The 72089-nt window shown below is 33.7% G+C and overlaps 1 protein-coding gene and 1 pseudogene across 1 annotated transcript; one reads left to right on the top strand and one right to left on the bottom strand.

Annotated features, from left to right (window-relative positions):
- Positions 1-7037: 7037 nt before the first annotated feature.
- Positions 7038-25181, bottom strand: LOC124371833 (homocysteine S-methyltransferase YbgG-like). Its single transcript, XM_046830188.1, has 5 exons — positions 24994-25181; positions 20945-21102; positions 18078-18228; positions 8017-8288; positions 7038-7268 (listed from the first exon to the last, which is right to left on the bottom strand). Exons 3-5 carry the CDS (start codon positions 18181-18183, stop codon positions 7053-7055), a joined length of 594 nt encoding a protein of 197 aa, XP_046686144.1. The 5' UTR covers positions 18184-18228; positions 20945-21102; positions 24994-25181; the 3' UTR covers positions 7038-7052.
- Positions 25182-27597: 2416 nt separating this feature from the next.
- LOC124371832 lies at positions 27598-68985 on the top strand (annotated as a pseudogene).
- Positions 68986-72089: the final 3104 nt, after the last annotated feature.

The following is a 72089-nucleotide window of genomic DNA, read 5'->3' as shown; positions in this document are numbered from 1 at the left end:
TTAGATGCATACAGAAAAATAGACTAACGGGGGATCTATATTAGTTATTCATTCGTAACTTTTAGTGTATACATATACGTAATTTAAAGATAATTTATATTATATTTTTTCTTTTTTTGCATAATGTTGGGGGGGGGCACGTGCCCCCCCGGCCCGACCGACGCCACTGTATAACCAACAAACAACAGCTTTTCCTTTAAACTACTGAAAGAACGAAACTACAGAACAGTTCTACGTGTTTCTTTGCTAGCATAGTAGATGGGTAACCTGTTTACCTAGATGGGAGCATAATTATCAACCGTGGAGGTGGAGTCCGTTAGCACCCGAATCCGCCAAGGCCGAATAGTGAATCGTCCTCCAAGACCGAAAACGATAACGTTCCTATAGCTCCGAATGATTCCAGCTATGGAGCTAAAACCTCAGAAACGTGTCTTATCTGTATATAAACTTCCTGGGCTGTGTTAAGTGGTGGCCAGTGGTGTATACGTTTAAATAGCAGGGGAGTAAGAACTAGCCCCCAAAGTATACCACCTTTTAGGGTTCTAGAAGGGCTCTCCTTATTCCTGAGAAGAACATGGCACGGAACATGGTTGTAAAAATTTGTAAAGATGGCCCTTACTCCAGACAATGTCATAAGCCGCTGTAATATCCAATAAGGCAAAAAAGAAGCCTTGATTTATGTCTTAGATTCCCCCACATTCGATTTTCCCCCTTCAATAAAAACCCTGGTTGTAGCAATTACAGCCACGTGTGAACCCAGCTTGCTTAACAGGGGGTGTCAGGACTGAGTTGAGCAGAAAAGCAGTTTTTTCAATCATCTGTTGTTACGCAAGATTAAAAAGTGAAATTGGGCAATAGTTTTGTTTCAGCTTGCTTTGCTTAAAAATATTGGGATTTCACCCAAAGTCGTATTTTTGAGCCAGTGTTTTTTCAAGAATTGGTGAAAAGATGTCATCCATTCAGATTTCCTTCCCTCCTGACAGAGCTGTTATTGCCACATCCAGCTTTTTCAAGGTAAAGTTTCTTGAAACCTCCAAGGAAGTTTCCTAACAACTCTTTACATCTGTAACGTATTTATCTGTAGATTAGCATTTTGTTTTCAATTGAGCTAAAATATGCTTTTTTGTGTGTTGTTAATAACACAGATTTAGATATAGGTTTCCCTGGCGAAAGTTTCATCAATAATCAAGCACTCAGGCTTCTTTTTAGTAAAATTGAGGGTTTCTACGGTACTTATTCATTTCTTTCTTTTTGTTTTTCCATTTGTGGAGCAGGTTGTCAGTAGTGTCAGGGTTTCTAAGTAATTGAACTCGCGGTAAAGATCTTCACACTCCCAACTCCACCCTGGGATTTATTCTGTTTGAAAAAAACGGCCAATTGGTTGGGTTGTTGTAACTGATTTAGCTGGGAGATCAACAGGCCTGGTAGTCCAGCTACCACTTTGTGAAGGATTGGTTGCTGGTTTGAGGCCAGAGTTTACAAGGGGTACATCCTAAATCTGAGGTCATAGTGTTATTTTATTTGTTTATGATTTATCATCCAATAATCCCCACGGTGCATTGTTTTCATGTCAATAGTGTTTCTTACAACACTGACCCGGTACATAGTATCTGTGTATGATACTCGCTCATCCAGTGAGCAATTTTTGGTGTTTTTCTTGACAGTGTTCAATGTTTTATCAGTACATATAAGTATTTCTAATGAATGTTAGTTACATCAAGGGTGAAATGTAATCATGTTACACTATCGTTAAACGAAAAAATTACTGTTACAGAGACAGGACACAGGAGAATCACATCGTAATTTGCAAAGGAAATATATGCTGGCCTCACTGAAGACGAGACTGCAGAAAAGATACAAAATATATTGGAAGTTGAACTTTAAACATTGAGGATACAGGAGTAATAAAGAATTGTAAAACAATGAGAAAACCAATGTCTTCTTCTTCTATGGGGTGGCCTAATACCATGCACTTAAGCCTCAAGGGCTTTTTGCGCACCCCAGAAGCACACCACGAGGGCCTACCAGTCTATGGTTTCAGCAGTTCCACAAACTGACGAAAACAACCTATCAGGTCCTCCTGGGGGAAATACACCACCCTTGTCCAAACTACCAAAGATGGCAAACACATTATGGTTTTGTCAAGAAAGCAGCAAACGGATAACGTTCTCTGAGTTTGTCAAATAATAGACATTGATTTCCACAAATGTGCTCAAGTTAAAGATGAGTTCACCAGTGGTGCACCCAGAAATCTTCTCTGGGGGGTGTCTGCAACACCTGGGAGTCGGGGGTATAGAACCTGATATGTCCCAAGATAATGAGTTTTAAAAAACCGAGAGTACCCGGTACAGGGTATTGTTTCAGATATTTTTACAATGCAAATACTTTAATGTTAATCGCCATTCCCAGTACAAAGTACTCTGACTCACAAACAGTTACTATACAATTTTAGAAGTACTTTGTAACATATGACTCAAAATCAATACGAGAACAAATTGTACTCAGTTGCTGAAAGTACTGGGTACAGGTAGAGCCACAAGAAAAATCTAGAACTAACCTCATTTTCGTAGTTGATGCGTGTCGGTGAAATTCAAACATTTAGTGTTTAGAAGAAAATTGATTATATATGCAGTGCTGTGTATTTCGTGAATTAAATAGTTTATAATGTTTTAATTTATATAAATTTGATTATGATTAAATTCAAAGTTCCAAAATAAATGTTATTTTTAGTCGAAAATAGAGTATCAGCCAATCGATTATTTTGAAACAAATTGCTCTTAGGGGGACAGTTCCCCCCCTGTTGGTGCACCCCTGCAGTTCAAAGCCAGTGAACGTTGGATTGATGAAAAGCTCCTCACAGTGTCAGACTTATAGGAATATAATGTGAAAAACCTATTAGCTGATGATGATTTTCACAAAGACATATTGTTTTAAATTAAAAAAATTCATTAAAAGACAATGAAGTGACACTGAAGATATAAATACACTCCTGGACAAATTTATCACACACCCAGATTTCTTACAATTTTGATAATCACTGCTAATTCAAAGCTTATCTTAATATTTGGGTTAGATTTGATTAGGAGGTTAAAAAATTCAAAGTATAATAATTGCACAAAAAAATAGAAATAAATAATTGCAATACAAATACTAAGAAAGAATTTATGTTATTTCATTATCAAGTAAGAAAGATTAAACAATCTAAAATAAGTCCAAATCTAACAAAAATTAATAATTATTAAAGCGCAACTCAGTAGAATGATAATTGATAAGCTGTTTTATCAGTATCTTGTATTGCCACCTTCTCGCATTTATAATGGCTTGCATATGTCTTCCCACTCCTTTGACAGGATTTTGAGAAATAGTATTACATTCGTCTATTACAGTGGTTTCTAGCTGAGCCATGTTGCCATGGTTTTTACTATCCAGTGCGGACACGCCTTTTCATCTCGTCCCATTCATGCTCTAGTGAATTAATGTCATACTTCTGGCAAGCCATCCAACAGAAGCTTTTCCAACTTCATGGAGGTAGTCCATAGAGCACTGTGTGGGACACGCATTGTTGTGTACAAAGATGAAGTCATCACCGATTAAAGGGGCATATGGCATCACATGTTCCAGAATGTATACATACATATGAGGATCATCCAATCAATAGACGTCATCACTGAAAATACATCATCTTGATTTTGGATCATCATGTGTGTTGGCTAGGTAAAGTATCACCTAAAGTACCAATGACACAGTAGTAAGTAAAGAGTAAATATACATTTCATACATACAAAATATGTTTTTCTCAATTAGCTAGAGTCAATCTTAGACTTGCAAGTATTTTCCAATAGTTGTGAATACCTAGCATTTATAACACTGGATAGAAGGTCTGAATGATCTTCTCAGTTTTGCATGTCCAAGAATGGAATCCAGTTTGTATTTTTGCCTTCATATTCTTTCTCTACCTCTGTTATATTAATGGGCCCATGCACAAAGAACTTATGAAAAAGAAAAAGAAACTGGTTTTAATGAAGTGATAGGGTAATAAAACACTTATCTTATTAAAATAAAAATATAATTTTTTAGATACACCCATTTGGTCCATTTTTATAACAATTTTATCAAATATACAGAATATATTGATTCCTTTATTGCAAACAAATTCTTTGAAACACATAACTATTTCTAAAATGAATTAAATTACATAAAAAATATTGCAACCTTTGTTATGTAATCAGAAACTATGAACAAGCAAAACAACCTAAAATTATTATTTATATTTAGCTCAATCTTTTCTCACGACAAAAACATCAATCATTTTTCATTTTAAATTTTCTGATCTCCTCTCTAAAACTGCTGACGTCATCAACTGTAGTTCTACAGCAGCCTCCGATATATTTTACACCCAGCTCCAACCAGTCCCTGCAGTATTCTTGCAGGCTTCTTCCCGAATCTGCAGGTTTCCATCTGAAATCAAAAACTCACTAAGGTGAAAAGAGTTACAGACAACAGTATTTTCTGAAATCTCATTTTTAACTCACTTTACAAAAGTGAACAACTTACTATAACAATTAAATAAAAAAAAGAGTCACTGCAAGGTTTATTAACACCCCACTCTATCATGTTAACAGAACACGCTGGCGCAACATATTTTTAAAAGAGTATGTAATTGGTTTGAATAATATTCTCGTGTATTAATACACCTCTAGCTTGTTTACTACAAAGCATAATAATAAGTAATGTTAAATATGTTACAGTACGCTGGTTATTGTATTCCTTTAAGCACACAATGTTTTGATTGCCATTGACATAGCTAAATGTGATATTGAATCTACAAAACAATCAATGTTCCCATCAAAGAAAGGTACTGAAAGGGCTGCTTTTTACACATCTAAATCCCTAAGAATATTTATAAAATTATACGTGAGTATAAAAATCCTGTAATTTGGCCTTGTCAACCAACCCCAGGAAAGAAAAGGAAATGTGCGGCTCATCATAATGTTACAATCAACAGGTTTGACAAATGTAGCAAATGCGTAATTAGAAATATCACTTAATGATCACTAAATTAACAAAAAAGCCCATCCTCATTCCCTATTGTGAAAGACAAAATCAATTTACCTTGGAAAAAGAGAACCGGTGTATAATTGTACACGAAATTGGTTTTAAGTGGCAGTAATGTACTGATAGGCGCAAAATACTCATTGAACTTCCAGACATTGTTAATTGGATAGTTAAGATATCAAAAAGCTGAGGAGTGACAACAGGAAAATATTTTCTACGGACAAAAGTTGGATAGACTCAAATCTAACTTTCCAGAAATGTTGGCAAAGTGAAAATGTAACTGGTGTCTTGACTATCAACACAGGAGATAACGGACTTATCATCATACACGTTGGCTCTAGTGATGGGTTTCTGGACAACACAGACCTTGTATTTCAGGCAGCATTTCAACAGGAGAAAAACTCCTGATCTTACTTTCTCGTGAAGTAATTATTGTAATGAACAACGCTCTTTAACATAACATACAAGTTTATAAACCTCCAATGAAAATCTCAATTAAGCATGAGATGATACAGTGGCTTCAGAGGCATGCAGGGAGTTCAATGTTACATGGACATGAAAAAGGTCAACTTGTTGGATCAAATGAAAGTAATAAGCACAAAACCAGTTGAAAAAGTGTATAAGGTTGACACCTTGCTTAACGTCATGGCTATAATTTTATCAGACTACCGCCATAAATGAGTGATATTAACCCCTTAGCAACCTTTGGGACGATCTGCTCTATAGAATGTGTGATGAATAGGAGGAAACTGCTGAATACCTCCTCCTTGATTGTCCTGCAATAGCAAGAGAGCGGTATGCCATCTTTGGTAGTTTGGACAAGGTGGTGAATTTCCCCAGGAGGACTTGATAGGTTGTTTTCTGCGATTTGTGGAACTGCTGAAACCATAGACTGGTAGGCCTCATGGTGTGCTTCTGGGATGCACATAAGGCCCTTGAGGCTTAAGTGTATAGCACTAGGTCGCCCTATAGAAGAAGAAGAAGAACCCCATAGAACTTACGTAAAGTAAGTAAAAAGAAAATGGGGGAAAGAAAATGTTACAGGTTCCCAAGCTGAACTTGGTTGAAGGAACTTACCACTGACGCCATTAAAAATAGTTGCAAGGGAATATTGGGCTGGCTAGATTAAATATGTAATGGAAGTTGAAGAAGAATACTTGAAGAAATAATTAACCTGTTTGCACCTGTAAGGTGGCTGTCCATCAATGACAGGGCGAAAATTTAGGACTTGTTCAGCTGTTGAAAAAACACCTACGAAATAATAACTTACTAAGTTTTCCATTGCATAATCTATCATAAAAGTCTTGCTGCAAAGTATTGGTTTTTTGTCTGGAGAAAAACTTTCTGTGTACATTGAAAAACTCTTGTAGAATGTTTTCTCCAGTTGTCCTAGCGTTAAAACCATTTTTGACGAAAATCCAGAAGAAACAAAATACGTTTATGAGATGGTAAAACGTCTGTCAGGCCTCAAAGAAGAGGTGGTCTTTCAGGTTAGTGATTTCAGAGAATATCAGGATTAATTTTGTTTGTTTTAAAATCCATTAACAATAACAACTTGTAATGTGTCTCAACTGTCCGTGTTTGGATATCAAGCCAGAGACTTGAAAAAACAAGTTAATAGATCTTCAGCAAGACACTGTGCTTAAGTGTTTTCTGTGAAGAAAAACAAAAAAAGAAATTTCAAGCTGAGTTCTGGAAAAGTAAAAAAGGATGGGATTTTTTAGTTTGATGGCATGCACTGAAATTATACTTTACATATTCACATCCACTTGTGTTTGTGGATCTACCTTTAGTAAATTAAAGTTCATAAAAAACAAGGACAGATCCAGACTCACAAACTGTAGGTCCATTTATGTCCCCAATTACTTTGTATTTATAGCATAATAGTAAAAGCAATAACTAATGGATTTGCACTCTGGCAGGAGTTTGCATAACGGGGATTTACAACACTACAATAAACGCTAGAGGATACTCTTAAAGAGTTCTTTCAGAAAAACTTACTCTTTGGTAGTCGTGTTGAATATTTCAGTTGTGTTTGGCTTCACAAACAGAGGGATGTCCGGATTGGCCTCTTTGACTGAGCTCAGTAGAGGTACCGAGAAACGTGGATGCTGACAATTGATCCCGATGGCGAGAATCTGATCAGCTGCCAACTCCCAACACCGCTTAGCCACCTCTGACAATTTCTCTCCATGGGAAATGGTCTTCTCGTTCTGTAACAACCATGAAATTAAATTTCCAACAAGTGTTTAAGTCTTTTTAAAGTAGCCATCAGCAAAGAGTATTTACATGATCCTCAAAGAACCGCATCATTCTGACTCTTAATCTCTTAATTTGACATCCCCACTTAGGCAATAAACTTACCATAACTGGTGGAAGAAACTTTGAAAGGGAACACTCCTTAAAATATTCAAAGTGATAACATTACACACTCAGAACTAGAATGGTGCTGGAATAACAATTAGCTCTTATAGCTTTAATCATCATTAAATATTATATTGAGCCATTAAACAATATTACAGCATAAGTCCAGGTCATTTACAATTTCAAGCAAAGTAGGCTACTAAAGGCAAATCACCACGTTTTAAACATCTGAGCTAGAACGTAAACTTGTCTTTTAACTTCAAGACTGTCCGCCGCAGTCACTGTGTTAAACTCCATTAACTAAAATAGTTATACTCATTGAAACTATTCTTTGTTTTAAGGATTTCCTCTCTAATAATTTTATCCAACTGAGCATGTACGGATGTCTGCAAAAATTTGTCACTGTTTAATTTTTAGTTTTGTTTCTTTCATATAGAGCAGATCAAATTACTCATTGTCCATTTCAACAACTACAACTGTGAGAGCTAATATGTGCAAACAATGATCCTCCTCAGTTGGACTCAGAACCTTTTGCATCGATAAGGACCAAATATGCATCTGATTAAAATGTAATGTTGTAGAACACTAAACTATTACCTGAGCAGAAAATGATAAAATGGCTTTAAATCCAGGATGTTCCTTGAGTACTTCAATAATCGCTTCTGCTTCTTTAGGAGAAGGGATGGTCCCGAACAACAAGTAGTCACAACCTCCTTCTATCAGAGCCTCAACCTTCGGACGATGCCAGTCAGCCAATTCTTTAATGGTCATATCGTCGGCGTAGAATCCTCCTGCATATTCACAGCCATTGTTGAGGTGTGCCCCATATGGCCCAACAAACCCAACGATTGATACTGAATTTTTATTACCTGCAATAAAACAACAAGTTACTCAATGATAAATGAAACCATTACAAAACAATTGTCTAGATGCACAGTTATGCAAGTTGAATCAATCATTTCAGAAACACTGTATGACCTTTAAAATGAACTTCTGGTAAATCCAAAGAAATGAGTAACAGGTTCTTTATCGTACTGACAATAATTTTAATTGTACACATATTTATTAAATAGAGACTGACAATATTTGAATAACTGGAGTAAACATTTATACATTAAATTAAACACTGTCATTTTTTGTACATTGGATTTATAGATGGATTTGAAATTTTGCACGACAGTTATTGTCAATAAACTAGGTATTCCCATTTTCGGTGAGCAAGTCGGAATTTAACATGGACTTTCTACTATATATATTCTATAATTACACACTAAAACTATGTTAATCAGATAGTTGAGTTGGGGAACACAATTTATGTTACACACAGTCTAAAAAACATGAAATAAAAAATTAACCTGATGAAAACGACAATAGGTATGCTAGAACTGCATAACAAAAGTATGTACTTGATTAATGAATGAACAGTTTTTTTTTATTTATGCCAAAAATTAATACTTGGTAGTTACTGGTACAAACCCTCCACCAATAAAAACAAGATACCTTGAGCAATGTTCTATTGGTGTAGAACTCAAATTACGTCCAGGAACTATGTGTGAATAAACGGGCAAACGGGCCTGATACTCTATTTCTGGACAAGACAGATATGATTGTTTCCATTTCCAATCTCTAAAACAGCTATTCTCGAAAGTGACATCAAATATGAAAATGTATGCACTGGGTGTTTCTGTGAACTGTAATGATTGATCACAAGTCAAATATGATGATGGAGACTTCTCTACCATATGTAATGTAATAAATATAGTGATATGTAATTTTTTCAAATAATTCACTTCAAACATCACTTGGTACTCTCTTAGTTAATTTTTTAGCAATATTAACGTCAAGAAAATGACTGGGTCAACCATGTTAGAAAACCACATAAACTCAACAATAGGACTGTCCCACCTGTACAGTGGCTGAGAGACATCTGGTTTTTGCTGAATCAAAAGTTTTTGAATTTTTTGATTTCTTTATATATATATATATATATATATATATATATATATATATATATATATATATATATATATACAGCAATGTATTATATTTTTTGGAAACCATTTTGCACTATTCTATTTTACCTAATGAACAACAGAAACAATAATAGTTACTACTCTGCTTTCTAAAATGCTTCAATTTTACGTTGTAACACAAAACTGTCAAATAATGTTAACAAAACAATGCAATTAAAAAATTATAATTTGTAACAGTTATCTTCCTATTAGACATGCAATAAAGCTAAAATTGTATAACACAAACATTTATATAATTGCTTAAATAAAAACGTTTGTTTTTTTTATTTCATTTTCATTTTTTGAAATTACTTTAATATCCGTGCAACCTTTCATGATATACTCACCAATACACACTGGATTTAGATTTAACTTTAGGGCCTTACTGTACAAGGTACAAAGTTAAAAAAATACTGAAAATAGAAATTAATAAAATTCTGAGATCTATACCTGACGATTTGTGCATAATTTTTCAGCTTTTAAGTAATTAAGTTATGAGCCAATTTCATAAAATTAGTACACAGGATTAAATCAAAATGAAGTCAATTTTTAAAAAACACTGCTTACTTTTAAATATTATTTAGAAGAAAAATAGTGCTTATGATTACATAGTAATGCACTGCAAATTATTATTAGAATATGATATTTATTTTTTTCCCAACACAAATAAAACCAGAAAAAGTTAAAACTTATTTACTTATACTTAGCACTATTTATACAGGGTGAGTTTTAAGTCCCTTCCCCCCCTATTTATTTTTTAAACCGTATAAGTTAGGAGGTTTAAACTCCGTACATATTCGTTAGACCTAAATATCTTGTTTTTTCATGGGTTCATTGACTCTCCACCTCCAATGGGGGACGGTCCACGAGGATTAAGCCGAGATTCTTAAATGTAAGCATAGGTTGATATGCACAACAAATTAAAGGTCTCTGTAAGTAGAATACAATGCCGCAAACCGGACCTCAAAAGGTTAATCCTAATGAAAATTACAGGGTGTTAAAATGTACAAAATAGTAATGTGCTATTATCTGCGTTTTATCGCGCAACTTTTTAAAAGTTCATTTCAAAACAATTTTTCTATTGCTGTTTATTCTTTAAAAGAAACTTTATTTTGTTGTGTTTAATGATTTTAAGGGATCACTGGAAGTCCGAGATCTAGGAGTTAACTAAAGGATTTAATAAGAAGTCGGTCATGTGATGTGTCGTTTAACATTGCCTTTTAACGCTGGAAACTGTGCTACAATCTGAATTAAAAAAGGATAATTCGTAATTTTGTTAATAATAATTTTGTTCAGAATCTGTGGTCTGCATTTTTAAATGTAATCTTTGACATAGTCCCTGTGTCGTTGTAAAAGTTAAAGTTGTATGTTATCTGGGTATTCCCAGAGACTTGTTATGTTTGGTTTCAGTTACTTGGGCCATTAAGTATCTGACCTTGTTAGTTGCAGTGTGGCTACTGACCTTGTTAGTTTTAGTGCTGTTAAAGTTAGAAACATGTCTCGCACTCTTCAAGAAAAAGTTGACATGGTGTTTATTTTTGGCGCTTCTGGGAATAATTACCACGAAACAATGAGACGATTTAATGAAAACCATCCAGAAACCAGTTAGCAGAACCTATTTAAGGCAGTTAATAACAAAATTTAGAGAGACTGGTAGCGTTACTGATGCAGAACGTTCAGGCCGTCCTCCTTTGTCAGAAGAAGTTGATTTTGAGGTTCTTTGTACAGTTGTGAAAATCCTCAAACCTCTTCGAGACAAATAGCAGACAATATCGGGGTATCACAACGCAAAGCAATAATAACCCTGAAGAAGCACAAATTTCATCCCTACAAAATTATGCTACATCACGCATTAAATGAAGATGACCCGGACAGAAGATTGCAGTTCTGTGAAACTATGGATAGACTAATTATATCAAATCCAACAACCGTAAATAATATCTGCTTTAGTGATGAGAGTACATTTTACGTAAATGGTTTAGTGAATAGACACAACTGCAGATACTGGGATAACTCTAATCCCCATGTTCACAGAGAACATCATACCCAGTATCCCCAGAAAGTAAATGTTTGGGCAGGTCTCTTTGGTAACCACGTGATTGGACCACTGTTTATTGACGGAAATTTAAATGGAGAAAGTTATTTACATATGCTCCAAAATAATATTCATCCATTAATAGAAAATACAATTCGCACTAATGGTGGGGAGTTTAATCGAGAAGAAGTAAGGTTCCAGCGGGGCGGTGCTCCTCCACACTACGATGTTAATGTTCGTGGTTACCTTAATGTACATTATCGTGAGAAGTGGATAGGACGACGCGGGGCAATAGAATGGCTGGCACGGTCCCCTGACTTGAACCCACTGGATTTTTTTTGTGGGAACACTTGAAGTCTGTGATTTATTGTACACCACTCGCATGTGTGGAAGATCTTCGGAACAGAATTACTGAGGCCTGCAGGAAAGTAACACCAGAAATCCTAACCCGTGTAAGGAGTGAATTTTGTTAACAGACTATACTACTGTCAGGAAGTAACAGGCAATCAGTTTGAGCATCTACTACAATAAAAGGGTAAGTAACAATCTACTAGTATCGGAATCGTACAATATTAGAACCGGAATCGCTGTTGAAATAAAAATAAATGGGTCTAAAACCTTTGTAAGACAACAATTCTTTAAATAAAATACTTACAAGGCGACACAACACATGATCGACTTCTTATTAAATCCTTTAGTTAACTCCTAGATCTCGGACTTCCAGTGATCCCTTAAAATCATTAAACACAACAAAATAAAGTTTCTTTTAAAGAATAAACAGCAATAGAAAAAATTGTTTTGAAACGAACTTTTAAAAAGTTGCGCGATAAAACGCAGATAATAGCACATTACTATTTTGTACATTTTAACACCCTGTAATTTTCATTAGGATTAACCTTTTGAGGTCCGGTTTGCAGGCATTGTATTCTACTTACAGAGACCTTTAATTTGATGTGCATATGAACCTATGCTTACATTTAAGAATCTCGGCTTACTCCTCGTGGACCGTCCCCCATTGGAGGTGGAGAGTCAATGAACCCATGAAAAACAAGATATTTAGGTCTAACGAATATGTACGGAGTTTAAAATCTCCTAACTTATACGGTTTAAAAATAAATAGGGGGGGAAGGGACTTAAAAACTCACCCTGTATTTAGATCACAATAGTCCAGTACAGTCTATAATAGATAGTACTTAAGCTTCAGCAACCAGTTAAACAAATGCCATGACATTGTTCACAGATACTCACGTTACAGCATACTATACCCAAGAAAAATGCTCTTACTCTCCGAATTCTAGACCCTGCTCCATTGGCCGCCACATTTCTGATGTTCAATGTTTTTGATGTGATTTTGATGATAAAGAAAACCTTAGAATGACCATTACTTACTACATCACGATTAAGCCTACTACTTCAAAATATGCCGCCTTTAACACCCCAATTATCCTACAGGGTAACACGTACAGACAGAAATGGGGTAACAATTAAATATATTAGTAAAAATATGAAGAAATACATCTCCTTACTGTCCTATCACATAAATTCTTATTAATTCCTAACATCATTATTTGCTTTGAAATATGTATGTATATAATATGGTGATGTGTCAAAGACAAATCTCAAATCCACCAAATTATAAATAATATTTTGCTAGCTGTTTTGCAATAAAAATGCTAAACATGTTTTTAAGAACAGTTGTTCGTAAACAAAGTAGAACTATTCAAGGGGAAGCAAGTTTTATAAATATTTCCTCTATAAAGTATATGTTGATATTTTATTACTTTTAATTATTTTTCAAATGATCAAAAGTAGTTGGTGAACAAAGGGTGGTTTGAAACATTCTCCAACATTTTAAGTTTAATATAAAATTTATAAATAATACAAATATATGCTCATACTATTTGCAGATTAAAGGCATAATATTCTGGAAGGTCATACTGTCAAATTAAAGTATAAAGAAGGGGATATGACCTGGGTCTTAAAATATAAATTTTTATCTGAAAATCTGCAAATCCCTTTAATATACAGTTTGGCATTCTTAAACTACTCTTTATATTATTTGAGTCCCAAAGTTTTTAGAATGGCAGAAATTGGATTGCTGATGGTTTTGCTGTAACAGTACTAAGTGTAAAAGAAGCTATTAGGATTCTGAATTTGAGAATTGGGAATCGATTTTTAAGATTCTGAATCAGATTTGAGACTCGAAAATTCAGGATATCTTAAGTATAGTAAAGGTGGGAGTACACCACGCCACGTGTCGTAACAGGCTTCACTAAAGTTGCACGCAAAATGTAAAATCTATAGCTCATTTTATTCCAGATGTCTTTTGGACAGATAATAATACAAAAAAAGAAGTTGCCCGACACAAAAATGATGTATCATAGAACTCATTCTGGTACAAAATTTCATTCAAATTTCATTCAAAATTTAAAGTCAGTACAAATGAAATTTGCCTTGATACATCTTGCCATATGGTACATTCAGATTTGTATTCATCAAATTGGTTTTTATAAAAGTTTTTAAATAATAAGTCTATTCATCAGTGTTGTATGTGTTGGGACAGTTAGGCTACATGTGTTAATTGTCATATGTTTGATTCCCTTACAATTTAGTTTTCTTACAAATTAATTTATTCTGGCTCTTTGTTGTTGATGTCATGGTTACCCATAAGAAAAATGTAAAAATATTCACTAACACTAAGCCAAATACCATAGAGTGACATGCACCATCATCAGTGTTCCTCACAGAATTTCAAGTCTAGAGATCAGCAAGGGCGGATCCAATCCTGACATTTGGAGGAGGACATCTGAGTTTTAGTTTACTGTTATAGGTAATTTTGTGTTTCATACAACTAAAATTATAATTTTTAGAAATAAATTTACTCATTCAAAGTTTAGTTCATAAAATTAAGTTAATTATTAATATTTATGGTTACAATATGAGTGTGATTAACTTTTTCATCATCTTGAAGGGGGTCATGGCTCCTCCCCAAGGTGCGCCACTGTAGGTCAGTTCCTTTTCTAGACATCATGTGGACAGACAGACAGAAATGGGTTTTTTCAAGCCCCACAAGTGATATTCTTTGCTAAAGCTCAGCCAAAAAAACTAAAAGTCTATATCTACATTGTGTATAATATTTATAGGGACGATCAGATATTAGAACCTAAATGCTCACATCATGGCAGGACTTGAATATACGCCATCACAGATCCAACAAGTAACAACTTAACCTTCTCATCCACAGTCTCTCCTAAATTTGCATGTATAACTTTCTAGTTTCACTATTTACCTCTTACATAACAATCTAAGCATAGAAAGAGGTATTTTAGTGTTGTCATACACTTTAAATTACATAGAGGACGGTTAATATAGTGTGATGCTTAATCTATCAAAATGGTCTCTTAATTGAGTGACTAATGTGTTACGTAATACTGATTAATGTGTTTTCTCAGAAGAAGACAGTTGGTCAGCTTGTCGTTTTACATCTCAAGATTACGTTACGTTAATAAAGCTCATCACAAATGATCTCAGTGCATCAAGAGTAAAATTATGACACAAATTTTAAAAAACAATTGTGGACTGAAATTATGTATTCTGTCAATTGGAAATTGATAAATAAATAAAATCTAACACCAAAAGATATAATATAAGGCGTGTTTTTTTTTTAAGTACTGTTTTGGTACATTCTAGAAGCCTCTTTTCTCATTATAACTCTTAATTCATTTGAAAACAAACACTACAACATAATACTGTATATTTTTTTTAACAAAATAACAATTGTTTGTTCTCAAATTAACTCTTTTGGTGTAAACAAAAATTCAAATAAACTTTTTGTTACAATTTTATATGAAAGTCCACACTTTTATCTATCTTTCTACGTAATTGCCATCAATATTAAGGCACTTATCAAACATAAAAACAACCTTTTGTACACTATCACTATAGAGTATTACCACCTGATTTAACAGTAACTGCAACATTATCGTTTTTGACTATATTGCCATCACTGAGGCACTGATCTTCAAGATGCTTCTTCTGATAAAAAAAATAAATGTTAGCCACTAGACACTACATTGGGGTTGTTTTAGTGATTATCAAATTGTTCCTAGCAAAATGTTTGTGACGAGATCTTGAATTCGTTTTACCAAATGTGGACAGACATTTTCATACAGCAAAACATTTTTCTCAATAGTTTTAATCGTTCATTAAAAATTACGTGAACATTTCTTGAAACTTGAGACAATTCCTCTAATAATACAAAAATTGTGAATTCATTTTCACTTTCTCATTCACTTTCTGTACAAACTTGTTTGATATTATTGAGGACCATTCACTTACAATGAACATTATTTCAGCCATCTTTTAAAAAGCTCTTATCCATTTGAATGCTATTTCAATACCCAGTGAAATTCAACTTTTATCACAACTTTAGAGCCAATAAAACAAATAACAGTAAGTACTTCAAAGCTGAGATGATTCTCAATTTACAGGTGCGTTTGAAATATGCATTAACAGATGTGAAAACAATAGACTTTTGCCGTAATTGTGTCTGTGACTTGCTAAAAGTTACAGGTAGATAGTACACAAGTGTGGGCCACCAACTGCAGCAGCGGATTTTTAAATACGCCTTGTATAAATTTGTATTTACAGATGCCCTGTAAAGTAAAAATTACTATAAAACATACAAAAACAATTGAAAAATAAAGGCTGTTCTGTTTAATTATCACTAAGTCTCTCTGGAGACTGGCGAAATTTCGCTTCTATTTGTTTTTCTCTCCGCACAATTTCTCTTGTACAATGTGATCTATTGACTTGACATTTTGTATAAAGCTTTATTTCTATCTAGACAAGATCGTTTTAGATGATGACCTACATAGAACTTTATGGATATTTCCACAGGATATTTCAAGAATTAATTGAGCGATAAACATTAAATACTGTACATTTCGCTATTTTTAAGAGGGATGGCACCATTCTATTTTGTATGTCTGTCTATGTGTCAGTTTGTATGACTGTTTTCTGCAAAATATATCTAAAATTATTTCAGCTATGGACTTTAAAATAATTTCATGTGTTGAATTTAAATTATTTCTTCATAGACAAGATTGAGTTTGATGATGGTGATGTGGCTGAGTGCCATTAAAGCCACTACGAAGACTGGAAAAACTTCTATTCTATTTGATTGTCTGTCTTTCTATCTGTGCACAGAATATCTTGAGAACGAAATGACCTGAAATATTTCGTGCAAATTCAGCAAAGACTATTACATGACACCAGCTCTAGTGTACTACTGTCTTGTTAAATATTTAACATTACCATAGTGTATGTAATTTTTTTTAACGCTTTTGCTAGAAAAAAAGAATTTGTTTTAATACAAAAATATAATTTAAATTCACACTTTGATATCATGAAATTGATATAATCATGAAATATGACTAATTTTTTCATCTTTTAATTGATAAGTTTTATTACTTGGCAAATGTTTAATGCATTTTTGTGAAATATCCACAAACCGATTTTTTAGCTATTTCTCTGTAACAAATATAATAACGGAAAACATAAGAGTTGTGTTGCTTAAGTTTTGGCTGAAATTAAAATACGTGTGTCAACACCTATTCAGCTGACTGTGTTTCTTGTTTACTTCTTAGCCCTATAGCTAGAAAGTGTTGTTCCGCTGTTATTTTGTGTTAATTGTAGCTTAATACGGCTGAACCATGTTATTTAAGTGATATTAGAGATATTTTTCAAGAACAAAATGATAGTTCTGATTACAAAATTGATGATGAAACAACGAACAGTATTTTTTCACCAGATACATAGCTTTGGTTTTTTGCATGTACAATTTTTATCTTCAGTTTTACTGCAAATATGCATCTAAAACATTATTTTATAATATAAATAGTGAACATTTAACTAATTTTAAATTTTTGTTACAAGATCTTATAGAATTAGAATTTTCTGGTGTGGGAAAGTGAAAAATATTTTTGTTCTACAAAGTTTAGGATTTTTCATAAGGAAAATAATTATGTATATATGTAATTTTTTTGTAGAATATATATTGAAAATATTTTTGTGGCGTCTTAAAGGTTCCTAGTTTTAGTGTTTAATTAAAATACTGACCATTGCAGCCACAAATTATTAACATTATTATTATTAAATCTTAACAGTATATTACTCTTGTTGACATGCTTTCAAATACAGTGTTTTCATAAACATACAATCTGGTACAAACTAACAAGTATAAAGGACCAAAGGGTTTACATTATATGATACAACTAGCCCAAAGAACTAGCAGTTAATATTACCTTTTTATTCACATCAAACCTAGTTAAGTAATATGATAAAAAAATTAAATATAAGCAACTACTACTCTATTCACTTCACCCATTGTTTTAACTCAGTAAATCATAATTTATGATCTAAAAATAATATATTAATCTAAAAAGAAACAATTAATTTTACTTTGCAACCATTTGTTTTATTTCACAAATCTAGGATTAACTGAATTATGTACGAATGTTCTTTACTAATTGGATGATCCTAGCCTACTTGGGTTTCACATCACACCTGTAACCATGTAAACCACAAGATCCAACAGTTAAGTTTCTTACCTTTTTGTTTCTCAATATCTATTGCATCCTTGCAGATCGTGATTGCTGATTTAATCATTTCCAGGGTCTCTTTTCGATCTAAACCCAAGTGTTTTCTTGAAACCATCTATCGTGGCTTGGTACGTATTCGTAAGAATCATTTCCGATCCACCTTTAACAAAATGCCATACGTATGCATCAAAAACATGTTCATTTAGGAGAAAATTATTGTATAAATAGAATTATTAATCTAAAAGAAAGCAATAATGAACATTTTATTTGATAACATGACCTATAACCTGGAACAACATATGAACTTTAAGACGAATTAATCAGGAAATTCTGAGAAATATGTGAAGACAGATATTTTTCTTACTAGTAATTTTTTTACTCTACCCATTTCCTTATTTCAACAATTAAGGAATTTTTATTGAAAAACCCCTGCTGGTGGCACTGTACAGAGTAACTATAAGCTATACAATATTACAGAGTTGTTCCATTTAACATTTTTAGTGCAAACGTTCCGTATGCACGTACTTTTGAAAAACTGCCCAGAAATACCAAAATTATGGATCTTGCGAAAACTATTAAGGATGCAAATTTTCATTTATATGGACGTTCACAGAAACATTTCTACAGTGATAATTTTTTTACTTAGGCTTTTATTCTAATAAATTTGGAAGTTGTAAACAACCAGAGTGAACTTTTTACGTTTGTGGTCAGTTTTCTTTTCTATTTCAAAAAGCAAATATTTTTATATTTTTTTAATTTTTAAAAGTACATTTTATTTTAAATTAAGATTTGTTTTATAGTTTTGAAGCAGGAAATCTATATTTCTGCTAAAGGTAAAAACATTATAAAAATATTTCAATATTTGTAATTTTAACAAAAAATTGTTGTACAACACTGCAAACACAATAACTGAAATAGGCCTGGCATCCTTTAGTAGTACTGAGTATTCATGAAAATGACTTAATTGCTGGTCTTATTTTTAAGTCAATAGAGGTCCCAGAGATCCTACCAGAATACCACCTTATACTGAAAGCTGCTTCAATCAAGTAAGTAGTAGAAATGTTTAGACACAATAAAATATACAACATTGATCCATCTTTATCAGATCATAATGAACTCTTAATGAATCTTCCTCTGTATCAACCCAAAAAATAGAAAAATATAATATATTTTAACAAGAAAAATTTCAAATTTTTTGAAATAAACTTCATTACCACATAAATGTAACTCATTAAGGTTATAATGATGGAAAATAATCTGTTTCAACTGTAAACCCTTTTCTTAAGAAACACAGTAATTCAACAAATACAATAGTTTAGATTCAAAAAGTGATAAGAACTTTAGCTTAACACAAGAAACAATTATTGCATTTGGTGATAAAAATAGCACTAATGTGAATTTTAGGTTAATTATGTACCAGTTTGTTTTACTTTGTTTATAAACCTGTCAAACGTTTGTGCAATAAATAAACTTTATCTTTATCAATTCCCCAAAATACTTAAACCACTCCTTTACATACTTATATATGTAATTATTAATAATGCAAAATGTGTATTAAAACAAAAAAAGCAGCTGTACAAATTCAGGCATGATTTTTCATAATAATTACAAGATTAAAACCTCTGACATTGAAAATGTTACTATCTAAAGTGTTAAATGTTATCACAGATAACATTAAATCTCAATGTAAACATCGTTTTGATAATACATGTTAATTATATGAGGTGGAATAAAAAGTGCAAAATCACAATTCAATGTTGAATTGAAAACAACTTTATTCATAAAAGTACTAAGACTTTACATTGAATGGTGTCATATTGATAAAATGTGTATTTTTGATCTATAATTACAAAAATATTAGAGAATAAACTTAAATTGTACCTAATGAACAGATTTTTCAGAACATTTGACATTGTTCCGTAATACAAAAATTTAGTAAATACGTTTTGAGATATGCAATCTGATCTCTTCCTTAGGTGAATAACTAACCTAACAAATAATTACAATCCGGGGTAAAATAAACAAATCATATCAGAGCGTTTTGACACATGTAAATCAGGAATCCCAACCACCATGTTGTGTGTCAACTTCACTACTCAAAAAATGCACTTAATAAAAACAAAACACTAAACTAATTATTAAAAACTGAACTACAGAATACAGGTCACAGTAGGTCTGCATTCGCTGACCAACCACCTCGGTTGACATGTATTCTGTAGTTCAGTTTTAATAATTATTGATATGATTACATAAAGTAACCTGCAAAGAACAGTTATATGTAAAAATATAAGTTACTCAAAATTTAGAAGCATGAATTCAAGATTTCATATAAAATAAAAATTTGAAAACCTATTGGATACATTTAAAATTTGAATCCTAAATTACAATGTTAAATTCAAAACACCCCTAGTATTTCAAATTTTAGGTAGATTCAGAGTATAGACACTAATAGTCTAGACAAACTTACAGTAAATTTAAAGCATCTCATAAAGTACATAATTTTTAATTATAGCAAGATTCAGTAGTAAGTTACAGTTAGATTGGGTTATCTCGTCCATTGACATAGTCCCTTCAAATAGACACGTGGCGGGGCCTGGCCCAGGCACCCTGAGAGACCGGGTCCCGGTAAAATTATCTGAAATAACCGGTCTAAGTACGGGCCTGTTAATAACCATTAGCTTGGTTATCAACAGAGCATTGATATTGCTTTACTAATTGTATATTGCCAGAAATTTTCATTTTTGCTCTCGTGAAAATACAAACAAATAAGCTGTTTTACTACATAGTAAAACATGTGCAAATAAATCCTTGAATAACATTTTAAAACTACGTCAATTAATCAAAACATTACCATCATATTTCGTTAAAATAATTACATTGTATGAAGTCTTGAAATACTTTACGACATGCTTCCGGATTCTCCGTCAGGTAGCGGGAGACCCAAAGGGGGTGACCCTCGAAGCCAGAGCCCACGTATTTCCTCAACTGAGTTTCATAGCCACCATCAAATAACACAAAGTCTGTCATATTCAATCTGCAACAAATGTTACAAGTTAATCTTTGAATATATTACATAGATTCTATGCACAATTCACTGCAAAACAGTTGTCTTCTTTAGACTGTTTTGTACCAAATACATCTGGAAGTATGTAGGTCTATGACATAGATCAAGTAAAGAAATAGACTGGGCATAGTCAAGCGGGAAGTGAAAGTCCGGTCAGAGCAGTGTCACTCATGAGGAATGGAGAGAAAATGCATGAGTTACCACTGAGTGTCGTACCTCACTTATTTGGTATTGTAAATTCAAAAATAGTGGTTCATTGAAAAAATAGGTATATTTTAAATACTTTATGCTATCAAATTTTTAATTTAATTTCATTATTTTAAATTTGTTCTGGGTTCAAAATCAGTGAAATCAGAATTTATAAAATATATACACTCTTATCATTAACTACCATACACACCATGTTCAGAAAAAAATGTATCATTATAGTATAATTTCTCCTTCAACAGTTTTGATATGGTATGAGTATTTCATTTACAAAAGCCATTACAACTATAGTTATCAAAATAGCATTTACAGCTTGTATTTCCAATTTCATTGACAAATATAAGAAATTTTTACTTTCACAGAGTGCACTATGTTAAACATTAACACAGACCTTAGAGTTATTTACAGTTTATACAGATCCCTCAAAGAATATGTTCAAGGTTTACGAGATCATTATGAGACAAAGAGCATTGAGCTGTACAAAAATAAGGCTGCCGCCTATGATCTAGAATCTAAAAGGACAAAAAAAGAAAAACTTTTCATGACGAATCAGGTGATGATAATGTTATCAACAGACTCAATAAATAATTAATAAGGGGTGTGGTTCGGTTTCAAGTTCTGTAATGGCTCTTACATGAAAATCTCCAGTCTACTTATTTCTTTGGTCTGTGTGGTCTACTGACAAAAAACAAAATAGTTTAATTTTTTAAAGGCTGTTCAAGATCAGTGTTTTAAGTAAGATTTAAAGTACTTGTAGAAATAAAGGCTGCACAAGATCTCAAGTTTTGAAAATTACTTGAAATTTTCCTTTGTACAAGACTCTATGGTTTCTTAATTTAAACCAATTAAACTTAGATATTTTTAATGATAATTTGGAAAAATATTTTAAAGATATGCAGGAACCTTTTATTTTGATTTAATTTATTGTTCATTGTAGAAGTGTATGTTTACAATGTAGCAAGTTGTTATTTTTATTTAAATTGTATAGAGTTCATTTATTTATGTTGTGTAAAGAAATTTAAATATTAATTTGTGTAACTGCCAGCAGTTTACTTTAGTTTAGTTTGTTATGTAAAGTTCATATTAAGAGTACATTAATTTTAGTTTAGGATGGCTGTTTTGGGAATAATTGAAGGTTTTGTACTTTGTTTGTGCTATATCATGTCCTGTAGCTGTCATGTAAAATTGAAAAATAAATAAATAAATAAATTTTTGTTGCCCTAAATAAAATGTTAGCAAAAAGGATACCAATTTCAAGATGTAGCAGAGATGCAAGAAAATGCAACACAGCAACTTTTCAAGGTTACAAAAAGTGACTCAAAGACTAGCTTTGAGCAGTGGAATCTACACTGGGTCAAATATGTGACATTAGAAAATAACAATGTGAACAAAATAAGTTTTGAAGTTAAAATTTTCAAAATAGGCTTTTGGATTGCACTGAGTCGTTTCTGGAAAACTTCTCGGTTTATCTTTTCCTGGTTTCAACTAGAGCGTCACTATCTACATGTCATATCTTGACTCATCAGACGATTCTGTCTATTTTTTTAGCCACCCAGAAGATGAGTAACCATAAGCAAAATCTACATACACAAATTTTTAATCTGCTGAAGAATAAGCCCATAAGTGTATTTCTCACACATGCTCTAAAGTAAATACAATATAGAATATGAAAACTCATGGTGACAGGGATGCATTGAGACAAAAAAATAACAAGTATGGAGAAAATATTTTCCTCTAAAAAGATCCATCTTATTTGTTCTTCTAACCACAACCAAGAGATGTCAGGTAACATTATTATGTAAAAAGTAAACACATCAACAAAAACATAGCCAGGGAAAGATTTTGAGGGGGTCCAGAAAACTGGACCTGAATTTTCCTGCAGTGAACAGAGAGTAAGGCCCCATTTTGTTCTTTAAAAAGTTCTTGACCCATTTCTTTGTTGAGAACAACAATTTGGGGGGTCTGGACCCCTTGGACTCCCTCACTGGCTACGTCCTTGCACATCAACAGCAACAGGAAGAGTTTACACCTCAAGTCCTGAAAAGATGACATCATCATTTCTTGCTTTGGAAAAATATCTTAGAAAAATTTTTACAGAAAATTTTTATGAAATAAATATGAGAGATAGTTATAATCAGTATAAAGGTTCAATAAATTCAATTTTATTGTATGCCATAAGAGTAATGTGTATTGCAATATTTAAGCTTTTAAAGGTTCAAAGTTAGTATTTTTATTTAACTTAATATTAAATAAAAATACTATTTAATATTAAAAGTAATATTAAATACCTAAAAATGTTTTTCTATGCAAATTTAGAAGGTTTAATCAAATTAAATGTAAAACTTTAACTGGCTAAGGGACATAATTTCGCACTTGACTAATTGCGGATCACAGTAGCCTACTTTACTAAGCATACATAGCAATAATAGTTCACACCAAACCGGTATGTACTCCAGTAGCAAAAATATTTTTTTAAATACGATTCTATTTCTGTCCCATTCTGAAATTTTGGTTGTATGTAGTCAGTTATTTCAGTTTTTTCCAAAATATTGAAGGGAACATAATTTTTCCAAAACAAAAGTTTTTGGGAAGATTTAAAACTTATTATTAGATTTTGTTACAACGCGTATAGAAGCCAATATAACCAACGTAATTCTGTTCTGGTAGACAGCAGCTTTAATAAGGATTAATTTTTGAAATTTACACTGCTATTTAAAATTGTTTGCACTGCTTGACATTTTGAGGACTTACCGTAGTTATTGTTCTTAACATTACTCTTTATCTGTAATGAGATACATGAAGAGATGCCATAATCATAATCATAAACATGTTTTAATGGTACAGGCCTATTGCAGAGCAGAGTATGATAGATCTGGTTTTATATGGCTTAGTGTAGTCATCGATACAGTTTTATCGAATAACATAACTATCAATCAATATCAAAATATTGAATAAAAGTCATCTTTATACAATTACATATGTCACAAAATAATAAAGGAACCATAAAAAGTAAATAGGACATTAAGGCAGATGATAGGAAAAAGTCATATAAATAATAAAGACATCCTATTAAAACAAACATCTTAAAGCTTACAAAATCACATTATCATCTTTCAATGCTATTTTGTTTAGTTTTCTAAAGTTAACTACCTTTTATTATTAATGACACTTTTAACACAGATTGTATTTAACGTTGGTTAAGGTGATTTTGGTTATTTTTCAAATTAACTAGTATTGGTTTATTATGCCTATATCATGTGTACATATAATTACTGAATAGTTTTGTTATAAAAAACATGTCCACATAACACACTCCACCCTTATTGAATGTTGTTGTAGTCTAAATTTGAGTAAACATTAAGACATTTGTGGTGTAAATGTAAATATTTGATTGTTTTAGAACACTCATATCTGACGTAATATTTATGAAGCTTACGTCTAGCGTCTATGTCCTACCGTTGAAGAATTTTTCAATTAGAAGGTAGAACTGAATAGTTACTTGTTTTTTAACAATTTATTTCACAAGAAATAAGCTTACTAAACTAAAGTTTCAGATGTAAACCAATGTGACATTAGACAAATTCAAAATAATATGCTAAACTTATATTTCCCTCCAAAGAGTAAAATATTATAATGATTATACAGTACTCTTACCGCAAGACTAATCCAAGTAGCACGACTGAACTGAAGTTACTCAATATTGATGCCGGAAAGGCAAAAACAATGAGGTGATAGTGACTAAAATTAATTAATTTTAGTTCACTCCTCGTTTAGCTCATGCACGTCACACGACTAACAGTTGAAAACAAAGCTACCAAAGTTAACTTCACAAAACTCAATACTAGAGATTGTGACGGGACTCGTAGCGGTTACTTTGTACCAGTTATATATGTATCCAAAAAGTAGCCGTTACTAAAACTTCAGTCTCCGTTACAGTACTCTTCCCGTTACAGTTACGTACTTAGTCTCCATCACGTTTAATGTTAAAGTTACAGTTACTTCAAGTAATTAAAACTAGTAACTTTTAGATGTAAGTGGCAGCGTTTAAGTGTAGTTACTCTATGTCTCTACGAATACGATAATGCTCCCTGCAGTTTACAAATAACTTTTTATTGATAATTTTTATCCTGAATCATTCGATAAAATAGGTACTTTGATTTGTTTTATTAAATGTATTTTATGTTCAAGTGAAATTAAAGATTTTGACGTGACAACGTCTTAAATTAGGTTGCGGCTCGGAGTCACTCATGAAAAAGTGTAACGCCCGGTAACGTTTACGATGCCCGTCCAGTGGGTCCGCCGCACGGGATCCGCACGGGATAAAGCAGATAACTGTGGGTCCGCCGCACGGGATAAAGCAGATAACTATGTTTATTCGTGAAAATGTGGAGTGCTTAGATTCGTCATTTACAACAACTACAACAATACAGGTAAATAATTGTACACTGATATTTCATTATCGTAAACTATGATTGATTGATTAATTGTTAGATTGACACAAAAGTTGAGAAACTGAGTTTATAGGTTATGTCATACTATTGACAAATGTTGATAGTGTTAAGTAAATTATTAGTTTAAATCACTCTGCAATCAATCGTAATTCAGTCGATTGAGAAGAAACAGCGCGTATTGCTAGTCAAACATTTAAAATAACAAATTATAACCTCTAACCTGTCATAACAGTGCGACCAAACAAACGAACTAAACCGACCAATCACCACGCGCGGAGTTAGAATTTAACTGTGTTTAGCAAGAATTTCAAATTCCAATTTTAGTAAATGTTTTATTCAACTTTACCATTTACAATAACATATTTTAATTAATTTCAAATTATGTACAATGTTTTAGCAAACAAAATATATTTCTATAGTTAAAATTTGTGCAATTCTTATTTTCATTCAATTCCTTGTTCCTATTGTGCAATTTAATAATATTCATATCAATAAATATTCTACCGAGAAAAAGACGTTGTCACGTAAAATCTTCGCCCGTAAAACCGACTTTACAGGCAACCATAATTTTTTTAATTGTACAATTTTATTATTATTGCTCTTGTTGATATTATTGTTACAGTTGGTTCCGTTTTCTTATATTTATATTGTGTTTTTGTATGTAATATTTAGAAATGAACCTCATACTATTAGTACTGTCATAAGTAACTCTAATAAAAGGGTAACATAATATCCCACCTGTACTCATGTGCATGTGGAATTGGTGAATCGCTGTAACGGGGGAACTCTGGAATAATTAGTAACTGATGAATTCTTTGTAACTTCTGAGTACATTGTAACTGACGAGTACTATGTAACCAATATTTGTAACCGGTTGTTGAGAGTACTTGTAGCGGTAACTGCGGAGTAACCTATTTTTAGCACATCTCTACAAACAATGAACTTACTAAATTAACTATACAAACAAAAATATAACACTATAAAAAATAATGAAATTAATTAAAATAAAATACCTTATCATCTAACTCAACCACGCAACAAATAATCTGATACCTACCATTGTCATCAATTAATTATAACAGATTTCTAGATTTTTATACGGCGATCTTAGAAATCAGATATGTATGTATTTCAATAAACATTGAATCACAAAAGTACTTGCTCCGCCAGGACACGAACCCGGATCTGTCACTTCTCAGGCGAGTGTGCTTCCACTACACCACAGAGCGCTTACTTTTTACGATCAATTATATTGTACTTGGCCGCTTCTGTCACATATGCGTTTAAATAACCAAACTAACATATGATCGGAAGACCAAGTACCTATCAAACTACTAAAGTATAAATAGCTAATGTAAAGGAAATCAATGACATTACATGTACTTAACATGTAATTGTTTTCGGAATAAAGAGATGTTGAGTTTGAAATTATTGCAACGTAAATACGCTTTCAAAGTTCCTGTAAAGTACATTGTCTACGTAGAAAAGGTTATTAGAACGAAGCATTAATTTCATGTTTAATGATTACGCTTAATTCATAATGAATTGCTAATGTAAATTTGAAGGCATCATGACTTTATGTCAAGCCAAAACTAGTTACTGTTACAACACGAAGAAAAAAGTACGTCAAAGGTAGTGTGGTCTCTCGTCGTCTGTTCTGTCGTCCTCCATTGTGGTGTAGTGGTTATCTTAGTGGAGGTAACGTGTTTACTTTATTTAAATTTGAAGGAACTTGTTTTCTAAAATACTTTTTGATAGCTCATATGAAGTGTTTTTCAAGTTCTGAAGTGCACTGCTACTATATGTTATCTAGATTACACCTAAATTATGAGATATTTGTAATTAAGTGGATCTTATTATATTATGTAGTGGAGTTTTAGGTTATAACGCAATATTTGTGTTGCTATACATTGAAATATTTTACTTTTTAAAAGTTTTTTTTTAATTTGTTTATAATACAAGATTGATTAACGCAAATCTAATACGTATAAGAATAAGATTCTTCTTAGTGACTCTTGAAATGGTATTTCTCAGATTTAAGTACTTTGCTAATGATTTCAGATGTTTACAAAATTTGATGAGTTTCAGGTTCATCCACAAGAATAAACTTAATATGTCTGGATCAAAAACAGCATATGTTCACTTAATTACTGGATCTGATAAATTTAAAGTAAGCTTCCAATATATAAATGAATCTGTTAATGTCAACAGACAGTTTAATTTTGAAAGACGCTCCGAGGAAACAATTCAGTGTTTTTTGGCACGAGTAACTGTAAATCTTGAAAAAATTGTTGATATAAAGCTGAAGAAAAAACGAAAGAAAGAACAAAATGATGAAGACAAAAAAGTTGCCAACGTCGTTGTTCAACTATTTTCTGGTGAAGATACAGTTCCCGACTCTGAATTGTGTAAGGATGTTTTTTTTTACAAACAAGTACCCTTTTGGTTCTTTAAAACTAAAAATGATGGGAATAGATTACAATGTTGCTATTAATTCACCTTGGATTGATCAGATGACTCTTCCCACAAGTATAATGGCAGGGTTCCCAATATACACAAATTGCTTTGAGACAAAATACACAGACAAATCTTTATCATCATTCATTTGGATGAAGTCAAGAAACAAAAGTGTTGATAAAGTTTCATCCCCAACACAGAAATCCAGTAATAAGGAAGACTTGAACAAACTGGCCAGTTGTTGGAGAAAGTTTTGTTTATATTCCTGCTACTGCTGACATTGGTCATAAATTGAGATTAGAGTGCACTCCTAAGAATGCTACTGCTATTGGTCCTCCTGTCTTGTGCGAAACTAACACCGTTGTTGAAGCTGGACCTGGTTATTGTCCATTTGAGAATCGTCATGCGTACACACGTCAAAGTTCAAGTCATCAGAGGTAACTTATGATTTTTAATAATAGGTTAAGGTAGGGTACAATAAGTGGACCCGGTTTTTTTATATCTAAGAATTTAATCATCAATACCTAATATTCGCATCTCTCAAATCCTAGACTGTCAATTGATATAAAAGTGTCTATAGTCCTCAATAACAATCATTTGTTATAAATTAAAATATGAATTTAATATTTACAGTGATGAAACAAATTATTATAACCAAAATTAGGAATACTGAAGACGACCATATTTGCTCCTCTCACAGTTACAGTTCCAAGTTTCTTTCCCACAAATTTCACATTATGCGTTTTTCGCTACGAGTCCAACATGTTGAAGCCACGTAAAACATGTCTTATCTTTCAAAGCAATGTTGTGTAGTTTTCTAAAATTGACTGCCATTTTTTAACCCTTTGAGTGCCGCAGCATTTTGCTATATGGTATGCATAAAATGCCAAGCGAAAATGTCTGATTCTGCAAGGGTCTGGTTAAAAATTCATAACAAATTTATTTATTAGTATAATGTCTTGCGTTTTCTTTTTTTTTTTAGATAAATATATTTTCTTTATACATATAATACATTGATCACCTATTTAACGTTTTTATACAAATAAAAAAAAATCATTAACAAAAACTATGAGCAAATACATTTTGTTTTTTATTTTGACACAACTTAGTGTTATTGAAATATTTTATTTTTTCACTTTTAGTTATTCTATCTTATACTCCATTTAATTCTTTATAAAAACTTTTTTTAAACTTATAAATAAGTTTGGAAACACTACAAAACTAGAAATTTTCTAACCTAACACTCTATGTATTGTCTACACTGCTAATGCTTAAATTTAATGCCTGCAATACTAGGTCTTCATTGTCAGCAATGTTTTTATGACTCATTGTTTATAAATATCACTGAACAAATACAAAAAACATAAAAACTATACAAATGTAAAGTACTAGATGCTTACGATCGCCTTAACTCACGGTCAAGTCATTGTTATACTTACACACAGGCTAGAACAACATACACAAACGAAATAATTTGAAGATACTAACACTACAAACCCATTTACACTTAAAAACTTTCAATATCATTTGTGAAATAAACAGCAGCGCAAATAAAACATGTGACGGCTTGTCCGCCTAGTGGTCGATTCTAAACTTGACTGATGCGCTCACTTTACAACCGCCATAAAAATCCGAATCTAACCAAAATGCAACAAAACCTACATCAAAAGTTACATTGAAGCCTTTGGAATGCGTATGTATAGTCATTGAGCCAATTTAGATAAATACTAGATAAAATATAAGCGTTACTGCAGAAGTCACAAATGGCGATTCTGGCATTTCTTGCATATAATGCAGGATCGCTAATAGCGATGCTCCGGACTCAAAGGGTTAATAATCAAATGTTACTTATGTAAAATTGAAATATTACCTTACTTGTATTATTTGAAAGTGTTTACAGCTGTTGATTATTTAAGTTGTTCAAAATAATTAATCAGTATCGATTGATTACATCGATGGTTATGATTAAGTAATATCGTTTGCAAATTTCTATATAAAAAACCGGGTCCGCTTATCGTACCCTACCCATAGGCTATTACTCTTGAATATAATTGAAAGTCTAAATATCAGGTCTAAACTCTTATTCATCTTTACATTTATTGTACATATTATCGTCAATTCCCATCCTACTCCAATATGTTGCAAAGTAAGGTTGGAAAAAGAGAAAAAAAACACATAATAAATGTTGGGGGTAGACTTTAATAAGCAGCCTACACTCTTTATTCGGTTGTTTTTATCAATTCCTTTGATTGTTTTTATCCGAATGAATAATTCAATATTACAATTTATTTACAAAACTTACTCCTACTTATTAGTTGTACAGTCATTTGTCATGTAAACAATAAACATCAACAAGTAACTAATTTGAGAATTTGAAAATTACGATGAATATGAGGAAATTATGTGATAAATTTCTAGATATACATGGGTTTGGCTCCTGCCTTTACAAAAGCGGTTTCTCACTGCTATCCGCACAACCTATAAATATTGTAGCTTATTTCTAATGTGTAAGTCTAAGCCATAATTGGTTGTTACTTTATAATGTTACTGTTAAATTTATTTTATTAAAAATTATAATGTATTAAATTCTTGTTGTAAATGTGTTATAATTCTTGTTTTGTACGATTAATATATAATAACGAATTTAATATATTGAATAGTTCAATAATAACAATTGAATAACGAGTGTAGGCCGCTTATTAAAGTCTCACGAATATTGGAAATGCAAAGAAAGCTGGTTTGGTTAGGTTGCTTTAGAAAATTTTGGTAATTATTTACTTTAGCCACTTAACACTTTTAGCCAAATTTCAACTTAAAATAAGATAATTAATGTATAGTATAAATTACAACTTACAAGCTATTCAGCATGGATTTAAGATCTAAAGCAAAGAAAAAAGAAATAACCATATGCCCACTATGTGATAGTATGGTTTTGGAGAGTGACGAGGGAGTTCTATGCGACGGCCCCTGTAGTGTTTGGTACCATAGATTGTGCATGGGGATGACGGCAGACCACTACTCCAAGATAAATAAACAGGCAAAAGGCTATAAAACTTGGTTTTGTCCCTTTTGTAATGGACCAAAGAGCTTTTTACAATTATAAAAACGACGACTTAGCGTGCAAATTACCTCTTCACAAAATCACCCCAGGGGAAAACGCTTGATGAACTAACTAGCGAGCTGAACCAGTCCAAATTAATGACTGAAAATGAAGTGGAAAATGACCTTGCTCTCAAACTAGCTGGGGAAATAGGAAATGCGCTGCTGGATGAAAATGGTCAATTAAAAGCAGAAATTTTACACTGTAAAAATGAAATTTCAGTAAAGGAATCAGAAATAGAACATCTTTCTGAAAAGATTGTGAACCTGCACGTTAAAATAGACGAGCTTTCGTCCCTGGTCGAGGATGGACAAAAACAAATATTGAAGTTAAAAGATGAGAAATCCAAACTTCAAAGTGTATTTGATGAATATGACCTGGAGCAAATGAAGATCATTCAGGATGGGGACGTGGAAATACTACACTTAAAACGGAAAATCGAGAACTTTGAAAAAAATACAAGGAAGTGTGACGAAACCCCTGAAACCCTAATGAACGATCAAGGAGTTAGCAATTATCATGTACAGAAGCTGAACAACGTTTTGAAGGACTTGTCCGAATTGTCAAATGGGCAACAAATGATGGACCAAAGGTTATCTTTAATGGAAATAAAGCTAAGTTCGCTTATGGAAACTGATTTTGGGACTGCGCCCAAGTCACCCGCTCCCCAGATTCCTGATGATCCTTATTTTATTGTTAAACAAAAAAAATGTGTCAAGAGGATACCTCCTTGCACGGCTAAACTTCTTAAAGAAGGCGAAACCTTTGAGGATTTCTTCAACAACAACTTAGAAGAGTTCTTACGCATGCAGAAAACATCCAAAGCTGTAGAAGAAAACGGGAAGAAACGTTCAGAATTGTTAAACAGTCATGTAACGGAAAGATCTACCTCCAACATTATTGAGGAATTCCATGAAAACGTGTCGGCACCAATACTTAGAGAAGAGTCAATGTTGAAAACTTCTTTTTTGGGGGAGGCTCTGACCATCAAAGAGAAGTGGAAACAGCGAGCCAAACGAGGCAGGCACTTCGTGAGCTCGGAAAGAAAGACGCATCAAATCTTATCATCTTTCACCAAAATACAGACAGAATCAGCAACAAGATAGAAAGACTCAACCACCTACTTGCATCGTTTTCACCTGATATAATAGTTGTCACTGAGCATGGTCAGGATGAGGAAACTATGAAGAACACTCGACTGGAGGAGTATAACCTTGTATCAGCTTTCTGTAGGCAAAACATTAACAAAGGTGGAGTAGCGATTTTCAAACATGTAAATAATGAAAATGAAATAAATTCATTGGAAATTGAACACCACAGCATCCCCTTGATAGTGGAAGTCTCTGCTGTAACCATCAGCCTAAGTAAGAGCAGATTCGTTTATATCCTTGGGGTTTATCGGCCACCACGAAAGAATAAAGCATCGATAACCCTTGCTCTTCAAATGCTGGAAAATACCTTGAAGCTCTGGACCTCCCCAAATGTTTCCATTGTAATCATCGGGGATTTTAACATAGATTGTCTGGACCCATCAACAGAAAAGAAGGAAACTTGAAGATGTACTAGCGACCTTCAACATTCACAGACTACTCCTCCCACCAACCAGGATAACCAGTGTCTCGTCTTCCTCCATAGACATGTGCTGTGTCACCCAAGATCTCAGCGACATCGTCAAGGTCCGGGTCGTAAACGAAGGTATTTCAGACCACAGTGGTCAAATATGTGAGTTAGGGCTAACAATGGTTAGGACTGAACAACAAGTTCCAACAGTGGTGACGGGTCTTTTACACTACTAATCGTTGACTCAACGACCCTTTCTGAGAAAATAACAAATAAGACAGGGTCATTTAGTCTACAGGTCGTTGAGACAACGACCCCATTTTGATATTTAAGATTTTCTACATAGGTTCGTTGTGACAACGACCCAGTAAAATGAATGAAAAGGGTCAATTACTCAACTGGGTTCGTAGCAACAACGCCACTTTTTGCCAGTTTAGTTTAATATTTCAAAAGATGGGTCGTTGTCTCAACGACCCTAAATTATATTAAATGCTTATATTGAAAGAACCAGGTCTTTTACTCAACCATTCTTTGTGTCAACGGACCAAAATGGAGAAATGTATAAGCAATGTGAAGAAGGGTCGTAGCGAAAACAACCCATTTTTAACTCAATGGATAAAATATAGTAAGAGGGTCGTTGAGACAACGACCTACTTTTAACTGTTCAGAGGTTCTTTTAGTCTACTAGGGTCTTTGTGTCAACTGCGTGCAGCCGGACCGGACATTGTGGCGAGATGTTACTGCGCACCAGTCGTACGGCGCTGAATGTTGCGCTCATATTGATGTAGCGTACATTATTCTCTTGCCACTATAAATTTACAAATGTAATAATTTGTTTTGTATTCATTTAAAATTATATTAATATAAACCCCTTTTACCGGATACAGATATACTTTATAAGCAGTAATGATAAGACATTACCAAGTAAGAGTGATAAAAATGGAATGCAAATAAATATTAAAAATGGAAATTGTAACGATAAATAGCAATTCTAAATATCAAGAATATAGATCAAATTAATAATAGTAGATAAAAACCTGGAATAACAAAAACCTTGTTTCTTTTATTTATGGTTGGTAGTTGTTAAAATAGCCATATATATATATATATATATATATATATATATATATATATATATATAAACAAATAAATACTCGTATATATACACACATATATATATATGTATATATATATATATATATATATATATATATATTACATACATTTTTGGTCTGTAGTGGTTATGGATTCTGGGGGTTGTGATCGTGAAAATCCTAAATATCTCCCGGAGATTCCAGCATAAGGTAAATTGCAACTGTTTATTATTACATGCACCTAAAAGTTTCCTTACCACCATTTTGTATTCTATTATTTTGTATCAAATGTTTGGTCAAATTTTCAAACATTTGTATCTGGTTTGAAAATTTTTAAATTTTGAAATAAAGTTTACTGTGCTGTTGGTAGAACACTTTTGCAAAAAGAGTTACGGGACAATGTTTATATGCGGCTTGATAAAAATACAAATACAATTTATAGGGAGATAAGAACTTCCCAAAATAAAAGCATTGCCTTATTATTTACAAAGATAATTATATTAATCTTTTAAATGTACATAAGTTTTCGAGTTTTATATAACTTCGTTACAAAAATACTTTCTGAATGGCAGTTGAATTGAAATATGGCGATATTCAGAGATACACTGACATTGCGAGTGACATTGGGAGTACTCAAAATAATTTAGTATATTGAAGGTAAAGGTTAGCAACTTGTAAAGGCGTGCCTTTGATGTTTGCTTTATATGAGGAAATATTAATAAACTATCAGAAACACTCTACAACTAATGATATAATGCTCGGTGGCTCACACTGGATTTAAAATTGTAAACATAAAAATCTAAAAATACAGACTGAAGGTCGTTCGGACTAGCGTGCGTTCGGATTACTGTGGACACGGATTCAAAGTGGACAGTTATTGAACGTTTAAAATGTTGATTGTGGGTGACACCATAGTGTGTACTGGCTAGCGATAGTACTAAAGATTATTTAGCAAGCAATTGGTATAAAGGTGCTAAAATTAACAGGATAGTCAACTTCTTAATTTTTTATTGTTGACATCAGTAACTATGGTTATGGAAAGTGAAACGTAATTTCATTCAAAATTTAAAGTCAGACCAAGCTACTGTAAAATTTTCAAAACTGCACTTCAATAATCATCATTTTAAATAAAAACAGTGGATCAATGTATTATCAAGTAAAATTTCATGCCTACAACTTTAAATCTTGTTTAAACAAGAATGTCATTCTCAATAGTCATAATCTTCAGTAGGAAACAAAACTATGATTAAATCCGTACCGGCTGCCACAATGCCTTCCAAGGACCAAGTCATCAGTGGGAACAGAAGTTTTGAAGGATAAAATTCTCCGAATCCTTGTCGGTGACCAGGATATCTTCCTAAGTTCCTTGCCGACGGTCTAGATGTCAAGCCTGGACCTGAAATTCTCCGAGGCGGAACAACCCTGATGGACTGCTACAGCAAAATTCCTTGTCGACAGTCTAGATGTCAAGTCTGGACTTGAAATTCTCCGAGGCGGAACAACTCTGATGGACTGCCACAGCAAAATTCCTTGTCGACAGTCTAGATGTCAAGTCTGGACCTGAAATTCTCCGAGGCGGAACAACTCTGATGGACTGCCACAGCAAAATCCTTGTCGGCGGTCTAGATGTCAAGCCTGGACCTGAAATTCTCCGGGGCGGAACAACTCTGATGGACTGCCACAGCAAAATTCCTTGTCGGCGGTCTAGATTTCAAGCCTGGACCTGAAATTCTCCGAGGCGGAACAACTCTGATGGACTGCCACAGCAAAATTCCTTGTCGGCGGTCTAGATGTCAAGCCTGGACCTGAAATTCTCCGAGGCGGAACAACTCTGAAGGACTGCCACAGCAAAATTCCTTGTCGGCGGTCTAGATGTCAAGCCTGGACCTGAAATTCTCCGAGGCAGAACAACTCTGATGGACTGCCACAGCAAAATTCCTTGTCGGCGGTCTAGATGTCAAGCCTGGACCTAAAATTCTCCGAGGCGGAACCACTCTGATGGATTTCCACTGCAAAATTCCTTGTCGACCACAATTTCTTATCAAAGATCTAGATGAGTAGCCTGGACATTAAAGATCTCAGTGGAAGAAATCAAATTTTACGGATTGCAACAACACAGTTCCCTGTCAACGGTCGAGATGGCAAGCCATGACCTGAAATTACTAGTTGAAGAAAATAATTCTTATAAATAGAAATACCGCCATTCCTTCTTATTGGCTTGAATGCCATTGTAGGATCTGACATTCTCTTGAATTTATGAATTGATCCAACTTACAGTAGTTACAAATTCTATAACAGCTTAGTAGTCTCAGGTACTGTCTGTACTTGGGGGGGTGGCGGAGGGTCAATTGTGAAATAAAGTTGTAAATGAATATGAAAATATTTCTTTTTATTTCAATGAACGATAAAAATCCTTAGTAATAGTTTAAAAAGATAACACACTATTGTGAATGAGCTGGTTTTAATGTTCAATAAAACTTACAAAACATTCTTATTCTGGCTGCATTTCACAAAGCTAAAATAGGCTGCATCTTATAATTTTGTCTTTTAGGAGACTTAAAAAACTCTATTGCACTTAAAGAAATACTGTAAAATATATAATCTCCTTTTCACCTATAAACAAAATTATGCAGTGTTCAATAATATTTATCGTCACTGTGTTAAATAGAAGAAAATAAAAGAACCATTTTTCACTTTTATATTTCAGGGGATTTAATACCGTCTTCAGGAAGTTTTAAATTAAGTTAATACAAATCTATAAAACGTAAACAAGAATCATGAAATGATAAATTTAAAACACAGTGCATAACATTATTGATAAAGTCCAGCTGACGTAAAATTTTTCTTATTTAATCTTGTTCGAACAGTTGATTTTTAGAAAGGATGGAATAAAACTTTTAATTTTTGACAAATTTTTAATCTTTAACAATAATTTAAATTTATGTCTTTAAAAATTTGTATTAAATTTAGACCAAATGGGTTTTTTTTGTCTTCAACATGATTTAATGAGTGCTTTAGTTTTAATCTGTTGTAATTTTCATCAGGGAATGGTGGTAGTTGGTGTATTCCTTTTAATGTAAAACACTCTTGTTTATGTTCTAGACCATGTCTTGCTAATGGTTTTTCTTTATTTTTATGGAATATATCAAACCTATGCCCTGTCATACGGATTCATAAATGGTTAGATGTTTTGGCCAATGTATTGTATGGAGCATTACTTGCAATTTATTTGGTATATTAGATTTTTAGAATTACAGTCATTGTTGTCAATTATAGGATGGCTTTATATGAAAAAATATATATCAAAGGGAGATGTTGCGGCAAGCCAATCAACCTTTTCACCAAAACTACTTCCTTTTAATATTAGTATTTTTAAATAATTTGTTTAACTATTTTGCTACCAGGCAACTTATTTATAGAAAGGTGTGTCTCTGATGTTAAATTTCCAAAATATACATGTACGTATATTTTATATACGTAAACTCGAGACCGGTTGCAATAAAAACTATTGCATTGTCTGCTAACGACACCATTTTGAGGAAGGAACCACCTCACCCGAGCCTTTACCTGAGACTACCTCACTGTTGTTTCTGTAGTTGTAGTTAGAATATTTAAGTTTCATTCCATTGATATTTGACCATAGATTAATTTAAACTGTTAAAAACTATCCAATGCAAACAAACCTCTTTTAACAACTTATACATGTAATTAACAAATCGATTACATGGTATAGTTGATTACGCTAAATATTCTACAGTTACACGATGGGATTAGCTACTGAGTGGTAAGAAAGTTTTGATATCAGATGATGTATATAGTGTCGACTACAGTAACTCACCTAGACTTATAAATGAACTCAATCAGATATAATACAAATAACATACGGGTAGTGGAGCGCACAGAATTCAAGTACGTATATGTTACAATATACCTAATATATTACGCTCAGCCGAAAAAATGAGTATACATGCGCCAAAATGGAGCTCCTTCTTGTCTATGTATAAATAAAGATTCATATAAAATTTAAAGCACACAAAAAAGACATTTTTAGAAATATCTTGCGGATGGATAGGGGTACTTGTGTTACCATGCCACATCTAAAAATGTCATATGACTGTACACAGTTTGCTTACAAATTTATTTCTTCTGCGATTTTCCCGTCACTGTACGGTTAACCGCAATAGCAATTTAAAAGTGATCGCTATAAATCAGTAACCATATATAAGTCAATTCGTTTTCGATATATTGTGCGGTCATACAGACATACAGAAATTAAATCTTTCGTCCTTCTCAGATGAGTGGCTTCGGCACTGTCAATCGAATTCCTCATAGTGCATGTTTGGAGTTGTAGTTGTCAAAATTTAGTATTAGTGTTTTCATTTGTTTGCAATGTTTTCATTTTAACTTTAATTTGAACGTTGGGTACTGTTTGATTAACCATTTAATAATAATTAGAAACCTCAACCTGTTTCCGACAGAAGTAGAAATATGAATGACAGTTACATTATTTCAGTTTATGTACATGAGTGAAATATATTTTAATACATAAACAAGAAATGGGAATCATAACTAGAAATGTATGTCTTAAAAATATTTCTTATATTTTATAAATACAACTGTTACCAGACTTTAAATCTAGTTCAATAATATATACGTATAATAAACAAAATATTTAGATATAATACTTATACAAAGTATTTACCCTTATATCAGATGTTAGGACTAAACTCGGCACAGACGCAGCGCCTTCATGCCTACCGGGCTAGGAGTTGACTGATTGACCCTGTTTCGTTTGAAAGTGCTTGTTTGGGACGGAGGGGCGTTGAGACAACGATCAGTTGAGTAAACGCCCTAGAATGTCTTATTTGAGGTTAGATGCATTATAGGGTCTTTGAGTCAACGACCCCTTAATACATATATTTCAACTTATTCTGAAACTAGGTTGTTGATTCTACGAACCTTTTTCTACTTTTCAACTTTTAATTTATATTTGGGCCGTTGATACAAAGATCCGTAGTGTAAACGGCCCAATTTAATGAATTAGATAAAAAATATAGAAAAAGGGTCGTTGTGTCAACGAACCCACTTGTAGTTCTATTCTTATATTCGGTATATGGGTCGTTGTGACAAAGAACCATTGGATTGAACTTTTAGTTTTCTTAGTAAATCGGGTCGTTGTCACAACGGTTCGTAGAGTAAAAGACCCTCTGTTATTTGTTATTTTTTCAGAAAGGGTCGTTGAGGTCAACGATTAGTAGTGTAAAAGACCCAACACTGATATTGCAAATATAAAAATAGGGTCGTTGAGACAACGATTCGTAGAGTAAAAGAGCTGCCCCCCCCAACAGTATGCCGAACCATCAACTCCAATAACTTAACAAATCTGAAGACTCTACTTGCGAACCAGGATTGGAGGGCCGTCCTAACAAGCGAAGACGTTGATGAGGCTTTTAATAGCTTTTTGTCAATCATCACGTTAACTCTTAATGCTTCCTGCCCTCTAAAACGGTCTAGGGCAAAGCAACTCAACCCTATTAAACATGTTTTCGACGAGGAAGCTGCTAAACTGAGAGATTCTTTCCTTCGGGCCCTTGATATTTATGTCCTAACAGGAAGCAATGAAGACAAGTGGACTGCTAATAATTTGAAGAAGACACGATCTAAAACTGAGATCATTGAGGCAAGAGACAACATCCAACTATATTTCCCAATCTAGCTGCAAATCTAAGGCAGTCTGGAGGGTCATAAATAGTGAAAGGTGGTCCAGGAGCCATGATCCCATGGTTACTGATTACGTGATGCTTCAGAATGGCACAAGGATAGATAATCCAGCTGAGCTCGCCAACGTATTTAATATCTACTTCACATCAATTGCTGAAGAAACCTTGAAGAGCAGTCAACAGGACAAGTCAGGAACTGTCAGACCTAGCATGCCCACCATTGCTTTCCCAATGACAGAGCTGGAACCAACGACCGAGAGTGAACTTCGGAGGATCGTCGGTGCAATGAAGAGCAAGACCTCATCAGGACTTGACGAGTACTCTTCTAAGATCGTCAAAACCTGTCTACACGAACTGATGGTGCCTTTGTTTCACATAATAAACCTTAGCCTTGTCAGTGGTCGCTTTCCCAGTAGACTGAAAACCGCCAAAGTAATTCCTTTGCACAAGAAAGGAAACAGACACAAGCTTGGGAGTTTCAGACCAATCTCCCTGGTGTCTACCTTTTCCAAGATCATCGAGAAGGTCGCTCTGGCCAGGATTGAAGATCACCTGAAGAAAAAACAACATCGACTTAGAGAACCAACACGGCTTTCGTAAGAAGAGGTCAACGATGACAGCTCTGGTTGAGTTGGTGGAGAGCATCCTTGAACACCTTGAGGATGGTGATGATATTGTCAGCATCTACCTTGACTTAAGTAAAGCCTTTGATTGTCTCAGTCACGATCTCATTCTGCGCAAACTGGAAAACCTTGGATTTAAAAACGTGGCTTTGTCCTGGTTTGAAAGTTACCGGCGGGGTCGGGACCAACTCGTTGAACTGAGGCAGAAGATCAATGGAACACTTACGGCTGTCAGATCATCTTTACTCTCAGTGACCAGGGGCGTGCCTCAGGGATCCGTCCTTGGCCCGGTCATCTTCATACTTTTCACCTTAGACCTTCCGGCGCACATAGAGAACTTTGCCAAAACGATCATGTATGCCGATGACACGGTATTGGTGGCAGCCAACAGAAATGTCGAAGAGCTAGAATTGAGGTCATTCATATCCCTCGAGCTTGCCGTCGAATACTGTTCTGGAAATGATCTAGTGTTCAATGAAGGTAAAACCAGACAGCTCATAATGGGCAAGAACAAAGAAGAAGTTGCTGGAATCCCTAACATCGATTCTGTTCAAGCCATTAAACATCTAGGGATTACACTGGATGTCAATCTTAAGTGGGATGAGCACGTCGAGGTCCTCTGCAGGAAGCTGAGCAGTAGTATTTATGCCCTGAGACGCATTAAAGCTGTCAGCACAACAGAGGCGGTTAAAAACTGCCTACTCGGCTCTTCTGGACAGCCACATAAAGTATGGCATAGTGCTCTGGGGTGCCACAGCACAACGCAATTTGCAGCGGGTTTTAGTGCTGCAGAAAAAGGCTGTGCGTGTGATGGCTGACTTGGGGTGGAGGGTGAGTTGCAGGCGGGCGTTTGTTGAGTGGGAAATTCTTACTGTAATAGATGCCTACATTCTAGAAGCGGTGACAACAGCCTGCAGAATCAGTCCACCAAGAAATGAAGACCTCCACCAACACTACACTCGTCGTGCCCGTGACTTCAACCTGCCAACGCATCGCAGCAGCAGATTTGAAGGCAAGCCCTCTTACATTGGCGCCAAACTGTTTAACCATCTGCCAGAGAATATTAAGATGTCCAACCCTGAGAAGCTGAAGGCGGTGCTACACCATTGGCTCCTGATCAACCCCTTCTACAGTGTGGAAGAGTACCTGGACTGGCACAACCGTGACTCCTAACTGTGAAGTTTTTTTAATTTTTTTTAACTGTATGTCTTTTTATCAGTTTTAAAAAAAGGTTTTGTTTGACGCCATTTCAATCTTGAAGATTGTCAATAAAGATTTCTCTCTCTCTCTCCCTCTCTCTCTAGTATAATAGATGTAAAAGTAGTAAAGCCTAAATAATAACAGAAATTACAATGGAAACACCCCTGGCCATCAATGTTTGTTGTATGTATTTATCCACATGCTATCTTTATTTTTTCTAGTCTTAAAAGGGGAGATGTACGCCCATAAGCTGCCTATGTTAAATTGTATAACTTTATGTTCCTTTTCTGAAGGAACTGCTTTACATATCTCAATGAAACTTTTACCACTTATACAATACATTACTATAAACAACCCCTACCACTTTTAAACTTTTGTTTAAAAAAATAAATTTTTATGACATTTCTAAATTTCTAAATTTTTTAATATATTTTTTTACTATAAATTAATTTTTTTTTACCCATTAACAAACTTAGAGTTTCAAATTTGCTTGGGGTTGTGTGTATATGTACATACATCATACATAAAAAATTCCATAAAGACTGGGCAAATGATTCCTGAGAAAAAGGAACATTTGTATGAAAAATGTCAACTTTCGGGAAATCGCAAAAACATTAGCCTATTATAAAAATTACTTACTCTCAGAACATTCCGGCTTCATAATCTGGCTCCTTTTCATTTTCCTCATCCAGCAGCTTCTTTCTTATCATTCTAGTCCTCTTCCTGGCTTGTTTTGTCTCTTCTTTAGCTGCTATTTCAGATTTTTGGATTCGGTTGATATCAACAGCGCGGAGATTTTTTGCACAGCTTTTACCTACTTTGATACCAATGCCCTCCAAAACCTGCAGTCTACCTTTATTTCCCTCATTGAATGTTACCACAGCATCTAGTGTTCCAAATTTTAAGGTATGTATACCAACAAAATTTATTTTTGGGATACGAGACCACAAAACTCCGTTGAAACTCTCATTTACATTCTGTGTGTGACCATGAAGACATTTTTTTAGAAGGTCTGGATGTGACAAGTGCCTGAATGTTGGCTTGATAGCTTCTATCACAGCTTTGTCTAGAGAGTTTTTGTGATGATAAACTTTGTTTTCTTTAGCACATTGCTTGTACTTACACCAAGACTCATCGCAAAGACTATGTTGCGGCATTTCATCTGTGGATGCTTTGTGGAAAAATATAGCCCAAACATCCTTTCTCATCTTTTCCAAATCATTTGGATTACGCCTAATAGCAAGGCCATAGTAATTTTGAAGGGAATCTATGGCAGCATCTGTTAGTCTTCCTTTCTTGCCACCGATTTTCAACCCGTCACTCAAAGTTTGGCCTTTTAAATCTCGCCGTAATTTTCTAAGTTGACCCCCCATCCTCTTTTGAACATGTCCCACACATTCAAGTTTTTCAATGGTAAAGTCTCCATATGGTTTAGAGTTAACCACTGACTGAAACCCCTTGGAGTCACCATCACCCATGTAATACTTGTATTTCACATTACGAGTCCTTTCTGACCGAGCAAACACTTTCAAAGTGCTTTCAACTTCCATAGTTCCACTTGAACCCTCAAAGCTTTTATCACAAAAATGATTTTTTGCCTTTCCTTTGCCTGTTTTACATGTGTGACAGTACTTAGTAAGTACCTCGACATCTAAAATTTTACTTGTGTCGAAGCTGGACACGGAAACAACGCCATTCAGCGATGAAAATCCTCTCCTCTGCCAAGTTCCGTCTATTCCTACGCTTATATCACGACTAGTACTTCCATCCTCTTTTGTATTGAATTCCACTGTCTCTTCAGTAGCTTTTATCATAGATGCTTCTGTAACTTTCTCCAGAGAATTGATAAACAATGGGTTATACCGTTCAAATCTTTGTGGTGGATCAGGCAAATCAAGCATACCGAAAAGTGTCCTACCAGAAACAGAGCCCTTGCCAATCGATCTCAAGCCATACACAGACTTTATATTTATGTCAAAGAAACCTTCAGAGTTCGTTTTATTTGAAGACCAACATTCATGGCTAAAATTACATTCACTGCAAACAACACTAAGTTTACAAGCTAGGCCTTGTCTTGCCCCTTCATCCTCTTTCACCGTCAAAGTTCCTTCCAGTTTACAATATTTACAAACTGTAGCACTTACTAACATATTAGATAATATGCTAATACTAACAATAACATTGTTATACCCAGAATCTCCAGTATTATCATCAATTTCTGCAATTTTCCTACTTGATGCTGATGGTGGAGTAGGCCTACTTGAGCTACAGGGACTAGGGCTAACCAAAACATTAGGCAATTTACTATTAAACTCACCTAGGCCTATAGATGATATAGTAGATTTGTACTGGTTTCCTCTAAAATTCCTTTTCTTACACAGTTTATTTGTCCTAGGCATTATTTCTCTATAGAAATATAACAAAAACACAACAACTTTACTAATCACAATTCACAATACTGAGTTGTCTGTAAACAAAAAAAAAAAAAAAAAAAAAACAAAAATAATCAAATAAAAACTGTCAAATAAACAAAGTAATAACAGGTTAGCCAACACAACAATATGATAAACATTAGCAGTACAGTTGTGTGTATGTATAATAGTGCACTTGCACTAACTGGATTGTTCAACCTCGCATGGCAACTATTACAGTGCTATTTTATTCCTGCTGACAGCGATCAATCATTTTATAAAAATTTTTATTGTTACCAAGCAACGCGCAAATATGCATGTATTATATATCACTGGACTTGGAAAATTCCATACTTTAAGAAAAAAATATATAAACATTTTTGATTTTTTTTACGATTTAGGCGTACATCTCCCCTTAAAACTCATCTGTTGAATTATTTTTTTGACTTTGCCAGACTTTTAGAGTTTTCCAGCAGATAAAAAGAACACTTGTTTTGTTCCTGTGCTTTTTCAAAAAAGTAAAATGTGCAAGATACATATTTTTTTGTATTTGTAATAAATTTGTCTTTATTTTGTGTAATTTGGATTGTTATTTGAATGTGGTTGAAAGTAATATACTGTGCTAAATGTGAAAAAAGAAAACAAAAACATACGTCTTTTGAAATAATTGTTAATAACTTTTAACTGTTAAGTTTTATTTACTTATAATTTACTTTAAAAATATGCTTGTAAAACTTCTAAAAACGTGTAGCACTCACTATAAGTGAATGTAGTCAGCACTTTCAGGGTTAATTTACTACAAAACAAAAGAAATATTATAAATTTATCTTAGTAAATGAATGTAGGGTAAGATTCTAAATGAAAACATTCAAAACACGCTTACCTCCCAAGGGCGCTTCTCAGAAGACGGCGGCACTGAGCGGCTGATGGTCAAGGGTTGTAAAATAAAATGTATAATGTAAAAAAATCCAAAGTGTAATGTTTCTTCAATGAGTAATGTAATTCAATTAGTTATTTGCTTTCATGCTCCAAATTATTTTAAAATTCAATTAGATATTTATTTTACCACATACAGATTTTATTTACTAAATCAATCATAATAATGAGAGTCAGGTATTTAAAGAATCAGAATATTCTGAACTTGGGCCAACACGTCATTTGATGTTATTACAGATGTACATTAAACAATCAGAAAAAAAAATAAATAAAAAAATCAAAGTCTTGTTGAAATATTGTTTGTTATGTGGTTTCATTCATAACTTTCAGAAAAATACAATAAAGTCAAAAGTTTATCGTAGATTTTTTCAGTTGTAGGTTTAATTGTAAAATTTGGTGATTTAGAATGTATTGATGAATCAGTATACATACATACATATATACATATGTTTGTTATTCTCCAGATTTCGGGTTGTGTCATATAATATACTCGCAGATGTTTACTCTTCCACGAGTTTCGCCCAAAGTGAACTCTTCGGCTACTGTCCCACATATGCTCTGAATATTGACTACAGAAAGCAGTTGATCTTGAAAGAGTTGCTCGGTGAGTATTTCTGATAGCAATGTAATTTGCAGTATCTAAACTTGTAGCCATACTTGAATATAAGCAAGATTTAGTGTAGTACAAGTATTACAAAAAATGAATAATACAATGATATAATTATTACATAATACTATGTATATATATAAATATATAAACTAATTAAATTTGTATAAATGGCTATAGCCGAATTTAATTACAATAAACATTGAATCACAAAAAGTACTTGCTCCGCCGGGACTCGAACCTATATCTTTCACTTGCTGGGTAAATGTGCTACCATTCATATATGTATACAACTCTTGAATGAACACTTAATTATTTGAAAAGTATTATTTATACGTCTTTGTAATCTATTCAATTTTGCTGTGTCCATAATGTCAAGCTTACATTACTTCAGACTATTCTTAAAGACCAAGTGAAGTCCTTTTTACATCTGAGGAAAAATATTTTCATTTAAATGATTATGCAAAAGGATTTAAAGAAATTAAAATAAAGGCTGTTTTAACCTTTTGGCCACTATGAGTTAAAGCTTACAGAAATTCCCAACACTGAGTATTCTCCTGTTTTAGTGGTTTTTGACATATTTATTGAATATGATATACAAATTTTATTTACAGTAAATGAAGTTTAGTTTACCTCCAGTTTGCCTTCCTCTTTGTGCAGCATTTGGAATCTGACGCTGAGACAGACTAAGAGGAGCTAAACTCAACATTCATATTGAATCAACCCTTCTCACCATAGCTACGTTATGTGTAGAAAACTTGGTTGCTCCACCGTGCTTAGATATCATGTTTAAAGCATTGTAGGTCACTCAATTGTGCACTTGATGAGACAATGAGAACCTTTTCATCTATATTGCACTATATTTTCTAGTCTAGTTGTCTCTGACGTCGAAACAGTGTAAAGAGTTCATTTTGAACTTCTTTGTCACCAACATATTTGAAGATGACAAATTTAAATTTGTGTCCTCTGTTTCTTTTTCGGCCATTGCCCCTAAAAAAGTTTTATCACCTCATTAGTTGTATGAGTAGTTGCCCCATCTTGCTGGAACCACATCCCCCTGTGCACTAAATGATTTCTCTGAACTTCATGGATTATGAAGCTATGTAACATAAACAGATAATATTGCGAATTGACTGTAACTGTTGAACCAACCTCTTTAAAAAGTATGGCCTGATGACACAACTTTTTGTTACACCACACCACACAGTAACCTTGGGACTATGCATTTGTTCAGGATTTGTAGCAAACCAACAATGAAAGTACTGTTTATCAACATAACCGTCTAGATAAAATTGTCACTCATCATTACAAATGTTCATCGGACGTTACAAAATCAATCATATGCTCTGGAGATGCTTTCCGCATTGTATAACCATTAAGCTTTAGCTAATGGACAATAAACATTTTATATGGGTGGAAATGCAAATCAAAATGCAATATTCGTCTTATAAAGCAGTCAGACATGCTTAAAGCAGCAGCTTGTTTATGGGCCGGCCGCTGAGGACTGCCTTCTACAGCTCCTCCTCTTACTTGTTTAATATTTTCTGGTGTCCGGATTGTCCTTGGACGGCCTGTCGACTTCTGTTTTAACGTTGAACCAGAAGGTACTTACAAAAACCGTCAGATAATTTTGCCGCTCCCTGAATACATTTTTAATGCATTCATACATACGAGGTATGGCTATTAAATAACGGGACTGATATTGTAAAAAAATTTATTTTCATTTTAAACATAATTACTTATTATCACCTTCAATATACACCCCTTCTCTATCCCTGCAACGCTCCATGCGAATTTTCCATTGTTGGAAACAATGCTGAAAGTCATCTTCTGTCAACTCTTTCAGGAGTCTTGCCGCTTTTTCTTGAACAGCTTCTACAGATTCAAATCTCGTACCATTCAATGCAGATTTCACCTTAGGGAAAAGATAAAAGTCGCATGGTGCTAGGTCTGGCGAGTAAGGTGGGTGTTCTAACACTGGGATGCTGTACTTGGTCAGGAACCGCTTGACAGATAACGCGGAATGAGCTGGCGCATTGTCTTGGTGCAAAATCCATGATTTGTCCTTCCACATTTCGGGTCGTTTTTTTCTTACTCTTTCACGTAGTTTATTAAAGTACCTCAAGATAGTAATGTTGATTAATTGTTTGACCTTCAGGAACCCAGTGAAGGTACACAATCCCATGAATGTCGAAAAAAACAATCATCATTGCTTTAAATTTTGACTTGCTCATTCTTGCTTTTTTGGCTCTCGGTGAAGTTGAGGTCTTCCAATGCATGGATTGGCGCTTCGTTTCCGGATCATAAGTAAAAAAACCACGATTCATCACATGTTATTATTCTTTCCAATAAATTTGGGTCATTTTCAATGGCATTCAAAGTGTCAGTACAAACATTTTTACGAGCTGCTTGTTGATCAATCATAAGAATTTTTGGTACCATTTTTGCACACACTTTTCGCACGTTCAAATTGTCATGTAAAATTTGCTGTACACATTCTTTATCAATGCCTACAGATTCAGCAACTGCACGAATGCTTAATCGTCGGTCAGACCGAATCAAATTAGCAACTTTTTCGACATTGTCTTCCGTTTTTGATGTTGAAGACGACCTGGCCGCGAATCATCTCCCACGTCTTGTCGACCATCTTGAAAACGCTTAAACCATTCAGAAACACGAGTCCGCGCTAAATATTCACTGACATACACTTCTTTTAGTAAATTATAGGTTTCGGTAGTGGTTTTTCCAAGTTTAACGTGAAATTTAATAACAATTCGTTGCTCTATTATTACGCTAACCATTTTTTCCGGCAAAACAAAATAACAACACTTACATAAATGAAGGTTATGACACAACGATGTTGTTTACAGAAACGAGACTAACTGCATTCTGAAGAGGAAGTCTCAAACTACACAGCTGTTGGCAGTAGCATAGCCAGAAATTTCGTTCGGGGGGGGGGGGGGGTCCAAAAATTTGGGTCCAAAACTGGGGGATCCGGGGGACATTTTGTGTGTTATTTGCCAATGTAAAAGGTAAATACCAAAAAATTTGGAGCTTTAGTAACTACGCCTTATAGAAAGTGGAAAGATGTAATAGGCAAATTCAACTCTCACAGCAACTCTAGTACCACCAATTTTCTTGTATAGCTACAGAAACTTTACGAAGTTCAATTCTGGCCGAATAGAAGGCACCAAAGTGATGTTGGATTCACTGGATAAGAAAGAAAAAGAACAAAACAGAGCTTCACTCAAGCGTATAATTGACACAACTATATTCTGTGGAGAAAATGAAATACCCCTTTGGGGACATTGGGCCACTGACGGCCGAAAACCCTTTAGAAAAGGAGGGCAATTTTTGAGTGTTGCTCGGGTAGCCTACAGATCAAACTAACGGTCGGAAAATGCACCGGAAAACTCTACTGATTAGAAGTTCGGCTACTTTGGAATTCACTGATTGAGGTATTTATGAATGAGTTATAATGACGATTTTTTGTATCATTACACTGTAGACGAGTATATAATTATCGGAAAAAAAATCAATTTCGGTCGGAAATAAAATACACCTGAAAAACTCTAATGATTAGAACTTCAACTACTTCGGACTTCAGTTATTGAGGTAAACGTGGTATTTTTTATTGAGTTAGGACGACGACTTTTGTTATCATTAAACTGTACTCAACTACCTATATAATTATCGAGAAAAAAAAATCACTTTCGGTCGGTAAATACCGAAGAAAAGCTCTCTACAGATTCAAGTTTTGACGATTTTGGATTTCACTGGTTGAGTGGTTGAAGTAAAGTGATACTTATAATTATGTTAGGACATTGATTTTAGGTATTAATCTAACGCCGATTAATAAATACCGTATATAATTATCGAGAAAAAAACTAAAATAATCACTTCCGATCGGAATATATTAAGGAAAATGAAATAATACCTCAGTCAGTGAAATCCAAAGTAGTCGGAACTTCTTATCAGTAGAGTTTTTCCTGTGTATTATCCAACTGGAAGTGATTTTTTCAATTTTTCTTCGATAATTATATAGGTATTAGTCGGCGTTCAATTGATATCTAAAATCAATGTTCTAACATAATTCTAAGTACCACTTTTATCTCAATGACTCAACCAGTGAAATCCAAAATCCTCAAAATCTGAATCAGTAGAGCTTTTCCTCGGTATTTTCCGACCGGAAGTGATTTTATTGTTTTGTTTCTCGATATTTATATATATATATATATACAGTATATATATTAGTTGACGTTGAATTAATACCTAAAATAAACGTCCTAACATAATTATAAGTACCACTTTTACCTCAACCAATGACATCCGAAATCGTCAAAACTTGAATCTGTAGAGACCTTTTCTTCGGTATTTACCGACCGGAAGTGATTTTTTTCTTGATAATTATATAGGTACATTGTACAGTTTAATGATAACAAAAATCGTCGTCCTAACTCAGTCGAAAACACCACATTTACCTCAATCACTGAAGTCCAAATTAGTTGAAGTTCTAATCAGTAGAGTTTTTCAAGTGTATTTTCCGACCAAAAGTGATTTTTTATATTTTTTTCAATAATTATATACACGTCTACAGTTTAATGACACCTAAAATCAACGTCGTAACTTAATTCTAAGCAGTCATTTTATGTCCTCAAGACGAATTTGAACAAAGTGGTCGCTAATTTAAACTGTTCGCCGTGTTACGGTCCAGGTTACTTTGCGACGTCACGTGACCGCGCCCAGTAGAAATACTGTGATTACACTACACTATCCGAAAGGCCGAGCCCAAAAGTATCATTTGATACTTTATGATTTAAACGAAAGGACAAATATATTTTTAACAACGGTCACTTTAATCAATTAAATCAATCAATTTAATGTTTGTAGACAAGAGTAATGATAACTCTCCTTTTTTCTCCTGCTCCATGCTTTATTTTTTTATATGTCTTAAAATTTCGGGGAGGGGTCCGGACCCCCTGGACCCCCCCTTTGCTACGCCACTGGCTGTTGGTCAATGTTGGTTGGCGCATGCGCACTCGTTCCACTGCAGCGTCAGTCCTGTTATTTAATAGCCATACCTCGTATACACACAAAACAAATAAAACTAAACTCACTTTGTGAAATGATGGAAACATTCCAAAACTCAAATACTATGCAAAGTATGTGGCGTCAAAGTATTTTCATTACCGTAATATCAACAATATTTTGGTACCAAATTTCAACAATCTCCAATCTAATCGCGGCCCCGATTAAGAAAAAACGAGCTTCGCAATGAAAGCAAAACAACTTGAAAATAAGGAAAACTTAGGGATGATAAATATTACAAAACTAGTATTGCACAATGCTACTCAAGCTTATTGATTCATTTATGTTTCATTCAAATGTTATGCAATATTTCCCTAGTGATATTTTTTTTTAAGGTTATTTTTAGTTTCTTTACAATATTTTCCTGTATATGATTCAACCTCAAATTATAAGAAAACCACAGATCATATGTCATCCGGATCCTGCTGTTAATTTGTTAATTTTTCTCCGTTACCTGTTTAAATTGCAAGGTATTCTCAAATTCAAAGCTTGAAGGATACATTAAGCAATATTTAATGGATGGATAGTGCTTTAATTTGGGCTATTCATTCAAATATTATACATTTTTTATGGATATTCTGTATTCTAGGTTTTGTTAGATATTATTCTGCAAAGTTGTTGTTTTGTTGTGTTTTTTACAGAACATGTTGTCTAGGTTACAATGCAGATCTTGTGTGCTTGCAAGAGGTAGAGACCAAGTTGTTTGAGTCGGATTTAGTGCCTGTGCTGGGAGAACAAGGTCTTGTTGGAGTCCATGCTAAAAAGTCCACAATCCGAGAAGGAGTTTCTACATTCTATTCACCGTCAAAGTTTAAGCAAGTACATATGAATTTTGCTACCTTTTATATATCAAAAGCTTGAACTTAAAAGCATCTGTTTATGTTACATGTTCCACATTTTGTTTCGTTAACTTTTTCAAAATGCTTAAGGGGAGCACTTCGTAAAAAATCTCAAAAATTACAAATTTTTTTTTTTTTTTTTTTTATTAAAGTTTGGAATTTCCCGATAACAATGGTGGTATTAAATTTTTTTTATGATGACTAGAAGTGTCCGAAATATTTTTTTTTAAATAGGCCTGCAGGCAGTTTCGGGCCTGTAGCAGTCACACTTTGAATGGTGCTGTTATAGTACTACTTCGTTGCAGTCATGTTCATGATTTGGTTGGCAGTGACAGTTTGTTATGTCAACAACTTACACTAACCAACAAAACATCTGTTTTATAACCATTGCTTATAACCTAGGTAGCATACATGTTTTGGTTACTGACATTTCTGTTTTAGAGAGTGAAAATTACGTAAATGATTATGGTTTTTTGTGAGTTTAGTGGAGAGTTCTGAGTATTTTTTGTTATAAGTGTAGTGAATTTTATAATGCCACGTTCAAAGCCTGCTTTCAAGAAACGCGTTTTCAAAGGAAATCAACATAACCCTCCAACTAGTCCTAGGCCTAGTTTCTCAGGATCAAGTAACAATCGAGGTACCAATACTCCAAATGTGGATAGGCCAAGACCTCAAAGTGCATCTTCTAAGAAGGTCAGTCCTTTTTTGAAACAGTACCAATTGAATGAAAATGATGAGTCTGAAAACTGTATAGTTAATATAGGATTGTTGAATGAGGCTCTTAGTAACGTTTCAGTGTGTAAAAATTGCCATGGCCAACTTGTTTACAAAGTAAAACACATTGTAGGCCTAGCATCAAAAATTATAGTCAGCTGTTCTGATTGTGAAAACACTATTACTGTGACAAACTCTGAATTAGTCAGGCCTAACACTAATCAGAATGAAGCAAAGTCTGATAGGCCTAACACATTTTATGACCTAAATCTTCGTTTGGTTTATGCTATGCGTAACATAGGCAAAGGTAGAGTGGCTGCGGAGAAAATTTGCGCTTTTATGAATCTTACACCTCCGCCTTTGAGATATCATGAACATGAGCATTACTTGGGTTCAATTGCTGAGTTAGTGTGTAAGAAGTCAATGCAAAGTGCTGTGCAAGAAGCTGTATCGGATAATGATGGTTGCAGAGACCTCGCTATAGCTGCTGATGGCTCATGGCAGAAGCGGGGTCACCTTTCACTAAATGGAGTGGTATCAGTGACATCTTTATCAACCGGTAAGGTCCTAGACATCGAGATTTTATCTAAATATTGCAGATGCACTAATAGACTAAACAACACGCATGGTGATGGCTGTATCGCAAACTTTGAAGGTTCTAGTGGAGCCATGGAAGTTGCTGGAGCAGTCGCAATTTTTCAGCGCTCGCAGGCATTGTATGAGGCTCGTTACCTTGAATACCTTGGTGATGGAGACAGCAAGGCGTACTCCAGTGTATGCGAAGCCAAGCCCTATGGTGATACTGCCATAACAAAGATAGAATGCATAGGCCATGTCCAGAAACGGATGGGATCGAGATTAAAAAATCTAAAAGCTAAGACTAAAACACTCCCTGACGGCTCACGACTTGGCGGCAAGAACAAGCTAACAGATTCTGCCATTATTCAGCTCCAAAAATACTACGGATTGGCAATTAGACGCAACACAAACTCTGTTGAAGACATGAAAAAAGCCATTTGGGCAGAGTTTTTCCATGTGATGTCTTCTAATGAAAGGCCCTCAACATGGACTATGTCCCAGATGATGAAGAAACCTGGTGTAAGTACCGCAAAGCCGTAAAATCCAATGAAAACTATGATCATGGCAGCCATTTTCACTTGCCTGAAAACCTAATGACATTTATTAAACCTATTTTTCAAGATCTAGCCAATCCAACTCTACTGGGCAAATGTACTAAGGGAAAAACTCAAAATCCCAATGAGTCCCTCAACAATGTCATTTGGACCTACATACCTAAAAGAACATTTGTGGAGATTAAAACTTTGAAATTTGGCATATATGAAGCTGTTACAGCTTTTAATGATGGCTACATTGGCAAATGCAAAGTATTTCAAGAAATAGGAGTGTCACCAGGGCAGCATTTTATTACAGCAATGAAAAAGCTTGACCGGCGGCGAATTTGGAAGGCAGAGAAAGCTCAAGAAGATATAGAGAAAAAAATTAGACAGAAGAAAAACTTACTAAAAAGAAGTCTGGAGGATGAATATGAGGAGCAGGAAGGAGATCAGCCAGCCTATGCACCTGGAATGTACTGAAAAAGGTAATAAAGCAGTATTTTTTCCGTTTTTTGTGTTTTTCCGAAAGTTGCGGTTTTCAATACAAAAGTACATTTTTCTCAAAAACTACAAATGGTAGGAATATGAAATTTTTTTTGTATGTTTGTAGCACTGTTTTACATATGTGGAACCACTAAAAACATCACATTTCACTGAGTTCAATATTTATATACATACATATACACATATTTATATAGGTTTTTGACAAGCGTTAAAACAAAAATATATAACTTTTAGGGTATATGCCAAAAAAAATTTTTTTTTTGGTTCCACGTGTTCCCCTAGAAGCCCTCTTTAAATGAAAAAAAGAATTATGAAGATACCTCAAGTAGTTCTTGAGATAAGTGTACCTATGTTAACATTACGAAGATAGGGCGAAGTGCTCCCCTTAAATGGAAATCTGATACCCAGCAATAGGTGGCTTTGGTAATCATATGTTGTTTATCTCATGTTACAGACTGTTGGATACCCAAGAGGTGATTCTAGGAGAGGAACTGGTTAACAAGAGTTACTGTTCCCGAATCTTGGCAACTGTTGAGAAAAACACTCAGCTAAAAGAAAGGATCACAGGCTTGGGCACAACTGCCTTGGTGGGTAAAGTTACACTGATCAAAAATTTTGTAATGTTTATTTCTTTGTTCAATTTTTGTTATTAGGGAGTCAAATGGTTGGTTAATTAAAAAAAATTTCAATTTTTAGGTTTCAAAAACAATACAATCCCTATATTATTAAATGAGAGATATAATTAAGATTCATGATTCCATGAGAAGAACTCATCAAATGTGTAGTATGCGTGGTCTCTGCAGCCAACACTGTAGGTTTCTCTTTGTAGATCCTGGGATGTCTTTCAGATGATGTGGTAGTTTAGATTTGACAAACTGAGGAAGGCTGACATTTCGAGTTCCTCCTTTGATGAGGCACTAACTCTCAAAGTGGCATCATCAACATACAAACACAACTTTTCTAACTCTGGAATACCTTTAAGGTAGCAGAGGAACAACAGAGGTCCCAATATTGATCCTTGGGGCACCCTAAAGAATGCTTTTTCTAGAGTTGAGGTATATTTAATTGTAAAATTATTTTTTTTATTTATGTGTTCAATACTGCTGTCTATTTTGTATGTATGATTTGAACCAATCATATTCCTTCCCTTGAATACTAAGCATAGTCAACTTATGTAGCAATCTTGTATGGCAGACACTGTCAAATGCCTTATGCAAGTCCATGAACACTCTTATCACCTTATCGACTCTATCAACATCTTTTGATCTCATCTTTAAAAACTAAGTTCCTAAATCTGGGATCAATACAAGTTGCCAAAGTTAGTGTTCTGTTTTCAAGATTGCATAATCGTTCTCGCATGCAACTCTGATACAACTTCATATTTCTATGCCTGTATTTGTCAAGGTTCTATGCGTGGACTTTAGGTGCTCAGTGGAAAACAGGTGATCGCTAATTTATATTTTATCTATACCTGGTACGTTGTTGTTGTACATAAATAGATTCTCTATACATGTAAATACATCCATACATGTTTACGTACATGGAACATATTGTGGAAGCTCATCTTATAATCTACCATTTCCATTATTTAAAAAGAGAAGGTAGAGGTTATGACTTGTAATTTTAAATGTATATTTATCTCCCTAAATCTCTGCAAATTACTTTGAAGTAGCATGGTATTCTTAGGCTTGCTCCCCCTCAAAGTATAATTTAATTAAGTAGAGTTCAGATGAAAGTATTCAATGAAGTATTAGATGGACCGACTTTGTGTATCGGCGAAAACATTGTCATGAACCGAAAGTTCGTCCATTGCAAACCTCGGACCTGTAATGATGGACTGTAGTCTGTCCCACGGTAGAGCTGTTTATTTGTATGTTGTATTTATTTTTTATCTTTGCTTTTTCCCGTATTGGATACATGTATGGTTTTGAGTGGCCACTCTGTTAAATTTGCATTGACCATACAGCTAACTTTATTTTGTTGTCACTTAAATTTTTTACCCTGATTAATCCTTAACATGGTTGTTTCACCCCCAGAGAATCGGGAATTGACTGTATGAGATACTGGAGAAGAGAATCAAAGTTGGTATCACAGTGTAGTAGGAGTTGCTGGTTGCCAACTTTAGAATACTCCACCATTAGCTCCACATCTTGAGATGAGGGAACGTTCTTGGAATTATATGGTAGATAGGCTGATTCTTTTATCATGCTCCGTTCTCCACCGTAAAACAACTCCTAAACAACCAATATACATACTAGAAAGTTTGAATCAGGAGATAACGAGGTCCGAGCTACACCCAAGGGCTGGTGGCTAGCTCTGTGCTCCCAGCTAGACCTATACTTCCAGGTACAAAGTATTAACATATATTGAGAAGTAAATAAGAAAGAAAGAAAAGAAAAAAAATAAGAAAGTCTTAGTTATCTAGTTACAAGATTTTTAATCCTCTCGTACTTTAGAGAGATAAACATTTTCTTAGTTTAGTTCTAATGAAAGTCACGTTTTGTTATACAGTTTTTGTTGAATTAATTTGGAATGTTCCATGATGTTAAGTTTGTTTTACAAGAAATAAAAATTCCTAGTTTAACCTCTCCTTCTAGAGTGACAATTTTAAAAAGTCTTCTTGTTTCTAAAGATCTGAACTAATAAATGGGCAACTCCTGAAATCATTAGGTGTTCAATGAAATACGACAAATTATGTTTCTCACTGTCATTACAATTTTCTCTTACAAAAGTTTCTCTATTTTTCAGGCTCTAACACTGGAGAACAACGAGAAGCCTGGAGAGATCCTAGTGGTTGGAAATACTCACTTCTACTTCCACCCTGATGCTGATCACATTCGACTACTACAGGGAGGCATACTAATCGCATTTCTGTCAGATATTGTTGACAGCATTAAAGCTAAAGTAAGTTGTGCTATAGTCTACCTGTGAATCAAAACCATGGTTTCTTCAAGGTGAAATGAAAATGCACACAACAAATAAGGCACAAAGTTAATAGTCGAGTGTGGTTTTAAAGGTTTTTTTGTACTTTCACCTAGTGTAGTAAAATGTACCTAATGCATTTACTGCCTAAGTCTCTTCCACATCTATAACTGTATATGCAGACGTTCAGCTGACTGTCTACCGACACAGTTTCTGATACATATATACTTCTTGTTTTGTATCCACACTAGCCAGCTAATGTTTGTCGAAATAGTACCAGTGACTGTGTACTGCTTACAAAAAGTGAATCATACCCAAACCATCCAGTTTGTTTTAGATGAAATTTTACTTTTTGGAATACAGTAGAGTCCCGTTAATCCGACCTAATTGGGACCGAGCCCTATTCGGATTATGTGATTGTTCGGATTAGCCAGAATTACAGAAAAATACGGTTTTAAACTTGAGAATGGGTCTATTTTGTTATAGAATTATCAAAATTTTTTATTAAAATATGTTTTCTGACTGTTGCATTGTATTTCTTGACAAATAAACGTGTTTGCGAATACTAAGCACGTTTACCGTATTTAGTGTGAGAGTTCTATTATTAAGCAATGTGAGCGTACTGGATATTGTACGGGTCCACGCGCTACGGGACGACGAGAACCTGGGTGATAAGGAGAGTTGGTGCCACAGGCAGACGGTGCAGCAGCGCTTAACCATGCACTACGATACTTAGAGCAACAGGCTACTGCTACACCTGCCGATATCATGTTTATGACACGATGGTGAAACTATGCGTCATCCAATAGACTCTCTTCAATGCGACAGAAGACAATAACTGAATTTATGTCTTTTAACAATTAATATTGTACTCAATAATAATATCAGTACTGTACGTCCAATTTTTGTTTGATTTCACTTCTTAATACAGTAATTTAACTCATACTTAACCTATAAGTTTCAATTTGGTACTGTATTTAACTTCATTATTTTTGTACTGTACCGTACACAATTTGTCTTAATAAAATACTGTATGTCTATTTAATAAAAGTTTTCTTTGTTTATGTACGAAATGATGCACCCATTTTCATTTTTTAAGTAATTAGTTCCTATAACTGTTCATTATCGTTATAAATAATTCCTCCTGGACCTGTTCGGATTAACCGACGTTCGGATTACACGTGTTCGGATTAGCGGGACTCCACTGTATAATGATTTATGTTAACCCTTAGCGAGCCACAAATAAATAACCAAAACTACTCCTAAGAGCCATACAATTTAAAAATAAAAAAATTCCCACATACCAAAACCAATTTTTTTTTATAATTCTTATAACATAACAGGTAAAAAAAAACGACAAAATATTTTTTTTCACTCTATTGTTAATTTACAGCCAAAAAATGGTAAAATCATAATTTCACTGAAAAAATTTAATTTTGACATTCTATGTGTTCATATATAAAATTAACAATAGTTGAACACAATTATTGTTATATTTTACAAAAAAACAAGCATATAGTAATTTGTATTTAGAGAAAATATAAAGAATATAGTAAAAATTTATATATATACAAATTAAATAAAATCAATGAACTAAAAAAAAAACTTGACAATAAAGCCCTACATCACGATAATAATACATAAACTACACTGCAAATTGATTAAAAATATTGATTAACATCAAAATTGAAAAGATAAATACGCGGATCGAAAATGGAAGGGCGAATAAACATCTAACCTCACGGAAGGCTACAGGCAGACTGAGCGCGCATCAGTAGACGTCGTTGGCTCTGCGGGAGACTATGAACATCCGGCCGCCCACTATTTTGTCGATCGAACAAGAGCCGTGACCTTCAAAGTAGACACGAACGATTGTCTCTTGTTTATATAAACCTTGTTTGACAGTTTTTTACTAAGTTTGTTACCCAGAAATGCTTTTAAATAATATTAAAATAAAAAATTGATTTTGCGTCAGTGGACGTCGTTGGCTTTTAGCGCTAGTTTAGGCATGACGTCTAGTAACGTCGTTGGCTCGGTAAGGGTTAATGCATACACTGTTTTTAATGGCTTGATGTTTTGTCAGTTTCACTTAATCCTACTTTGAGACATTCTGATATGTTCCTGTAACAAGTCAGGTTTTTTATTTTGATTATTCTGCAGTACCTACATTTCATAATAGTGGATGATAATGCTATAATTTAATATTCAGTTTCGCTGTTAACACTGGATTCCAACATTGACATTTTTGAGTGCGCAGTTTACACAAAACCAAATACTTTTTTTGTAGTACAAAAATTAATTTACAGCTCCATTAGTGTCATTAGACAAAGAAAAATTATAAATTGTTTATTTTTCTCTCCCCCTCTCACCCTTGATGACAAAATTTAAAGAATATGCATGTTTTTATCCAAACATTTTTTTTAATTAAGATAATTTCATACATTATTTTTTATTTGAAAATAAGATTACCTTCTACAAACTGGAGATAAATTCACTTTAAATATTATTTTGGATAAAAAAGTTATATTTCTTTGTTTAAAGTGTGTTATTGATGATGGAAGGTTTGAAAGGATAATAGGATTTTGAATATTTGTCATCATTATATGTTACAACAGGTTTAACACAACATTGCGAGGATTGGAATCTATCCTCTTCATCAGGTTGGGGAAGGTATTAATACACACAAAAATAAAGAACAGAAAGAAAAAAGAAAAGGTTTGAAACATACCCAAAAGCTGCTTGGAGTCCAGTCCAGGTGTTGTCACTGCACAGAATGCAAGTCCCAGGCACAAGTCACGAGTACGAGAATCACACTCACACATCACACCAGCATGGGAGAGTATCTCACTTTTGCCCATGCTGGTGTGATTCTCATACTCGTGACTTGAGCTTGGGACTTGAGGATTATCTTCCCCTACCTGATTTAAGAGGATAGATAACAATCTTCGAAATGTGGTGTTATACCTTTTGTAACATATAACGATGGCAAATGTCCAAAGTCCTGGTATCCTTTCAAAGTTATAGTGTTTACAGTGCTGAAAATATGAGAAAGTTAAATTTTTAGGAAACAACAAAACATGAAACCATAACAACTAAAAATAATACAGATGCTATTTAACACTTTTATTACATTTAAGTACTTTAATACTTATTTCTGTTCTTTTTTGTGGTGTGGTCATACACAGAACATTGTAGATTTATTACATTTTATATGTAAAGATGCTACTAAGGAAACTGCACAGAATTCAAATGATCATGCAGTTTTACCTTTAATTCGTTGTGAAATTTTTGCTATTTTTCACAACACGGGTTGATTAAACTATTTTATTCTATCTCTCTACACATCTTTTATTATTTTTGTCATTGTCCTCCGAGTCTGATTTTAAGAGTCGATATCGTTCATATTCCAAACTTTTTAAATATGCCACTATTATTGTCCAATATGGAAGTCTACTTTATTTTTTCATACGGACCATTTTATTATTATTTTTTAAGAATAAATTAATTTTAATATTAAATACTGTTTAGTATTTTATTCTTGACAATAGTTGAGGGAACAGTACAGCAAAAAACTAGACATTGTAAATTGTTTTTAATGTTCTATTATTTATATATGTAAAAATAATGCTTAAACAGTTTTATGGTCATATGTTTATTAAAACCATATTTTATTGGGGGTTTAACCCTTTCAGGGCCAGGACCAAATATGAGATGTTGCAAAATTTTTTCACATATCATATCCCTTGTGACTAGTCAAAAGTGCCAGGCTAAAATTGGCGATTTTGCAGTCTCTTAGATTAAAATTTATAACTTTTCATAAAAATTAGAAAATGACCTAAAAGTTGCACCAAATTACTCGTATAGATGTTATACTATCAACAACAAAATATATAGATGTAGTTTTAAGTAATTTAAAATTTAAAAAAAAAAATGTTTTAATAGATTACATAAAGAAATTTTAATTTTTTAATTTTTTTTTTGTAAATAACTAAAAAAGGAAAAATAATGTTAATGTGGGAAGCTATTTTGTTATATTTTACATTTAGAAAGGAACAACCATACAACATTTTGTGTTATTTCTCTCATAAATAAATTTTTTATGACACATTTTGTATAAATACACATAATTGTACTTCGCAACATTTTATAAGTGTTAAAGCAACTGACTCTTACACTGCAAAAAACTTAAAGTAAATATTCACATTATGGATGTACCGGTAAACAGATGATTGTATGATCCATAAACAGTTTCAATACAGTTAAAAACACTATTTACCAAGAAATATTTACACAGTTTTATTTGAAATTTATTTACACTTTTTCTATTTACAAATATGCTACTTACAATTTCACTACAATTTCCGTGAGATCGCAAATTAACACTTTATGGCTAGGAGAGATTGAGGTATACATATAAGAGAAGTGGTTTATTTTATAAATGAATGGATTATTCCAAGTTGTCTTGTTTGCCACACAAAGCACAGTACAAGAACATGAATATTTCCTCCTCCCAAACTGTCACAGGGTCAAAACTGTATGTAGGCAAATAAACAAGGGGGAGTACAAAATAAAGTGCACAGAAATCATTCATCAGACATTGAGGGCAAGAATAGACAATTGCATGGTACACTTGAAGTGGTACAAGGAAGACAGGGTCCACACCTTGGAGTAATCGCACTTAAATAAATGTTTTAAAGACTTTTGGGGGGAGTATAACAGCACCATGTGCTTGGCCTCAAAACAAGCAACTCTCTCTGAGATGACGTCATGCACGATTCATAACCAAGAATCAGCCGGGTGACTCCATGCCAAGATCATGCAATGTCAATTGCGTCCGAGAGCAGTATCTTACATTGCTTTGATCAATTGGGAGCTATCACCTAAACAACAATCTGTTTTCTTTGCAGGCAGCCATTGCAGCCCATTTATTGATATTTATAAACAGAATCCCTAACTGACTTACAACCGTGAAACCGTTATTAAGCTATGTATTTTGTTCACTGTGATAAATCTTTAACAAGCCATGAAAATCTTTACAACTTGTAAAGACTGAAGAAAGATCAAACAGATTTATGTTGTAAAAAGTATAATATGGAATTTTTCATTACAAATGCTCTGAATTCAATTATGATTTACTGTTGTGATTTTAGAATCCAGGAAAGAATGTGTCACTTTTGTGCTGTGGAGATTTCAATAGTGTTCCTGAATGTGGCATCTACAAACTTATGACAGACAATCATGTTCCAGCTGACTTTGTTGACTGGAGAAGTAGTAAGTTGATTTATTTAAATAAGTTCTAAAGGTGAACATACAATTCATATTTTATGGGATTAAAAAGTAAAAGGAATTTTGAAAATGTTGATTCCCTCTTAGTTCTTAATGTAATTGCCTCTTTCAGAGTATTTGTACTGCCTAAAGGTTCATGGTAAGGTCCTGTTAATAGATTTCTTCAAAAATATTGTTTTACTTGAATCCTTCAAACACCATAGATAGATAATATCCTAATGGTAAACTTTGACATAAATGTCAATTTCGATTATATCCTAAATAACAATATCAATAGAAAACATTTAAATGATATAACGGCATAACAACATTTAAATTGTGCCATCAATATCAATATTGTAATACAACAATTTATAAATTTACAGGATGCGTTTTGTACTAATATCGTAATATTAAAACATAAATCAAATTAAATACAACTGATTATAACCTTGGAGATATCGTAACATGTTAACTTAAAAATAAAAATAATAAAATATATTTTCATTAAGTTAGGTTTTATAACAATGTTCAAACAATGAAAGTTCCAGTGAGCTAGGGAGGGTAGCTCAAGAGTGCGTTGAAGTAAAATATTGTCACTGACTTTTAACTGAAGCCGGCGTGGTACAAAAAACACCAATCACGAGACGGTACCGTAATTAAATATTCCTTAAAAAAAAAACGAGAATCTAGGTATAATACTATATTTTGGACTTTGGAGTAGTTTTTTCTCTCTCGAACTTGTAGCCGTTCAACAGCTTACCGGTTACCACCTTGCATGCCGTGTCTGTAAGTAAAATTTACATTTTTTGTATTATAAAGTAGCTCTTTCATGCTAGATATCTATTTTAAATTTATTATGAGGTAAATTTACAAATAGTAATGTAACTTACCAATGATGATGTTTTATTTGCTATATTAATACAGATATAAGTTATGTTGATGTCCATCTGACCAGACCATGTTGTCGTGATTATAAGTTGATAAATGGCTAATACCGTCACGATTTAGTTTTAGGCGAGTTTCAGTCCAACTTTTAGTTCATCATTGAGTTCTTGAGTTCTAAAATGATTCTTCTTTGAGAATTACTTTGATTCAAATTTTCCCGTTGTAACTACAGCTGCAATGTCAAGCCGTGATGCTGACACCGCGGTGTGTGAGTTGACATCAATGTGAAGGGAAGTAATTTTAAGGTTTTATTAATTGATTAAGTTCATAGGCAAAATTCCAAAGAACATTAAAACCACAAGGCCCGCCTCCATGATATTATGTAAATTATTTATTAAACTCTATTTTGGCAGCAAAGTGGGAAGTCATATTTTCATTTTAACGTCTAAAAAATGGCGCTTGTAGGTTTTATTTGCCGTAATTTAACTTTGCAATATTAAGTATTCATTACTACGAACTCAAAGATCTCCAACCTCATGTGTTACATCCTTTTGATACAATGTTATATTTCGGTACAACAATCGATTGGTTTATTATTTTGTAAAAGTTTTTATTTTACCATTGAATATCTCTAAGACATGTTGTTTCTGTAGTATAATCTATGGTTTGAGTAAACAAACACGGAGCTGGTTGAAGTTCACGTCCTTTCTGTTTTGTTGTTATTACGGTGGTGTAGTTTGAACTTTGCGAACATGGCAGGATCTTGTAATAAGTTTGATTGTATTTTCTCAAGTAAGATCGACAGATTATTAGTTGAATCAGATGATTCTAGTGACGGTGGTGACAGTTTAAGTGAAGATGGGTTGGCTTTATGAACAACGAAAAAGGTGAGCAAAACCTGGACTGTGAAGAAGAGGTTAGACCAGATGTTTATTTGGGGTACGATGAAATCGACAAAATAATGAGAAAGTGGCTTGTTGAAAGGGAAATAGGTAGAGAGAGATTTGATAATGATGAAGTTAAGATACGAGACTTAGAGTATGTTGATGAAAGAGATGGACAGAAAGAAGAGGTTGCCCAGGGAGTTAGGCCTCGACTAGGGAATGCAGTTAGGATGGTAGTAGGAAGAGGTAGAGGTAAGGAAAGGGATAGATTGACAGCTGATAACCCTAAAAAAGAAGTAGGCCTAAAGAATTTTGGGAATGGAAAAAAGGAAGGCAATGACCCAAAAAATATCCCATACATTGATGAATCCTAGAACAGCTAGAAAGCTAGGAACAAATCCTATTCCACTTGAATATTATTCAGAATTCCTACATGAAGGTTTCTTTCATATGGACTTTCATATACTGACTGAAACCAATGATTAAACCCAAAAATGTTTGGCAGATATCAGAAGGAAAAAGAAATATGATTAACCGTGTAGCTAGGAATGAGCTAAAAGCTTACTTTGCCCTATACATGATAATAGGGCAGGTAAGAAAGCTCTCTGTTCAAATGTATTGGAGCACAAGAAAAATAACAGAGACAAAAAATCTTCTCAGAAGTAATGAAATACATTAGATTTAGATAAATTTCCTGAGATATGCATATCCCAAATGATGTATTCACAAATCCCAATGACAAATTCAGAAAAAATTAAGACCTGTGTTGTCTTATCTGGAAGCAAACTTTATGCTCATGTACAATATGGACAGAAATGTAGCCATTGATGAAAGTCTTGTAAAATTAGTTGTCCATAATGATATCGAAATGGCAGTCGTTAAACAAGTTGTCAGTGAGGGATGGCAAATAATAGTCCTATAGCAGTTTATTTTGTAAGGGTGTGCTGGTATTGTGATAATTGTCCTATGATAGCCAATTGCAATAGAGATTCTAGTTGTAGTATTAGCAGTGTATTCTCTTTTCATTAAAAAAAAAAAAAATTAATCTGCATCAGAAGTGTATTTTGAGCTATGTAGCTTTATTGCTGATAAAGAAAAGTTAATTCATATGGGTCATTCATTGTTAGTGAGCATCAATTATTTAAGTGGACTTTTCATAATAATTAATGAGCAAAGAAAGCCAATGATCTTGTGTTAAAAATTGAAATCATCAGTACTTCTGCATTGTATATTTGATGGAAGTGGTAAGGTATTAGAATTAAAGACTTTTTTATTAATTTATAAAATCATCAGTACTGTTTATGAGTTTTATATAGATAAAGAGGAATACTAGAGCCTGTCAATTATTTTTGCAACTTTACACCTTTTTCTAGAGGTGAAACATGATGGTCATGGTGTTTTTGTAGACGTGGTACATTTACGTCAAGAGATGTAAATGTATATAACCGTTCACTACTGTAGTTCATTTAATAATTTTGGGAAAGTTACTTTTCGGAAATCCCTCATAGAAGTGTGTCTTCAGAAGAGGATTCATCAGGAAACAATCTTAAAATAGTTGTGGATAACTTACAAGTAATAAATATTTATTTTTAAAATTAGAACCTGAGGAGGAGGTGAAGGAACTGAGCCTCAGCCAGCCGTACAAGATGCAGAGTGCCTGCGGGACACCTAAGTACACGAACTTCACTGTCGGGTTCGCAGATTGCCTAGATTACATCTACTACCAGACAGATCGACTCAAGGTTGAAGCTGTGAGTACACAGTCCTCATGTTAATCCTAATATGTAAATACCACATGAGAAATCCCACGTTGAGATTTTAACTTTTATTACAAACAAAGTTAGTGCTAGATGAATGACATTTTTTTTTTATTTAACATTTTACTATACAAATTACAGAGTTTTAACTTTTTACTAGTCTTTATTTGTGGTTTGTGTGAATCTTTATTTTTTTGATAAAACTTAACTTGCTCAAAGATGGTTCCAGTTATTTAAATGAAATATTTAGAAAATATTTTCATAAATTAAAAATGTTTCACTTGATTTCGGAGTACCCAAAACCAAAAGAACAAAATTGAAGTAAATTATGGTAGTGTTTGTGCACTGTGAAATTTGAACAAGTGAAGACTGTAATGCTAGGATGTGAGTGAGTGACTGTGAGTGGAGCTGCACATATGCTCTCAGTTCATATGCAGGCTACCATTACTGCACTCGGTCATCTGCATATGCACTATAAGCGCAGATGCTCCTCATGCACACCATCTGTCAATGGTCTGTAATTTATACAACAAATACTAGCATATGTAACTACCCTACTTTTTCTTTGAGTAATTAAAAACAAATTATGTGTTTTGTTTTGTAATTAAAATAATTAGTTTTATAGTGAAATCTGTCACATCCTGCATAAGTGTTCTCAGGATAGGCCGGAAATTGTTAAAGTCAGATAAGGAATTGTAATATAGACAGTATAGTTATTAATAGTAAGTGCACTACTTCTGTTGCGCTGTATTACTTTCTGAAGGCACTGTTTCTGAAAACATCAATATTATACTAGAACTGTTTTTCCATTACATTCGTAATAAATTTATGATACAGCAAATATTTATGCTGTTTTAAACTTTAAAACTAAGCTAACCATCAAATCTATGTTTAGCAACTTCAATTATTAAGTCAAACAAGGTAACATATAAGGTAGGATATAAATTCCTGATAGCCTGAAGTCCAGTTACGTGGTTCCTATCCACAAATCATCTACGCTGACTAATGTTCGTAACTATCGGCCCATTGTTATTCAGCCTGCCCTGGGCAAGATTTTTGAGTCTCTCGTACTTGATCGCATTAGTTTTGCCTTCAGGAGTACTCTTATTCATGAGCAGCACGGCTTCACACCTGGTAGGTCTACAGTCACCAATCTCGTTCTGTATCGAGACTACATTTTATCTTCTTTTCAAAACCACAGTCAAGTCGACAGTGTTTATATCGACTTCTCGAAGGCTTTTGACACGGTCAGTCATGCACATCTCTTGGCTAAGATGGAGGCTTATGGTGTTTTTGGGCAGCCTTCTTCAGTGGTTCCGTTCATATCTTTCAAATCGGTCCATGACTGTAAAATTTTCTGGTGCCACCTCCCGACCTTTTCTTGCTACCTCTGGCGTACCACAGGGTTCCCACTTGGGTCCCTTTTTATTCACTTTATTTATCAATGACATCATTGACTGTATCGATGTTGAATGTTTATTGTTTGCTGATGACATAAAAATATTCACATCCGTTTCAGCCCTGCAGGATTGCTTAAAACTTCAACGTTGCCTTCTTGGATTGGATGATTGGTGTGTGCAGAACAATCTTAAGTTGAACATTGCTAAATGCGCAGTCATCACCTTTCACCGTTCCTCTGCTCCTATACTGTTTGATTACATACTCAATAACTCTGCTCTCATTCGTAAAACTTCTATTAGAGATCTTGGAATCGTAATCTCCCACAGTCTTGGCCCTGAATCCCACATTGATTGCCATCACCACTAAAGCCTCTCGTAATCTGGGATTTCTGATCAGAACTTCAAGAAGCGGAACTGAGTGTTGCAGCTATGAAGTTTATCTTTACTGTTCTGGTGAGGTCAGTGCTTGAATATGGCAGCGTTGTCTGGTCGCCCTATCAGGTTGGTCATATCCAGCAGCTCCAAAGTGTCCAGGATCGCTTCTTGCGGGTGGTTGGAGTCAAATGTGGATTTGAATGCAGAACTGTGCCATTGGAGGATTTGGGGATTTCCTTGGGTTTGAACTCGCTTGTGAAGCGTAGACAACTTTTAGATGTGGTTTTTCTCCATAAACTAATTAACGGAGACGTGAATTGTCCAGAACTGCTCAGGCGGATCGACTTCCGAGTGCCTCATCAGACCAGGTCCCTTCACACTTTCTGCCGTCGTGTCTACTCAACCAATTATGTACATCACAGCACTATCCCGAGACTTCACAGACTTGGAAAACCTCGTCTCCTCCCAGCATGACTTTTTCAGTGATAGTGTTATGCACCTGAAAAAACATTTTCTTTTGTTGTAGACATTGACACCTGGCTCATAGTAATATGTGTATATATTTATTTCTTTCTATTTTTTCCTCTACTCTTTTCTACATGCATACATTTGATTCTTTTTTCCCCTTTTATTGTAATAAATTATTCCTATGTAGTATATGTGTAAGTGCAGATGGATGTATAATTGATTGTATAATTACTGTTACTATTTATTATTGTTGCTATGCTATTATTGTTATTTTCTATATAGTCTATTTTATATGTTTTTGTTATGTTGTAGCAATTTATTTTGGCATTGTTAATAATTTATAATGTGGATCATTTTCATTAGCTTATTGTTGGATATGAGAATATCTTATTGTTTTTTCCATGTAACTAATGGTGTTACCGTAAATAAATAAATAAATAAACAGCTGATAACATGATCAGCTAAACAACTTCATTTTGTTGGTTTTTTTGTTGTATCTTTTGTGTTATGTCTTTCATTGTATGTTTTTTAGATTTTGTGGTTTGTATATAAAATAAAAAAAATTCAAAAGGATATAAATAGAAGTTCATTATAGAAAAATTTAACTTTCAATAAGTAATATACAACATTTAAAATTATGATCTTAACTTATAGTAAAAATAAAAATAACTATCCCATCACTACAACATAGCCAAATGTTGATTTGAAAACTGACACAACAGTACTGATTTCACAATTTCACCAAGATCTCTCCCCTCTCCCACCCCCCTGCCAAACCAGCCAATGTATGGGTACACAATGTTTTATCATTTGTTACTAGGACAGGAATGAAAAATTTAATTTTTTAATATTAAATGCAAACTTTTGTCAAAATTGCTAAATTTGAAAAGCAATCTGCTGTCCATATTGTAGTGAACACCTACTGAAAATTTCATGTAAGTAATTGTGATTAGTTATCTTTGAGCTAGCTATCTAAATGTGTTCATAAATTCAACGCTTTAAACCCAATGTTCAATTACTAAAAATTGAACAAGAAGACAGGTGTCAACTGACTCATAAAATCTGGTACAAATAAAATCTTCTGACGTTGTACATGACGCAATGGAGGTTGATTTCTAATGAGATCAGTAATATTCTCATAGAGAATTGTAGTTGATGGATATTGAATTAACCTACATTTGTCTGTGCAGGTGGTTTCCTCTGCCATCCGAGGAGGAGTTACGACAACACACTGCCATTCCGCGAGTGTCGTATTTCCATCAGATCATGTAGCTCTTATCGCTGATTTATGTTGGCTACCCTGATAAAAAAATATATACGTTGTTATTTTTTTAACTGTTTAATCTTTTTTCCATATCTCACATCTTTTTGTATCTTTAACTGTAATTATTGTTTGATTTACTTCATATAAAGTAAGTTACTTTAACATTTTAGTTAATTTTGTATGTATGAAATTATGTTTTTACTGACTTTCTTATTGTTCTTGTCAGTAACATTTTATACACAGCTATTCAACATTATAAGCTACTCGTTTTGTGATATTTTGTTTATTTTTGTCTTGTCAATCATATTTGTCTCTTTTTTCATTGTTCCACTTAGCTGTTACAAACAATTATTGCTGTTGTGTTTTATTGACATAACCGGACTGTTTAAAATGAGTAATTTGTCTAGTAATTTTTTAAGTTTTTTTTTAAATAAACAAAGAGTAATTGAACTGCATGTCCAATTGAGATTCAACAATCTAGAATATTATTGTTAAAAGTAATGATGGGAAGATTAAAAAAAAAAAATTAAATTCAGATTCTTGATACCTACCAAAATTGTGGTCTTGACAATGATTCTTTGTTATTTCTTGTTAAGAAATAACATGATTCTGAAAAATACTATTACTATTTTCATTAGGGATGGGCCAATACAACAAATTTTTAATACTGATACCAAAATTGGTCTTGATTCCTAATTATATATAATAATAACTATTAGTAATAAATAATAAGTAAATAGAACTTAAGAATTTACATAGGGTAGAAGGATCATTCTTATCTTTCCTAGACTGGAAAGCTAACATTGCATACTTCAAACCACCTGATTTGCTCTAGATAAGATAACAAAGGTAGAGAATTACTATAGTTAATTAGTCTAGTTCAATTGTGGCCAGTTTGCACTATGCTAGACATATACAGAGTGAATAAAAAGTCAGGATCCCCCTCTGTTCTGTTTTAAAGTTTATATAAGGAGATATCCTTTAGATAGTGGTGGAATTTGGAAATAAAGTTTCATTTGGTGTTTTTGAAAACTTGTGTCCCCAAAAAAATGCGGGATTTTGGAGGCAATTAAAACAAATTTAATGTAAGTTCCTTTCAAGAACCTCTCTTTCCCATACAAAATAATAGGTCGTCAAAGTTTTAATTAAAATTATTATTTTGATGGGAAAGATATAGCGATTTCTAGTTTTCACAATCCTTTAAGTTTTGATGCTCTTCAAAATGAGGGGTCACTTAAGAGGAGTTCACAATTGAAATTTCTGAGTTAACACCAAATTCCGCAGTTTTGGGGGACACAATTATTTTCAAAATCAACAAATGAAACTTCCTTCCCACATTCCACAACTACCCAAACTTAACAACTTAATTCCTTATACAAACTTTAAAACAAAATAGAGAGGGGGTCCCTGACTTTTTATTCACGCTGTATAAGAGTATGAAGAGATTCCAGGGGAGTATAATTAAGTATTCTGTCGACAGAGTCACAGAATATTCCATGGTAACAAGTTTTAGGTTAAAGACTACGACAATTTAGGCAACAGGATTTCTGGAAATTGCCATCGTCTATGTTATAAAAAATAAAACACTTCGTTTTGAAAATTTTGGATAATTTTATAGACCAAATGAACCTTTTTTTGCAAATTCTTTTTCAAAACAACAGCTCTTTCGTTATTATGAGTGATTTTAACATATATGTATTTAATGGAATAGGTATTAAAACAAGATGATTAGGGGATCTGATGAAAACTTACAACCTGCAATGGCCTGTGAACTCGCCAAGGGTGACAGCTACCACTGCCACCGTAATTGACAAACATTGTCACTAACATTTCATCTGTGGATGTATCATTCATTGTCACGGCTGTCTCTGACCATGATGTCTAGCTGGTTCCTCGAATGAACGTTGCACCAGCCACTCTCACGCCTCAGACTACTACCCGACCCGAGAATATTTCCATGTTATGCGTATTAAGGGCGAGACTTGGGATTGTCTGACCATTGTTTCGGAGCTGATAAAATGTTTGGAGCATTTAATAAAGGATTATTGTAGTAGGCTGCTATGTGGGTATTGCGTGTCCTCTTATAAAAATAGCTCAAACACAAAAAATCAAGTTGGATTACACCCAGAATATTAGTTTTAAGGTCTATGTTAAAAAAATATCAACAATGAGCATTTAAAAAAACTACAAAACATTTTCGACATTTTTTAAGGCGGCTATGGCTTATGAAGTAAATAACAAAATGAAATCGTCTAATAAATTCAAAATTGCTTGGAGTACTATCAACAAAGAAAGCAAAAATATAAAGTCTGTACTTTCTATAGAACTGACTGTAGAAGGAAATACTATCAAAGACTCCATTTTGGTTGCCGAAATATTGAATAATTTTGTTGTTTATTTAGTGGTGATGAGTGGCAGTGCTTCTGCTGCAGAGGGTCAAACGGCCCAGCAGCGTTGATGATGTTAACTGCTGTTACAGAAGGAGAAGTGGCTGCGAGGATTTGCAATAATGAAAGAGCTGCTGTTTTAAAAAAAGAATAGCTAAAGAAGGTAATTTGGTTTATCAATGTCTCTATTAGGAATCTATAGAGGCCGATCAAAATTCTTTTTGTTTTCTGTTCTTATTGATATGGAAGCAAATTCAAAATCTTCAAAATGATCATTCTAAATTATCTAAATCTTCTATCTGTTATATATATCTATTATATTCTAAATAATCTAATCTTCTAAATTACATTCTCTTTCATATTTAATTCCCTCCTTCACAAACAAAGCAACACCTTCACCTTTACATTGACTTCGAGCAAAATAATTACCCAAGCTTACTCAAGGAAAATAGTTTTACAGCCGAAATTGTTGAACGGTGTCATTATTAAAGTGATCTTCTGTAATAACTATCACTTGTGGCGTTACTTCATCAGCTAGAATTAAAAAAAAAACAGTTTTAATTGTAGTGGCCTGAGAGTTCTGATGCAAAAATTTGAATTTGGTTTTTTTTTTAGTAGAATTTGTTGTTTTGCAGAATTGTTTTGGACATGTACCCCACACTTGCGTCCTATTTTACAATCTTGGCTACTGTTTGTGCTACTTTAAAAAATTTTATTTATT

Source organism: Homalodisca vitripennis, unplaced genomic scaffold (genome assembly GCF_021130785.1).
Source record: "Homalodisca vitripennis isolate AUS2020 unplaced genomic scaffold, UT_GWSS_2.1 ScUCBcl_2096;HRSCAF=6505, whole genome shotgun sequence".
In the NCBI taxonomy this organism is placed as follows: domain Eukaryota; kingdom Metazoa; phylum Arthropoda; class Insecta; order Hemiptera; family Cicadellidae; genus Homalodisca; species Homalodisca vitripennis.
This window is presented reverse-complemented; position numbering and strand designations above follow the sequence as displayed.

Excerpts from the sequence above, each read along its gene's own strand:
- LOC124371833 (XM_046830188.1), bottom strand. The coding sequence starts at position 18,183 with ATGGTTTCAAGAAAACACTTGGGTTTAGATCGAAAAGAGACCCTGGAA. Across the intron at positions 8,289-18,077 it reads AGATATTGAGAAACAAAAAG|GTAATAAAAATTCAGTATCA; the intron begins GTAAGAAACTTA and ends GTTTTATTGCAG. Across the intron at positions 7,269-8,016 it reads TTTTATCATTTTCTGCTCAG|AACGAGAAGACCATTTCCCA; the intron begins GTAATAGTTTAG and ends TGGTTGTTACAG.